The sequence below is a fragment of the Cryptomeria japonica genome, chromosome 9, assembly GCF_030272615.1.
Source record: "Cryptomeria japonica chromosome 9, Sugi_1.0, whole genome shotgun sequence".
Lineage (NCBI taxonomy): Eukaryota > Viridiplantae > Streptophyta > Pinopsida > Cupressales > Cupressaceae > Cryptomeria > Cryptomeria japonica.
Window position 1 is genome coordinate 568,996,045 of NC_081413.1, and position 72,089 is coordinate 569,068,133.

The 72,089-nt window shown below is 35.6% G+C and overlaps 2 protein-coding genes across 2 annotated transcripts; one reads left to right on the forward strand and one right to left on the reverse strand.

Annotated features, from left to right (window-relative positions):
- The first annotated feature begins 1,661 nt into the window (after positions 1–1,661).
- Positions 1,662–4,960, forward strand: LOC131858513 (secreted RxLR effector protein 161-like). The gene is made up of 2 exons (XM_059211765.1): positions 1,662–2,142; positions 4,842–4,960. The coding sequence occupies exons 1-2, from the start codon at positions 1,662–1,664 to the stop codon at positions 4,958–4,960; spliced, it is 600 nt and encodes a 199-aa protein (XP_059067748.1).
- A 6,406-nt stretch (positions 4,961–11,366) lies between these two features.
- On the reverse strand, positions 11,367–46,615 carry LOC131051285 (RNA-binding protein Y14A). Its single transcript, XM_057985731.2, has 6 exons — positions 46,467–46,615; positions 46,273–46,336; positions 34,235–34,579; positions 33,800–33,936; positions 11,770–11,915; positions 11,367–11,681 (listed from the first exon to the last, which is right to left on the reverse strand). The coding sequence occupies exons 3-6, from the start codon at positions 34,548–34,550 to the stop codon at positions 11,630–11,632; spliced, it is 651 nt and encodes a 216-aa protein (XP_057841714.2). The 5' UTR covers positions 34,551–34,579; positions 46,273–46,336; positions 46,467–46,615; the 3' UTR covers positions 11,367–11,629.
- Between the last annotated feature and the right edge of the window lie 25,474 nt (positions 46,616–72,089).

Below are 72,089 nucleotides of genomic sequence, written 5' to 3' on the forward strand. Positions count from 1 at the left end.
TCAAGTGCAAGGAATCAGAAGAGATCCTTAAAAGGTTTAAGGAATTCAAAGCTCTTACAGAAAACTCTTCCGGGAAGAAAATTAAAATACTTAGAACAGACAATGGGAAAGAGTATACTTCTAAAATATTTAAAGAATTTTGTGTAAATGCAGGGACTAAGAGGGAGTTCACTATACGCTATAATCCCCAACAAAATGGAGTTGCTGAGAGGAAAAACAAAACTATTGTAGAAACAAATAGGGCAATGCATTATGATCAAAACTTAGAAACCTCATTTTGGGCCGCAGCATCTAATACAATTGTATACATTCAAAATAGATGTTTTCACTCACACTTGGATAACAAAATTCCTGAAGAAGCCTTTACTGGTGTAAAACCTGATATCAGTCACTTAAGGATATTTGGTTGCCCAGTTTACATCCATGTGCCTAAAGAGAAGAGGTTGAAACTAGAACCCTCTGGAAGAAAAGGAATTTTTGTAGGCTATAGTGAAACTTCAAAAGCTTACAGAATATACATACCTGGACAGAGACAAATTGAACTAAGTAAAGATGTCATTTTTGAAGAAGACATTGCCTTTAAGAAGGCTAAGAGATCAAGTGAGATAGAAATACCAGATTCACATAAAGGTATGGAAGAGGATTATGCTCCTGAGTTTCAAAAGGAGTATCTAGATGAAACCACAAATGAAAATCAATTCCTCCAAAGATTCAAGAAGAGGAACCAGACAATAATCACAAGAGACCACTTTGGGCTAGAAAGATTATACATGAAGCAGAAATGCATGCAACACCTAAAGGGACATTCAGACAGAGCAAAAGACCTCGCAACTTAACATATGATGCATTAATGAGTGAAATCATTAATTCTGAACCTACTGGTGTTATAGAAGCTCTCAAGCATCAAGTTTGGAAGGATGCTAGGACAAACGAGTATCAATCCATTCTGAAAAATGATGTTTGGGACATAGTTCCTAGACCAAAAGAGAAATCTGTTGTCTCGTCCAAGTGGTTCTTCAAAATTAAACATGTTGCAGATGGCAGTATAGAGAAACATAAAGCACGTTTTGTTGCCAAAGGATTTTCACATAAGGAAGGTATTGATTATAAAGAGACATTTGTACCTGTTTCTCGGTATACCTCTGTTAGAGCAATCATAGCTATTGCAGTAGCTAAAGGCTAGAAGATCCATCAAATGGATGTGAAAACTGCATTCTTGAATGGGACTATAGAAGAAGAAGTCTATCTAGAACACCTGAAGGTTTGTGATTCATGATGCAGCTTCACATGTGTGCAAACTGAAGAAATCCTTATATGGACTTAAACAGGTTCCCTGAGTTTGGTATGAGAGGATCGACAACTATCTATTGGGTCTAGGATTCTCCAAGAACAATGCAGATCCAAATCTTTACTTTAAAGTAATTAATGGTGATATGTTGATACTAATCCTATATGTTGATGATTTGCTAATTACAGGAGAAGATCACCTTATTGTTCAATGTAAGAAGGACCTGGCATCAAAATTTGATATGAAAGACTTGGGCAGTTTACATTACTTCCTTGGATTGGAAGTCTGGTAGAAATCAGATAGTATTTTTCTAAATCAAGGGAAATACACTATTGATATTCTGAAGAGATTTGGGATGTGGAACTGTAGACCAATGTCGACACCCATGGAAACCAACTTACATAAACTAAAAGAAGCAGCAGCAGAATCCATACTTGCAGATCCTACTCTTTACAGACACATAATTGGATCATTGATGTACCTGGTTAACACTCGACCGGATATTTGCTCTGCAGTGAATGCTTTGAGCCGGTTTATGTGTGAACCTCAAGAGATGCATCTTGTTGTTGCAAAGCATATATTGAGGCACCTTCAAGGTACTATTGGATATGGTCTCAAATATAAAAATGTTGACCTAAATCTACATGGATACTCTGATTCTGATTGGGCTATAAGTGTGACTAATCGAAAAAGCACATTAGGGTGTTGCTTCAATTTGGGATCAACTATGATTTCTTGGATATGCAGAAAACAGTCTTCAGTAGCTCAAAGCTCAACAGAAGCCAAATATATTGCAGCATCTTTGGGAGCAAGAGAAGCAGTATGGCTCCAAAAACTGCTTGTGGGATTATTTGGTGAGCCTCTGAAACCTACTATCATCCACTGTGATAATCAAAGTTGCATCAAACTGTCTGTAAATCCAGTATTCCATGATAGATCGAAACATATAGAAATTCCTTACCACTATGTGAGAGACATGGTAGAAAGGAATGTGATCCAGTTGGAGTATATTAATACAAGCGATCAAACAACAGACATTCTCACCAAGCGTCTCCCCAGAGTGAAAGTTGAACACTTCAGGAAGAAACTTGGTATGGTTGAAATGTAAGTTATTGAGATTGAATCTCAAAATTGTTTATTTGTATTTGTAGACACATAAATCTGTCTACTTAATTAAATGAATATTTAGTATTTATTTGATTATTTAACCATCAATAATCAATTAATTAAATTAATTTTTAATTAATTTCATCCTCAAACTCTTCTCCTATTAATTAAATAAATTATTTGATTTATTTAAATTAATTCATTAAACCACACTCTAAATCAATTAAATGAATAAAGCACATTTATTTAATTTAACCCCCTTTCCTCCCTTAAATAAATAAATAAATATTTATTTAAATCCCTAAACTACCCTCAACCCCCCCCAACCCCCCTAGCTTGCATTCTCCTACAAATGCAAGTTGCATCTATTTAGTTGAAATAAATGAATTTTATTTTAATTAAATTCTTATTTTCTCTCACCCACCAAACCAACTTGCTCTTCTAACCCATTCTAGACTATCCTAAACCCATTCTAGATTCTTCTAAACCATTCCTAATTAGCCTAATCACCCTTCCTAATTATTGTCATATTCCTAAGCAACTTGGAGTCACTTCTCAAAACCTCAAAGTCTTTGAAAAACATTAAAGGCTTTATGTCTTCAACAAGTTAACCCCTAAAGTCTTCCAAACCATTAATGGCTCTTACATAACCTTGAATGGTTAATTCAACTTGTCCACATGGTTAGAGGCTTTCCCTCTAACTCAACTCTCATTTAACTCATGGGTCTCTTCAAGCATTTATTGCTTTGACCATGGTTATCCCCACTAACTCTTGCACAAGAGTTTGTCCATTGGATAAAGGCATTATTCATTGGATAAAGGCTTTATTCATCAACTCAACACTAACCTTACCTTCTAAGGTAACCTTCAAGTCATTTCAAGCATTTAATGTTTCTTCCCTCGCATCTCAAGCCATCTCATGTTGACATTTGTCATCCTTGGATTGGGTTGAAACCCCTCACATGGATCATAAACCCATCAATCCTGACCCTTGTTGAGATTACTCAATCTCAACCATCCATTGCCTTGTTTTCCCTATAAGTAGAGCCCATTCCTTCTTAATCTAGATCCAGAAATCTTGTATGCATTAAACTTATACCAAATTTGAGAGAACATTTAGAAGCACTTTTCTTTGTTATTTTTGATAAAATTAACATAGATTAATTAGGTATTTTATCATATTTAGCTTGTTTGCATTTGCAAAATCTTTTATCTTCATTTTCATAATCTTGAATCTCCATAAGACATCCATATTAGTGCAAAAAGTTGAGGGCTACACTCATGTGGAACTTGGAGAGGAGAGGAACAAGGGAGGAGCAACTATGAGCATTTTGGAGAGCATTTGGGAGGGTTTAGTGTCTTTCCTCCGTTTTTGTGTGCTTTGTATAATCTATTTGATATATTTCTTGATATGCATGCTTAGGATTGTAGTTTCATTCTCCTTTCGTTTCTAATTGATACTAACAACACTAATGTTTGAATCTTGTGTTTCTTGAGTCTTTTTTGCAATGCATAGGTATTAATATAAATAAAGGTGTTTAATGTGTAAACTCTTTTGTCAGATGTGTGACTCTATGACTTGTGGGCCTACCCTGTGTACATTATTGAAAGGTGACAATCTTTCAAATAATGAACTCTTGTATCTAACATTGCAAGGTGATGACTTTACAAAGATTAATTCACTATCATGATGAATATCATGTGACTTGATATTTATGGACATGTCATGATAGTTAGTATCTCTTCGACTTATTGATAGATATCATGAGACTTGATATCAGTTGAATATCATTATGCTCCTTATGAGATAATCATGGTGAATATTATGCGATGTAATATCCATGGAAATGCTATGACTTGTTATGGTAGACATCATGAGATGTGATGTCAGTGCACATACCATAACTTGGATATGTATGTGAAGAATGTCATGTGACTTGATGTTCTTGAAACATCCTTTGATATCACGGGTTAGGTGATATCTCCATTGATATATACTTGAATATCTTCCCTAGCTAAGAGGGAGTGTTGATGCATAGTAGCTTCGGTCAGATATAAGGATGATCGTTTATATTGATTATATATATAAGTATGTATGTATGTATGCCAGTTCACTATGTGAACTGACATACATACACACATACACATTTCTTGTGCCTATAAAAATAATTATTTCAAATGCTTTGTAAAACCATCATCCTTGTATTTGATCGAAATACTATACAGATACAAGTATATTAATCTATGTAATCAGCTTCTATTTCATCTTCTCTTGCCATGTTTCAAGCAATGATCATTGATGGCAACATTGTTTTATATATAACAGATCAAGAAATGATCGTATTTATTATATCAAACATACCTGGATCGAGTAATGATCAAATGTAATGCACAACAAATTGATCGCTTTCATAATATTATTTTGTTTTTTGTTTTTTTATGTTAGCTAAATCGATTGAGGGATTAAAAACCATGGCATCACACATGATCAAGATTATCAAAGATGACAATTATGCAACCTGTGGACTTGAAAATGCTATAGAGAAATTTGACTACTTGACATGAAACGTCCCTTCCCTCCTCCCCCTCTCCTCCTCGCCACCTACCCACCCAAATTCTCCCCAGGTTCATCTAAAATTGGCCCACAAGTTGTGGGCAAGACCTTGCCCGAACCACATAAGGGATCAAACCCAAATATTGATTACAAGTTGAACTATATTGGGACCTGAGGTTTGCTAGGAGCGAACCAATAACATAGCTTCTATGTCATCCACTTCTAAGTCCTCAGCAATGATGTTATCCAAATACTTATCACTCTCAAGCTTAATTTCCTTTCTTGGTAGTATAACTAGAGACAAATCATTGAGGCCATCTACTTCATCCACCAAGGCTTCAACTTCTCTCTCATGTAAAATTTGGTCTCATTTTGTCAAAGGACCCTCCTTGTACCCATGCTCTAAACGAAAGAGAAGGCAAAGTGAGCTAATGAATGTACACCAAGTTCTCCACTTTCTTTGACCTTAATCAAATCCTCTTTAGCAAATGAATAAAATTATAGTAGCAAAAATCTTTTGGGAAAAAAAAAAATGACAAACTAAAAGTACCAAGATTTTTTGAAAAAAATGGGATTTAAAAATGGGAAAAATTGAATTTCAAAAAAATATTAAAAAATGTTGAAGAAGAGATAAAAAGTACCTGGTTTTTAAATTGAAATACATTTTCATAAGATAGAGAGCAAATAAAATAAAGAGTTTATTCCATGAATTGTCCAAATAAAAAGTGTGTCTAAAATAGCAAAATATATTGTAGCATGTAAGGTTTGCTACTAAGTGATTATTTGGTAAGTCTAGATGAAGTTAATAAAATTATTGCTAAGTTAACAATAAAAAAGTTCACTGAATGATGTTTGAGTAAACCTCTAATATTGTTGTATGATGTGAATGGATAGTAAAATTTTACTGACAGCACTAAATTCAAAATTATTATTATTATCAAAAGAATGTTTATTCATAGGGACCGCACCATCTTAGCAAACTTTGAAAACCTCAAAACAACTACAATAAACATGTTTGCATCCCAATAGGATAAAAGAAAAAATATTATATCCCTACAAAATTTTCAAGTAGGAAACTTCAAAGAAGTATCATCCAAATCATTTCTCATAATAGGTAGAGTCAAATGGGCATGAATTATGCATTTTCAAATATTCTAGGTAAAAAATCAAGCCACATTCAAAAGCTTTGCTATTAAACCAAAGCTTCAAATTTAGTAAAAGTACTTACTCATATAAAGTAGAAGTTGAAGATAGACACAAAACACATTTAAGATAGATATGCATAATATCATAATAAGCATACACAAACACAATGACCAAGATTGATGTCACAAAAATTTGACATCTTAGTGCAAGACTAGGTTACATATTAACATCAAGTTGATGTTTTTATTCAGCCAAGGGTTTTTGCATTACAACTCGAGAGAATGATAAAATGTTATGAATGACCTACAAATAGCATTACCTTCTTTACTTCTAGTAATGAGATTATTTTTAAAAAGGAAACACTATAGCATTGTCGTATTTATCAAGCAAAACAATGATGGGATAGAGAGACAAAATTAGCATTAATTTCAAGCTATTTAGAAAAGAATATGGAATTTTTCTTTCCAAAGAACTTATTTGCAAGGCTATCAATGTAGAAAAAGATGGAACATCAAATGTTTTAGGACCAAATAACCAACTAATCTTCACAATAACTATTTAGTTGTCCAGAAAATCAAGATTAAGTAGACACAATTAAATCATGATAAAGTAGACATAAAATGTGTAGACACGGCAAGCTAAAGTATAGCCTCAAAATACAGACCATTCACCTATCATAACAATAAAGTACTCACTTTGGATGGAAGCCTCAACAAAAGAAAATAAATATCATTTTTTATCTTAGTAAATTAAATTGAAAGATCCATGTGATGTGCACATTGAAAATTGTATTTAACATTTGACATATATAAGAAATAGACACAAAATTAAACCATGTGTGACAACATACTGACGGTATTCACAGATCCTAGCATCTAAATATAGATGAAATTAAACCATGATAAAGTAAACACAAATTATAAACGAGTTAAGATACAACCTCAAAATGTAGATCATTCAATGAAATTAAACCATGATAAAAGAAAAAAGCAAATTATAAACAACGAGTGAAGATATAACCTCATAATATAGACCATTCGCTTGTCATAATATTAAAATAATATCCCTTTGGATGGAAGCCCAACCCAAATAAGATAGATTTAATGTTTTTTATCATGTTAATTTAAATTGAAGATCCTTGGGATGTGCACATTGAAAATTTGTATTTAACAATTTATACATCTATTTATATGTGTTGGTTAAATTTTATATAAATGCTATTTATATGACATGAAGTTATATAATGTATTTACAGCAATGTTATAGCGAAAAATTGCCTACATTTGACTCAAACGCATTGCTTCGTAACTCCTTACAAATTCACAAATAGTTGTATCCTCTGTGCATGTCTCGATGAGCTCCTATTTGTATTTGCGCCTTTAAAATATTGTACAACTGTGCTATTCATAAAATATTATGCCATATCAAAGGTTTCAAGGGTTTCACAAGTTGGTGGGAGGTTGATTAAAATTTCATATGCAATTTAAATGCAAAAAAAAATTCTAAAAATTGAAGTCAATGATAAAAGAAAAGATTTTTTGGGTGAAAAAATAGCTCGTGCGAAAGATTTGCATAAAATCAAATATAATTGAGATTTTTTGGAGATTTTTGCTTCTTTGATTTATTCATAAGTAGTCATTTTTTCTCACAAGATGAAGAGTTAGCTACTTGTGAGGGCAATCTTATTGCAAATGATTGCAATTCAGGGGTTTAACCTCCATGGTTCCAACATGGCTCTATAAGGTCTTACTTTGCATGCATATCATATAAAGTTTCCATAGATTAAAAATCACCATGCTCGCATGAAAATTTTTCCATATTTGAAGCATTCTCACCTTAGTCATAAATTTTTCTTATTGCAGTCCAAAATCCTTCCATTACATCTCTATCTTCATATGGAACCTTCTTATTGGTCACTTGTATATCATACCATTTAGGATTTAAAGCATGGGCAACATAATGAAGAGGTGAGTCAAGTTTATTAATCGTCCATGTATCTTTTCTTCTATCAAAGGATATGGAGAAAGATCTCTTGCATCTACTATTTTCTTAACTCTATCATACAAGTAATATATTTCTTCATAAATTTCTCCCAAACATGGTTTATCTAAATCTACAAATTTGATCACCTCACATATGGGCTTAATAAAGTATGCAACAAATTCAACATTAGCCCAAAAATGGTCATCAAGGACCATACCTCTCATCTCAATTTCTATATCTGATGTTAATTGTCTCCAAACTACCCATCCATCAGCAATAACTGTGGAACATAAAGCTCCTTTAACTTCACAAAGATGCTCAAGAAGAATAAAATAAGAAGCAAATCATGTATAAGTAGGTATGAAGTCCCACCTTGGCAAGTTTTAGATAAATGGCTTGTATGTGGTGATAGTCACATATGAACATTTGCCTTTTTCAATGAGACCTAAAATCCACTAGAACTTGCTAATATCTTCAAGTGCATTATTTAATGAGCACACATGATGTCCAAAATATATGTCTGGTACTTTTTTTACACTCACATGCCTATTGTATTACAAATAGGGGCAACACCTATAACTTGAACTACATGTGATACCCCTACCTTCTCAATGTCATCACATAGTAGATGTGAAGGAGCTTTGCATTAGTAGACGATTTCTATCATCTATCCACCAATACATCAAAATACTACATTCTTCTATAGATCACACTCTTTTCATTGGTGTAGTTTGTTGCTCTTATCGAATTTTTTCTTTATCAATTAATGCAAATCTTTTGGGTGGTTTATACCCAACTAGTCCATTATTGATAATTTGGACCATCTCTTTGTAGAAAGGTAAGTGAGAAACATTAAATGGTATTCCATTTCCATAGAAGAAGTGTGCAATCACTACATCAACCAGTTCTCCACCTTGCACATAAAACATTCTTCCAATGAGGTTTCAGTTGCCAATGTGTGGTCTTTTACGAAAATATTCTACTACTAAATCTCTTGAACTATCAGATGAACATCTCTAGAAGACATCTACCTCTAACTCCCTATTTTGATTTTGAGTTGGAATAGTTGCCCTTCTCACTGAAGAATGAGCACTCAAATTAGACACTTTCCCATCAACCCTTTCTTGATCCTTAAGGTCATATTGTTATATCTCATTTAGAAAAAGATCAACACCTCAACCCTTTCTTGATCCTTAAGGTCATATTGTTATATCTCATTTAGACAAAAATCAACACCTTTTCTAGTTATGTGAAGGAAATGAGCCCTCACTATCATGTAAAAACCTTCCCATAACATTTCACAAAGCTTACTATGACAGTGGTTGTTCCACCTAACCCTTTCAGCCCTAGAACATGATCAAGTAAAAGCCTTGTTTTCCCCCACATGCCATTCTAAACAAAAAAAAATAGAAAAGAAAATGAAAAAATTAATTTAAAAAGCATATTCAATAAAGAATTCAAAATCAAAATAGACTAGTAGTCTATCAAACTGATGATATATTGGGGTTCATATTTTTACCTCAGAACAGCTTGTGACCTATGTTACACAATGTTTTGGAGACGAGACAAGGACGAGGGAACAAGGAGGGATGTGTTTCAAGGACAGTAATCTGAGGGCCATTTTTGGGGGGACGTGTGTGTGTGTGTGTGTGTGTGTGTTGAGAGAGAGATTGAGAGAGAGAGAGAATTGAACTATAAACTTCAGTAAAGCACTCTAACGGCAATATAAACTAAAAAAAAAGAATTAATCATAAGATGAGATCAGATCCATAATAGAGGTTTGGAAGTGGAAACTCTAATGTGTTTGAGGGGTAGCAATGACAAGATGATGTGAGAAAAACACAATGATAGAGGGGGCGCAAGGGAACATTCGATCCCCCATGGGCCAAATGTGGGCGTTAGACAACTATGCCCCCAAAAAATAAAATTGAATGATTTAAAAGATAAACCGGAATGAAACAAAATGCGTTTTATAGGGCAAGATTTTGTTGTTATGCTATTGTTGTGGGGGACACTGGTCGTCCCCATGCAACCAAGGGACGTTTCTTACAAATTCTCATACTCGACTGGTAGGGGGACGCCATTCTGAAAACGTGTAGGGGACAAGGGCGTCGAGTTCTAGAGTAGGGGACGTGTCCCCATGTATTCTGGTGTTGTAAGTTCCCTAATGAGTTAGGGGCGATGGTTGTGTGATTAAATAAGGTGGCAACTATCATTTCAGAAAATGCTATGAGTAGATATAGCGTTCATCGTAGTTCTTTTAATATTATTTTGAACATGGACTTGTTTTGTCCTTCAAAATTTATTGATACATGTCTGCACTATGCAAGCTATCCTATGTGAAACACACAAACAGTTCTTGAAATAGAAATTGCTAAAGATTCATGTGATATCATACCCGTGATTTTCATTTTGGATCATTTAGTTAAATTCACCACTCCCTTCAACTCCTACCAATTAGGGAACACACATGGTAATGGTATCCTAACATGATTTTTCTTGATCAATTATAGAGAACATGATTTTGCATACTCGGTGTAATGAAATGATAATGGAAGACAGATATAGTGATACCTAAAGAATAAAGGAAATCATACAATTTTTCTTTGTATCTTTCTCGTGTTTGCTCCTGCATGGTGTGGCATCGGCTCAAAACCCTCAAAATGACCTTGCATAACTCATTTTCATTTTTGCTATTTGTTTTCCTTTTTGCAATTCATTTTCTTACTTTTTCATAGGGTATTTTTTCTAAGTGAAACTTCATGAAATGGCAGTGAACATTTCTTGCAAGCAAGGACATCTCGCACACATTTTTGGTACAAGAAATGTGTCCTGGTCTCCGAGATGCATCCCAAGGGATTGAAGATGCGTCTCTCTACAACACTGTCGATGCACTCTAAAGCTACAAATGTAACATCAAAACAAGCTCTCCAAAAACATTGACATTCATGAACGACATTAAATTTGTGCATTCTGTCAACCCTGCACCTCACACCCTCTCAAGCTACACAGTTTAACATCAAAACAAACTCTCATTAAATGATAATTATTAATAAGGCTTTTTTATTTCCCTACAAGTTTGTAATCGAAGATCATTTAAGCAGACAACCAGGAAATTCTACCAATTAATCCATTTCACATGCAAAAAAAATATGTTGTTTTCAACTTTATTACTGTTGAAGGCTGCTACCTACAAATAGCTATCTCTGTGTCAGTGCATATTTGTAACAAGCTTTGATTTCAAAAAAAGGATATTCAAATAAAAAACAATTTTAGAGATCTTGTACATAACAAAGCAAATAAAACTACTTTCAAATATGTAATACACGAACAAATGCCATTCCAATACCCTTCACATCAAAAAAGGTATTGCCAGTTCAACAATCTGGACAATCGTTGTAAATTAACCAACATGTCAGCAATGTCTAATATGTAATGATATGCACCTTATATAAAAATTGCAATCCAAATCTGACATTCATGCTTGGAAACGATAATAAGTCAACACAACTTCCAGGTGCTTTATCAATCATTACATAATATAATATAACTCAGTATCTTCTTCTGACAGGACTTCTTGAACGGTGTACCCCACGGGGTGACCTGAAAAATTTAATGAATACAAAATCCTTAGCTCTATTGCATTTTTCTTGCTAGTTAGTGGCTATAAAGAAAAGTAGACATTGCATACCTCCTCCGAATATTCCTGCGTCGAAATGGGCCATTGCTGAATGCCCAATCAACAGATATGGTTTGAGTCAATAATTCTGCACCATTTAGATTTGCTATTGCAGCTTGAGCTTCGTTGTAGGTTTCATACTCAATCAATGCATATCCCTGATTTAGAAACACACAAAAAAATCATAAGAAATACAGAAGCTGTTGTATAAAAGATAACTCAGTGTGCATTAGTATATCATTTTATTGATGATTCAGTTCCATTTAGTAAGCACAAATTCCAAAAATGTAGAATCATAATAATTACAACATTGTCAGAGCTGGATTCGGTATTGAGTACCATGAATATATTTATTACACCAAACATATACTGTTTGCAGTGAACTCAGTCTGGGAATATCAACAAATTCTTGGACAATCTTTTAAAACGTATCGCTTGCCATCAGATTCGCATATAGAAAAGAATTATCTAATAATCAGTCACACTGAATTTTTTATTTTTTTTGAAGATCTTAACTTGCCTTGCTCATACCCACTTATCCTATTATAATTGATTTCTTCAAACCATTATATCAGTGTAAGAAAAATCTCTGTTACCCCGAGTTTCCGGGACAGGGACAACAGGGGACGGGGGTATGCATTTCTAGGACGACGATTTTTTTGCTAATTTTGGGGACGGCTAGGGGATGGCTATAAAAAAAAGGGAAAATTAAAATATATTGGAAAATTTAAAATATTCATATGAAAACATGAAAACATATACATTATAGAACCTTAACACATAAGAACTTGCAGAGTTCTTATGCCAAATTTGTGTTAAATTAAGAGTCAAAGTCAAATTGCTTATAGAATTTGTTGTCAAAATTCACTGTCAATATGCAGAATTTATGGGGATGTCCCCTAGGACTCCCCTGTGCCCGGGACATCCCTGGGATGGGGACGCCTGAAAAAAAAAACAGGGATGCATCCCCAGGTAACATAGAGATAAATCCATAGCTGCGGTTCTACTGAATTTACAAAGGCATACCATTGACATCCATTTTCCTTATATATAGCAAATATTAAATTTCCCATGTAATTGTCGATTTTACAGAAAAACAAATAACCAAGATGTAGAGTACTAGGATTAGCCACAGAAACACTATTCTAATCAATGATCCAGAAACCAAAATGGAAGAATAATGCTATCCCATAATCAAGATACTCAAGATGCATTAAATACGAGTGAGTACATTTATAACAAATGTGAAAGAAAGACGCAAATACATTAAATCGAAAGTGAAACTTCAGAATCTCTAAAAGAGAAAAAAGTAGCTCCTACGGAAGAGATGACAACTCACACACAATGACTCATTCCAAGACAAGTCAAATCAAGCTAAACCTAGGTGTAAAAATACATAATAAACCAATGAAATGAAATACAACCTACACCAACACCTGCCTCGCCTACGGGCACCCCGCACCAAGCATAGCTTAGGTGGGTGAAAAATATATCTTGGGATGTGTAGCCATGTACAAAAGATTCCCCTCATAAAGAAACAGACCCCAAACAAAACAATGAAAAGACCTCCTCTAGAAGAGAGAATAGATAAAGAACAAGGTAGCCCTTACCCCAAGGAATAGCTTCCTACACCCCCAACAAAGCTCATAAATGAAAAAATTATTTTCTATGAAGAGTTTGGTGAAGATATCTATAATCTACTGTTGGATCGTAACATAGATCAATGTCTTATGCCTGAATCAGTTGTATGATGTAATGCATGCAGACCTCAACGTGTTTGGTACATTGATGGTGGACCAATTTCTACGAGATTTATATAGAACTTTGATTGTTCACAATAAATGACAAAGGGTCATTAGAAAGGAATGCAAAATTCTTGACGATGATGTGCTAAAGCTAGATGGACTCAATGGTGTTGATGTTATAGCTAGATCATATTCCTTCTAGGGCTGACCTAGCACTTTTGGATGGCTAATTGGCCTGTTGGCCTTAGCCACAATATCTTGCAAAGTTCAATGTATAACTTGTTATTAGGTCTGGCCCTAAATGGGCATCATCATTTGTGAAATATAATTATAACATGTAACTTGTATCAGGTCCGGCCCTATACAAGTAACTTGTAAATTGTAATTGGCTAACCCTATGTGTGGGCGCCAAAATGAGATTCAATTATTAATTTAAATGCAAGGCTGACCTAAGGAGAAGAGACATAAAGTCTCATATATATGCAAGATCATTCTTGCATCATGTTGTGATGTATTCACACATCGCCCCATTGCAAATGGGGACCCCTACTTTTTGCTTTCTAGGGTTTGTTTTTCTAGGCTTTAGAGTTTTGTCTGTTAGCCTTTGTTTTTCGAGTGTCGCCAGGGGGATCACTTGGATAGCAGGCTCTGCTTGAGCTAGGTCAAGTCGGTGAGTGATGAAGTCTGGAATGTCATCCTAATCTTCAAATGCCCTGAAATTTGGCTAAGTCTGGAATGCCCTGATCCTGAAATTTGGCTAAGTCTGGAATGTCCTGATCCTAAAATTTGACTAAGTCTAGAAAACTGAAGAATCCTCCAAAAACTAAATTTTGCAATATAACTCCTAGAGATCCGAAACCACTCTCAAACATCCTGACAGTATATATGGAATATAACTTAAAGTATAAGTGACATTTCCTTTCTTATACTTAAATGTTATATTCCATAAAATGATCCTGACGGAGAGACCAAAATGTCAAATTTCGCTCCTGACCCTTCCAAAGGGTCCAAAGTGAATTTCGCTGACCCTTCCAAAGGGTCCAAAGCGAATTTCTCCATAAGACATTCTACTTTGACCAAAACCTAGAACTAACGCATTCCCAGGCTTGAATGAAGGTAAAAACGCTTGTTTGAATGAATAAATGTGAAAATGAAGTCAGGATCTTGACCAAGATTAGGAATTTCACTCCTGACCCTTCCAAAGGGTCCAGAGCAAAAATCCTTGTACACCTCAATTTATCACTTGTCAAGACCAATTTCATAGTTCCTTAGGCATGTTTGGGGGTGTCTTGACATGTTCTAACCTTAGGAGGTGAGTAAAGGTGGATGAGGTGAAGATTTTAGCCAAGAATGTGAATTTCGCTCCTGACCCTTCCAAAGGGTCCAGAGCGAAATTCTTGAAAACACTCATTTTTCCTTTAGCAAGAGTCAGGACCAAGGTGGAGATGCATGAGGAAGGATCTATGTTTGCCTCCCAAAGAGGATGAGAGTTTGGAAAAGTCAAGGATCAAGCCTAAAAAATGATTTTCGCTCCTAACCCTTCCAAAGGGTCCAGAGCGAAAATCTTTGTAGCTCTCATTTCCTTCCTAATTTTGGCTGAGTGTTGGTCTCTAGGGCATGTTGGAAGATGAATTGGTACGTTCTTGCCTTGAGATGGAGTTGGATGATTTTGAAGATCAAGATTTTGCCTAAGAGATGAATTTCGCTCCTGACCCTTCCAAAGGGTCCAGAGCGAAATTCACTATAAACCTCATGTGCTACCTTGAATGGGCTTAAAACCTGGTTCCCCAAGTGGAAAACGATCTATATTTGCCTCCAGGAGAAAATTGAAGTTTGAAAAATGAACAATCAAGCCTAAAAAATGATTTTCGTTCCTGACCCTTCCAAAGGGTCCAGAGCGAAAATCTTCTTAGCCCTCATTTCCTCCCTAGTTTGACCAAATTTTGATTTGCAAGGCGTCTTGAAAGGAAGGATGGACATCTTTTGCCATTTGAAATGTTTGAAAGCGTTGGAGAAATGAAGAATCTATCCCAAGTCAAGATTTTCGCTCCTGACCCTTCCAAAGGGTCCAGAGCGAAAATCTCTCTAAGAGGCATTTCTTTCCTTGTTTGGCCAAATCTTGATGACCAAGGCATGTTGAAGGAGAGAATTGACATGTTGGAATCCTTGGGGATGCTTGGAAGTTATGACAATGAAGGATTTTAGCCAAGAAAGGAAATTTTGCTCCTGAACCTCCCAAAGGGTCCAGAGCGAAATTCCTTACAAGCCTACCTTTTTGACCTTGCTTGGGCTTAAGACTTTGTTCCTTGCATGAGAATGATGTTTAGTTACCTTCTAGAGAAGATTGGAGGTGAAAAGATGAAGGATCAAGTCAAGAATGAGATTTTCGCTCCTGACCCTTCCAAAGGGTCCAGAGCGAAAATCCTAAATCCACCTATTCCTTTCACATTTGTGACAAGTCGGGCCTAGACAAGGATGATAGAAGCCCTTAAGATTGCCCTTGAATGGACTTTTGTCTCAAAAAATGATGATTTTGGCCTAGAGGAAGAATTTCGCTCCTGACCCTTCCAGAGGGTCCAGGGCGAAATTCATTATAGGTCCTGTCCCTGGCCATGATTTCTAGCGAAATTCTCTTTTCTAGTCACTTTGAGGTCAAGCGAAATGTTGCAAGCATGGGAGAGGGATCCAAGGATAAGAGTCCAAGTAAACAAAGTGAAAAGAATGGAATTGAATGAGGATAAACAAGCAAATCATGAAATTCGCTCCTGACCCTTCCAAAGGGTCCAGGGCGAAATTGTGCAAAACCTATCTTTTCCCTCAAATTTATGCCAAGTCTAGTGTGGGTCAAGATTAGAGGTGTCCTTAGGCATGTCCTTGAATTGTCAAGAGTCATCAAATATGAAGAAATGAGCTCAACACAAGAAATTCACTCCTATCCCTTCCAAAGGGTCCAGAGCGAATTTTCTCAAAAACCACCTTTTTTCCCAATTTTGTGCCAAGCCTAGTGCTGACTAAGGTGAGTTTTGATGGAAGAGGTCCTTAGAAATAACTTTGACTTATCAATGATTATCAAATGTGAAGGAATTGAGCCAAATGGTGAATTTCGCTCTTGACCCTTCCAAAGGGTCTAGAGCGAAATTCCTAAAATCACTTATCTTCCTTGCAAATCAAGTCAAGCTTTTGGTTTTTATGGCTTAGGGAAGGATGGAGCAAAGTTTCCTCGACCTTGGAGGTGAGTTGAATGGTAGAATTTGTCCTAAAAAGTGATTTTCGCTCTTTTTCTTCCAAAATTTGAGCAAAATAAAACCTGGACAAGGGTGAGAGAAGTCATTGGGATTGCCTTAGAGTGGATTTTGGTCACCAAGAATGCAAATTTCACTCCTGACCCTTCCAAAGGGTCCAGGGCGAAATTCTTATGGAGCCTATCCCTGGGGAGAATCTTGAGCAAGCTTCATTTTAATATCTTTTGTTGATAATTTAAGGTATAAAATGCTATATTAGAATAAGTATATTATGTGTCCTTAATCATTTTATGGTTTGTCTTGCAGGTGAAAGAAGACCAGGCCAGGGCAAGGACGACCTCCTCCAGTCCAACATCATCAAGGATGACCTCTTCCAATCCAACATTTGAAGGAAAGGTACACCATCCATCCTGCACATCAAAGACAAAGGAGGTTAAAGCAAGGGTCCATTGGAGAAGCAGATAGTCTCAGAAGAGTTAATTAAAGTTAGCTTCTCAACATCATCAAATTGAACATCAACCAAGTTGCAAGTGTCAGACAAGGTGGCGTCCCAGTCATCACTCCTCCAGTCGGATTGGTCCACCTCAGCGTGTCCAGATTCAATGTACCTGACTCATCAAAGATGACACAAACTTCAATGTACCTACCCCGGCTATCCATTGGTCGAATATTCCAGAGAAGACATGTGTCCAAATAATGCAATTATTTCATTGGCCAGAATTGAGTTTGTTGTAACAAACCCTAATTAGGGTTTTCATTGTAAAATCTCGGCCATTGATCTCAAGTTGATCTGAGCCATTGAATTGTATTGAGGGCACTATATAAGCCCTAGCTCCTCATTTGTAAAGGATAATAGTTAGTCAGTAGTTAGAAGGTGAATAGTTAGAAATAGTGAATAGTCAGTTGATAGAATAGCAATTAGAGTAGAATAGAAAGAGAAGGCAAAGATTGTTGCCAAAATGTTGTTGTAAAAGGCTTGTAAAACTTCATTGAAGAAATGGTGAAATCTATGGGTCGATTCAACAATTTGCATGGTCTTTATACTTCTCAGATTTGATTTCATGTTATTAGATGAATGGAAGAAATGTGTTTGATTGATGGTGAAATTTGTTTATCCATACTACTAGCAGTTTGTTGATTGCAGACTTGCCTTGTGTAGTCAACTGGAATCATTCAGCTTAAGCTTAACTTCAATTGTCGCTTCTTCACCGATATGCATCAGCCTAATGGTGTCTATGCATTTAGCGATGATCTGAACATCATAAAGCTTTCCTCCGAAGATCGCACTAATCTTGTGGAGATGGTCCTGGGATGTCAAAACAAGACTTAGTTAGAATTTCATCAAAGATCAATCATTGCTCCTACATTCTTAGTGTCAGAATTAGATCCTTCCCTCGCCCTCATCCTTTTTTCCTTTTTTTCAAAAAATCTAGGCTAGTGAAATCCTGTGTTCCAGCAATGTTCAAAGCAAATCAGATGTTTAGTCATCAAGTGTAAGTCCCCTTGTGATTCCAGCAAAATCACATCATACCACAAAGAGCTTATCCACGAGTAGAGAACCTACATACAAGAACCTTGGAGTTGCCTCGACTGATCCTTCGGCGAGATCTTCAGCAGTCGGGAAACTTTGCTCAAGAGAGGATAAGGTACCTTTAGGTATTTTATTCTGTGTTTGGTTGTGTACAAAATACACATCAACACATCAATAATATATTCATTCAGCAATCAATCTCATTCACACATCAGCAAACTACCTCTGCTATTGATTAGCGAATCAGTTATCTTGTGCAGTGAATTCATCCTAGATATTATCTAGGGCTGGTAAACTTCCTTTGGGGAAAGCGAATTCATCCACAAGGACAGGGAACACCTCCTAGGGCTGTCAACTTCATCTACAAGGTCAGCAAACTTGTTCTAAGGGCTGCAAGATCAAGCGAATGGTCTACAATCAGATTATTGAATCATCTACAGCAAGCATACCTCAGATAAGTCTGCCCTAGTGTGTGCCCTAACTTGGATTATCATCTGCTGATGATATTATGCTTCAAGTGTTGAAGCAAAAGTTGTAAGACTTCTACTGATTTTGATTTAATATAATCTGAGATCTTTGTTGTTGAGTTTTTCACCTCCAAGAGGGAGGTTTTCCCAGGGTTTTGTTATGTTATGTGTGTTTATTGTTTCATTTCTGCATGTTGTTATCAGTCTGATCTATAAAGTTAACATGGTATCAGAGCCAAGTTTGAAGCAATTGTGATCAAACTGTCTGATAGCAGCGAAGCACTCTTCACCTTCATCAAGCAATTTTCATCATTAAAGATGGTGACCAGTTTAGAGGTTGAAGATAGACTTGACGGAGCTTTGAACTTCACCTCGTGGAAGGTTAGAGTTCTTATTGCACTTAAAGAGAATGATCTACTTCAGTTTGTAGAAGGAAAAGATCAACCTGAGCCTGAAGATCAAGAAGAGACTCCAATTCAAGAAGAATGCTATCAAAGCAAAGAAGATCCCGATTGACTCCGTGAAGGATCACCTTGTGCCTATCATTTCCAAGATGTCTTCAGCTAGAGATATGTTCAAGAAATTGGAAGGGATGTATGAGATCAACAACACAAGTAAGAGCACTTGCATTTAGGCAGCAACTTCATCAAGTCAAGATGGCAAAGCGAGAATCAGTCACATCCTTCTTCATGAAGATTGCAGAATTGAGAGATCAGCTTATTAGCGCCTTTGGAGATGAAGTTGTGGACAAGGATCTTGTCATGCTAGCGTTGAATGGCCTTCCTCACTCTTGAGAGCCATTTATCCAAGGCATAAGTGGGAGATCTAAATTTCCCCAATTTGATTGCCTTCGTGCTGATTGTATTCAAGAAGAGTCAAGGTTGATATCAAGAGGAATTGAGCATAATCATTATGATGTGGAAAATCAAGTCCTTGCTACACACACTTCTATGGAAAGAGGCAAAAGAAGAAAGAGGGATAGAGATAGAGATCGAGATCCTGTTCCGAAAAAGGACTTATCTCACATTCAATGTTTTAGGTGTGACAAGCATGGCCACATTGCTCGAGAGTGCAAATTTAGGTCTACTACTCTAGTTTCTTCTGAGGAAGTTGACATAGGGACACCTCAGGAGGAGCCAAGGTCAAATGTCAACTCAGAAGGGTTCTTGTTCTAAAAGGAGGAAATGTCATTTCAGCTTCAACGGGAGCTTGACATTTCAGCTTCAGAGGCAACTACATCATCTTGAAGATTTTGTTAATGCATTATTCTCTGCGAGAAAAGTTTGAGGTGCAAACCCTTGTTAATGCATTCTTCTCTGCGAGAGAAGTTTGAGGTGCAAGCCCTTGTTAATGCATTCTTCTCTACAAGATAAGTTTGAGGTGAAAGCCCTTGTTCCACCCTCTGCGAGTAGGTATGGTGGATGTCATGTGAGGAACTCCATGACTTGGCACTTGTGTTTCTTCACCCTCTAGGAGTAGCCATGGTGAACGTCATGATGAGATGACGACGTCACGTTGAGGATTCATTTGTTTTTTCCATCCATGGGAGTAGCCATGATGGACCCATTGTGGATGTCACCATGTGACTCATATGTTGAGAAGGACTCCTCCCTAGCTAAGAGGGAGTGTTGATGTTATAGCTAGGTCGGATTCCTTCTAGGGCCGACCTAGCACTTTTGGGTGGCTAATTAACATGTCGGCCTTAGCCACAATATCTTGCAAAGTTCAATGTATAACTTGTTATTAGGTCTGGCCCTAAATGGGCGTCATCATTTGTGAAATATAATTATAACATGTAACTTGTATTAGGTTCGGCCCTATACAAGTAACTTGTAAATTGTAATTGCGCTAACCCTATGTCTGGGCACCAAAATGAGATTCAATTATTAATTTAAATGCAAGGCCGACCTAAGGAGACGAGACATAAAGTCTCATATATATGCAAGATCATTCTTGCATCAATAATATATTCATTCAGCAATCAATCTCATTCACACATCAGCGAACTACCTCTGCTATTGATCAGCGAATTACTTCAGCGAATCAGTTATCTTGTGCAGCGAATTCATCCTAGATATTATCTAGGGCTGGCGAACTTCCATCTAGGGCTGGCAAACTTCCTTTAGGGCTGGCGAATCCATCCACAGGGACAGCGAACTCCTCCTAGGGCTGTCAACTTCATCTACAAGGTCAGCGAACTTGTTCTAAGGGCTGCAAGATCAAGCGAATGGTCTACAATCAGATTATCGAATCATCTACAGCAAGCATACCTCAGATAAGTCTGCCCTAGTGTGTGCCCTAACTTGGATTATCATCTGCTGATTATATTATGCTTCAAGTGTTGAAGCAAAAGTTGTAAGACTTCTACTAATTTTGAGTTAATATAATCTGAGATCTTTGTTGCTGGGTTTTTCACCTCCAAGAGGGAGGTTTTCCCAGCGTACTGTTGTGTTATGTGTGTTTATTGTTTCATTTCTGCACGTTATTATCAGTCTGATCTATAAAGTTAACAAATGGCAACATCCACAAGCCCCTAATATTCAGCCTTAGTGGAAGATTGAGCAATTGCTTGTTGCTTCTTACTCAGCCATCAAACAAGAGCAAAACCAATATGGAAGTTGTAACTGGAAATAGACTTGAGATCCTCAAAAATTTCCCTACGCAATCAAAATCTATCTACCCAACCAGGTTTGTATTAATCTTTACTACATAGTGAATATTATACTTGCAAGTGTCCTTTGAAGTATTTACTTAGCTACTTTCCAATGCAGCTCATATGGCTCTTGTATAAAGCAAGAGGCAATGGCAACGGAGAGAGCAATGTCAAGTAAACTAAGAATCAAGTAGTTGAGGCTACCAACAAGGTCGTGCAAGTTACATCAGCCAAAGTTGAAGAATTGTCTCAAGCTTGAATCCAAGAAGGAAGAGAGTCGAAGCAAGCTTGCAATCAACTACAAGAAAATGTGTGAGCAAATCAAATCCGTACTTATATTATGTGAGACTAATCCCAAAAACAAACTAATAGATCTTAACCCACGAAAGAAGAGCAAAACACCCAAGTCAGCCACAGAGAATTTGTCATGAAGAGGGCAGATTTCTCTGCTACAAATAGAGAATGAAGAACTTGTAATGAGAAAATTATTAACATACAAAACCAAGAGAACGAGTGCATCATCCTGCCACAAGATCTAGACACTTGGATCATATGGCAACTAAAGAATCCTATTGTGATAAGAAAGGAATCAATCTTAGCATACCACACAATAGTATTTAAAATTGAGGCCATAGATAGATTTCTTAAGTCTGCACCTGTGAAGAAATGCACCCTCCACGTTCATTAAATGAACAAGTGTGAGGTAGATGGAGTTCATCTTTGCACTACAAGTGCAAAGATCTCAATGTAGTCAATACTAGGAACCTATTGTCAACCAGGAATGCGTGCCTTGCCAAGATTGACCCTGTCCCACATAGGAAATGTTTCAAGGACCCAAGGACAGGTGGGAAACATCCCCATCCTATCCCCAAATTTACAAAAAAAAAACAAGAGAAAAACAAAAAGTAAAAATTTTAGGTCATTGGTTTTTTTTGGAAATTCACTTACAAAATTTTAAAAATCAAGCAACAGGGCCAAGGATGTGCTTGATGGGAGCTCCCACAAGCAACCCCACACCCCTTTAAGTTTAAATCAACCCTAAACATAAGAGAGCCCCAATAACTACTAAAAACAAAAAACATACTCATTTTGACAATTTTCCAATTTGTGAAGATGACATAGAAAGCAAAAGTGCGGGGAGAACAACAGTCAGAAGAAAGCATTAGAACATCAAATCTACATAATTTTGAGACTCTATATAAGCCCCATTCCTGTCATTTGTAAGAGAGATTTTTGAGAATTGTCACCTATATGCTGCAAATTTGAATTCAATCATTGAAGTTGTAGTGTCCTAAATTGTACTCTTTTACAGTTTTGTCCTTATTTGGGCCCTCACCTTGGCATTCATGTCTCAAGGCTTGATTGAAGCCCTAATTCTGCTCACACTATGAAAACTTGTCATTATTGTCACCCTACAATTCATTTTCCTCTTATTTTCTGGTGCCTGATTAGTTGGGACCAAGGCATGGCACCCTGGTCCTCATGGGACAAGAGCACCCAAGCACCCTGATCCTCCCAATCAAGACCTATTTGTTGTTTTATTATGATCGGATTAAGAGCAATTTGATACAACAACACAATGAACAATGAACACACCAAGATACCCTGGGAAAACCCTCCTACTCGAGGAAGAAAAACACAGCAACAATAGATCACTTATATATTAAATAAAGAAGCAACAATTTGTTTTACAATTAGGTCATACACTAGGCCGATCTGAGACTGTAATTATGACATCATTCTAGATACAATCACATAGACAATAGGCGTTATCAACTTCCTTGATCTGCTGTAGATGCCAATCTTCTTCTACTATATCCGATCTCCTCTAATATATTGATCTGCTTGCTCAATGATAATAATCTGCTCTGATTGCCGAACTGCTCTGCCATTGTATTATTTTAATTACACTTGAATTCGATAAATTCCTTTTTGAATTAGGTTGCTCCTTCTAGTTGTATGAGAGAGGCACCCTTTCACAAAGGGTCGACCATAATGAAATAACATGTCTTTTCACAAGGGTGGCTGACTTTCACAAGTTAGCCCCCTTAATATATATATTTAATTTTGTAGACGGCTAAGGAAACAAGGAGACTCCCACCACTACATCATCAACACTATTTTGGGGCCCCCTAACGGTCATAACATTTTGGCGGGGACCTAGATCCTGTGTCGGCTCATGTCGGAAAATTAAGTTGTTTTTCGACAAGCAAGTATAAAAGAAGGTCTACCCCTCTCATTTGAACATCTGGCAATCATATTGATCAATTCATTTAAGCAATTAAGCATTCAAATTCAAGTGAGCAAGCAATCAGTCTTCTTTCAAACATTGGAGCAGAGATAAGGTCGAGATTCAATCATTGGAGTTGACATTCATGTTCTATGTTATTGAAGACTTCATGAAACCCTAATTCCTAGTGGAGACAAACAAAACTCCATTAAAAGATATATCATTACCGTTTCAGTCATTATTCAGCATCTCCCTCAAAAGGAGAACATTTCCATTACTACAATTCAATTCAATTTCATTTCTATTTCATGGTTAATTCCAAAGCCGGGGTTTGACCTAAGGCAAATGCTTATTCCCAACCTATTTCCCTTCTCTACTATGTGCAGGAACAGGTATAGAGCTACGATCTTCAGAATTGGCTTTATTTATATTGGCAAACCGATCCCCCATTGGAGAGCGAAAAATGTGGAGGACTAGGATAGCCACCATACTAGTCCCAAAAAATCAAGAGCTCCTTCTAGGAACAAATCCAAATACATTTACATTTCTCAAATCCAAGTTTTTGGCTCGATCCAACAACTGTAACTCACTGTTCATGTGTTTTTACATCAATTCCAACACATTTACCCTAATTTCAGCAATTCAATTTAAAAGAGGATTAAACCAATTCCACCCAAAGCAAATCCAATAAGAAGTATCAACCCTATCCTTGCTGATTTGTGGCTAGATCTATTGGGTTTGCATTCCTCTTTTAATGTAATGGTCTTTAAGCCTAAAATTAGTGGTTTTTACATCTAATGGTGAAAACCCTAATTTTTCACCCACTACAGAAGTTTGGTGACTTTGTTTAGATTTTGAAACATTTGTGGTTCTCATAGCCTCCAAATTTAGATTAGAATTTGCTTTTAAGTATTTTAGATTGAATGAAAGAGTTGTTGAATGCATTTGAATGAAATTCATTTAATCCATACCAGTAGCTTTCTTGCTGATTGTAAGTTTGCCTTGTGTGGTCAACTAGAATTTGAATTGAACTTGACTTCAATTTGTGCTTGCTCATTGATATGCATCCAATTGATGGTGTCTATGTTGTCTAGTATGAATTTGAACATCTATAAATTTACCTTAGATGATTGCACTAAGCTTGTGTTGAATTGTTCTTTGATGGTGAAACCTAGCCTAGTTGAATTTCATTAAATTGTTCATTACCTCTTGCATTCTAGGTTTTACGATAGGATTAGAATAGAACTTCTAAACCCTCATCCTTTTGCATTTTATTTGAAAATCTTTGTTACAATAGATTAAGAGCTCAAATTGCAAAATCATTTGAAGTCATTGGCAAAACCCATCTCCATCCATCCATGACAAGCTTGACATTGTTAAGAACAATTGTGTAAGTCCCTAAGTGAAAACAGCAATTTACATCGAACCATTGAGTTACCCACATGTCAAGAACTGGCCATAAAAACCTTGGAATTGTCTTAGTTGATCAGATATTTAGCATCTAAAGTGATTGTGTTCAAGAGGGTAAAATACTTTGGTATTTTATTCTGTGTTCGATTGTGCATAAAAACACATCAACAGAGTGCTCATTGTAATTTTTATCTTTTACATATATGCAACTAGACTCTGCTGAAATGAAAAACAAAATGAAATTTTGAGTTCATTTGTATTTTTGTTAATTCAATTAATAAAGAAGGCATTTTTGGTACTCAAACTTTGTGTTGAATTCATTGTGTTATATGGTGAGAGTGTTCTTATGTCATTCTTGTTATGGTAATAGAATTGGTTGGGTAAAAACAGTTTATAGGGATATTGTGAAAGAGTAGTATAAATTTGGTTGTGTAGAATTTGTGCTACATTTCGAAATTGATAAAGTAGAATTTGTTGAAGGATAACATCATAAAGACTTTGAGCTTTACCTTGTTATCTGGTAGTAAGTATATCTTGTGATTTTGTATAAAATACCACTATAAAGACTTTGAGCTTTATTTTGATATTTAAAGAAAGTTGATTGGGTTACAGAAGTCATTATAAAAAGGTAGATAGGATAATAGTGAGCTGAAGACTTTGAGCTTCACCATCACTTTCCCGTCCTAGGAAGCAACGGAAAACTTTGTGTTTTTTTAGAAACTTTGCTTGTTACTTGTAAATCTCTTATACATGCTCCTAAGTGGTTTCTTAGGAATTTATAGTTGTTTAAATCATAGTAGCATTAATCGTTTGGAGAATTAATCGGCAGATCAAAAGTATTAAGATTTTTTTTTTTAAATCGGGAAAAAGTCAAGAAAAGTTGGGAAAAAATCAGATTAAAAAAATGTTAAAAATAAAAAAAAAACAATCAAAAACTACATTTTTTTAATATTTAAGGGCATTTCCATGGCATAGAGATATTGCAATCAAACAAAAAAGAGACTCCAACACATGAATTGCATTACAGGTACAATATCTGATACGAATATGACTACTTTTCAAGACCCCCTAATATGGATACGACTTATATATATATATATATATATATATATATATATATATATATCATTGTTATTTTTAAAGTATTAATTGTAGTTAATATATTTAATATAATTTTAAAATATTCTAACAATGATTAACAATTAAGAGTTATATTTTATATATATGTATATTTTTTAATTATATTTAATGTATATTCTTAACTATTAATTGTTGTTAGTATATTAAATATAATTCAAAAATATATTAACAATGATTAATAGTTAAGAATAATATTTTAAATATATGTATATTTTTTAATTATATTTAATATTTATTTTTTTTGGATTTAAATATTGAAATATATAAGGGTGATTTTATATAAGTATTTTGAAAATATTGAAATTTATATTCATTTTAATATTAAAATTGTGCTAAGTATATTGCATATTAATTTAATTATAATATATTCTATTTTAATTTTATATTCGGATTTAAATATCAAAACATTTAATTATTATTTATTATTATAATTAATTATATTATATTTTATTTATTTTAATTTTAAATTTAAATGTAAGTGTGATTTTTTCAAACTATTTTTTAAAATTTTGAAATTTATATTCATTTTAATATTAAAGTCAAACTAAGTATATTTTACATATTATTAAAAATACATCTAGCTATGAACGAAAAACTAAATATTAAACGAAAAATTAAAAGCAAAAGCTAAGAAAATATTAAATGAAAAACTAAAAGCAGAAACTATGATTCTAGCTGGAAATAAATCGAACTTTATTTTGTTGATACCCTTCCCTGGAGCGTTGCGGAGACGATTTTGAGCAACCAACATTTTCGGACTCTGCACGTTTTCACTCGAACAGACACTTGGACGCCGAATAAAATTGTTGAAAGATGACGTCGTGAACCTTCAACCCCATGCCGGCAAACTTTTCTACACATTTTCAAGCCTTTTTATCACGTTTTAGGGTTTTGCGGCAGGATTCTTTGTCTGCGATTTTTTCACGACTAATCGAAAAAAAAACGTTGAAAAACCTAACAAAACCGTTGACCGATTTTATACAATTTGGGGGAATCGCGAACCTTAACGATCGCTGATTAATCGCGATTTTTTCCCGATGTTTGCTTCTTTGGTTTAAATCATTAGTGCTCTAAATTGTAATATCCTTCTAAAAAGAGAGAAAAGGATAAGCATCTATTCTAAAGAAAGAGAATGAGATGGTGTAATAGCCAAAATGAGAATAGGCTTAGCAGTTAGAATTTTGTTTTAAGTTAAGAGTAATAAGCAAAAGGGGAGCCTTCCCTTATAATTAGGAGAGATTTTAATCTCACACATTGTGGCTGAAACCACAATTTTGTGAAATTCCCCAATTTACAAAATTTTCAACCAACAAGAAGCTACAATTTCATGATAGATGGATAATCGAGAACACAGCGTATATGGTATCAACAGGGTTACCAAATACACCACCCCCTTTTCCAGTATGCATACAAGCGTACTCAATATGGATACAGGCATAATACAGCCCCCATATGGTTCAGCCACCGTGCCTGCCCATACCCAAAATCAGGGCAAAATTTTAGCAGCACCAAATACATCTGGATTTGGTAATGTTACTAATGTGTTCATCTGTGTTGTATCCAGGTGAAATAAATAAACACCTAAAACATTAAAAACCCTTATTTTTTGAATAAATTTGAATATGAATTTTCCCCTGCGATTTTTTAGTTTTACTGTCTCCTAATTTTTTTTCACTGCCCTAAATTCCTCTACCCGCTTCTGTGAAAACACAGAATCAACCTTTTTGTGTTCTCTGTAAATGAATGTGATTGCCAATCCCAAAATGAATAGAAAATGCATACAATAGGTGTGTAATGTTGAACATATTGCTGAATTGTTTTTGACTGCCATCTAGAAATATGAATACAAAATGCATAGTACAATATTAAACATTCATGCAAATATTGAAAAACTACCTGTTATTTAAACCTGACTTTTTTATAAGATATTATATTTTTTTATCTGTTTCGTTTTAATTATTAATAATTTTTATTTATTATATTTGAGTTTACTACTGTTTATTATTAATTTCATTTTTTCATATAATTATTATTTTTTCTTAATATTTTGACTTCAATATTTTTTTAATTTATATTCGGTTTATTCTGCTTTAATTTTCTAATTAAGATTTAAACATGAGAATTAATTTATTATTTGGACAATTGTTTTTCAAAAATTAAAATTATATATGTGATTGTCATATCTTGAAAAATAGTTGTGCCCATATGGCATAACCATATCTATATCCCTGATCATGCAACTCTGGGTATCAATTGACAAATGTTCATGAAAAATAAATGCAAGTTTAAAATTTGACTTGCTAGTAAAAGAAGTATGCACATACAATATGTCACTCTTGCATGCACACGCACACTCATTGCTCATAAATGTCAAAGCATATACTCCATGTGCACGGTTATCACTCTTGAATGCAAGGAATTGTAGTACCTGTGCATACATGCAACAAATGTATACAAAGGGTATATGGTATAGCATACTGTAGTCACACAAATCTGTCCAGCTTAATTAAATAAATATTCGCTATTTATTTGATTAAAAATCTACAAGCCATCAGTTAATTAAATTAATATTTAATTAATTCATCCCCAAACATTTTTTTATTAATTAAATAAATTATTCAATTTATTTTAATTCATTCATTAAACCAAATACAAATCAATTAAATAAATAAAATCTATTTATTTAATTAAAATCCCCCTATTCCTCTTTTAAATAAATTAAATAAAACATTTATTTAAATCATTATCCCCCCCACTTGCATTTTCCTACAAATACAACTTGCACACATTTATTGAAATAAATGAATTTTTATTTTAATAAAATCCTATTTTCCCTCACCCACCAAACCCACTTGCAAATCTAATCCCCTTCTAGATTCTTCTAACCCCTTCCTAATTAGCCTAATCCATCCCCTAATTATTGTCACATTCCTAAGCAAAATGGAGTCACTTCTCAAAGACTCCAAAGTCTTTGAAAAGCATTTAATGCTTTGTGTGTTCAACAAATTAACCCCCAAAGTCTTCCAAGACCACTAATGGCTCTTACATGACCATTTATGGCTCTTACATAACCATTTATGGTTATTTCAAATTTGTCTCCCCAAACATTTATTGTTTTGACCATATTCCTCCATTTCACATTTGCACAAGAGTTTATCCATTGGATAAAAGCTTTATTCTTTGAATAAAGAGTTTATTCATTCAACCAACCTTGACTTTAACTCCCAAAGTCATGTCAAGCATTTAATGCTTATCCCCTCCCCTCTCAACCTATCTCACATTGACACTTGTCATCCTGGGATTGGGTTGAAACCCCTCACATGGATTTGAAATCATTCAATCCTGACCCTTGTTGAGATTGCTCAATCTCAAACATCCATTGCTCCATTTTTCCTATAAATAGAGCCCATTTCTTCATAATCCAGATCCTGAAAACTTGTATGCATTTAAGCTATAGGCATTTTAAGAGAGCATTTTAGCATAATTAACTAATATCTTGTCATTTTGGTTAAAATAAATCATTTTAGCATCAATAGCTTGATATTAGCTTTTCATTTTACATTTGGAGCACAATACTACAATCTCAATCCTCCATAAGCATCCATAGTGCAAAAAGCTGCTGAGAGCTACACTATTTTGGAACTTGGAGAGGAGAGGAACAAGGGAGAAGGAGCTAAGAGCATGTTAAGAGGCATTTGGAGATGCCTCATTATCTTTGTTTCATTAGTTAGAGATATTAGCATGATTTTAGTGTCTCTCTTGATATGTCTGATTAGATTAGTTTTTGATTAAATAACACTAACGATTTTCTTGTGTGTCTTGTGTTGTTTGTCATTTGCTAACCTTGTCCATTTTGCAGGGCATCACATACAAATGCAGGATTTGACAGCCCAATTGATAGAAATTCTTGAGTAACAGGCTAAGGCTGGAGGGTTGACTCTCATCACCCTATTTATAAGTATTTTGAGCTAGCGAAGCTTGGCTCAAATACAAATATTGTTGGTGCACATATTTCAATTCCAAGACATGTTACATGTACATACAAATGGAAGAATTCTTTCCCGATATTAAAGAAAATAGTGGACTGTAGCAAAATTGATTGGGTGTATGTTTCTGGAATGAGAATATGGTTCTTTTCACAAACCTCTGCAATTATGAAGCTAAGGAACAAATTGATCTATGCTGCTATAAGCCCTGTCAGTGATTAATGGGATTAGAAACAACACTTCAGGGGCCACAGAGGCAATCTGATAAGTAGTGATCTATTGGATTTGTTGTCCTAGGACTGGTCTATATGGGCAATCTAGAACTTGATCCAATGGACTGACATACAAGGGAATGCAGCAAACAAATAGTTCAGCAAGACCAAACTCAAGAGCCTGGCAAAAGTCCAAGTGATGAGAGGGGTGTTGATGCCCAAAAGCCAATCATGAGCGACACCAGGCAAGGTTTAATGCTTAAATCTGAAAGGGTGATTAGCCCAAAAAGTGGAATCATCTGGTCAAAGAGGAAAACCCACAAATCTAAACAAACATAAAGATATCAGACGCACCACAACTCGTATTGCTTAAGGAAGAAGTCCACATTGAAGGAATTCTAAACAAGACCAACTGTTGAAAAAAAGATGAATCACTTGTAATATCAGATAAGCTTTCTTCAATCCTAAGATAAGAGACCTAAAAAGACAGATTGAGAAATCCGAGCATAGAAATATTGTCACTAAGAAATCCAAAATGAATGCATATGGGGAAGCAGACATGGTGAGAAAAAATGGAATAATTCAGACACATGACCACGGAAACAGAGGCTAACTCAGTAGGGATCTTGTTTTTTTTAACCTGTTTCAGATCTACAGAAAAACTAATAGGATTAATCTAAATAGCAGTTAGTCTTATGCTGATACACCATACAGCCTTCTATTCTCCTAATAGAAAAAGAATAGTTGTCACAATGCTTCCAGCGGCATTAGAATTTTGACCTAATTAGTGCGTTTACACTTGAAATGATTCGTACTGAAATTACAACAAAAACTTGTAAAAAGATTAAAATTACAATACTTTTATAGATTGTTACTGCTTTGATTGGTTTAAAAAAAATTAAAACTATTCAAGAAAGTTAAGTTAGATAACCATGCTGATAGAATCAAGGCAATAAAGGAAGGAAATCCTTGATAAAATGGAAGGCTTTAGATCCTAGATCAAAGTCAATTCTGATGGGGAATCAACAAGAATCACCATATAATCTATAGGTGCAACTATGCAAGCATCTTGGTGGATTATTTTAATTACCCAAGAATCATGTACGTCATTAATATTTTTCATTAAAAAAAATTGGCTTGGAATGGTCTTGCCATTCTTAATACTTGTACAACATATTTGTTTTGGTTTGGAGCATGACAGAAAATGTGAATCCTGTTCAAGGGTGAACCTACAGAATCATTTTTCTAATTTAGGGGCTTCTAGAACTTGCAAAACATTCATACTGAAGCCAAATCTTTGGCCACAGAAGTTCTGGTCATAAGTACTGGCTCTTCTTAAGTTGCTTTTCTAAATTCCTTGGCACAGTGGCCAGCAAGATTGCTGAAATGTAAACCAGATTGATGATTATTTATCAGTTAATGTGACTTATGGTTGAAAATACGGACATAAAATTCCCATCAGAACTACTGGTCTCTACTTTCCAGTCTCGGGATGCAGATGAGGATACTCCAGATGACAGAAAGTGATCTCCTCTGTCTCTTTTTGACATTTTGGAAGATCTGTTCCTGCATTGTACTTTTCAGTTTAGACTTTAGACTATAAATGTTTGTAGCTTGGTTCTGTTTATTGTGGATAATAGGAAAGGGCATGTCCAGTAAAATTGTTTTCAATATAGGCTGGTTTGTTACACTGTTCCACGGTATTTACAATGCATGTTTATTTTAGTGGCCCAACCAAAGTTTTTTAGTAGAATATGGACCTATCAAGAGTCCATCTCAGTGTGGTTTAAGATTGGCTGATCCAAAAACGAATTGTATAATGTAATGTCTTTCAGGTTAGGTTAGTCAAACATAATTGTGTGATGTAATGTCTTTCATAGTTCGAACAAAAAAAACGAATAGAACCCCTTGCTTAACAAGCAAAAAAATGTTTTGTCGATAGGTTAAAAGATACTCACGTAATAACACATAAGAAATAGCTATAAAATTTATTTTAGTTCCATGATTGTAATGATTCTCGAGTAATAGCAAAAGTTGACAGAGTAAGGATATGTGGAGGAACACTTATTAGAGTTGTCAAAGCAACTCTCCTAATTATGTTTAGAAACACTTCATAATATAAAATTTTCAACTCTCATACTAGCAAACTAAGCACTTGCTTTTAATTAAATAAGGAGCAGACTTTTTTGTACATAGATATAAAGCAGTAAACATAGGAGTTATCCAACTTTTTTGCCAAGAGGTTGGAATGCGAGTAAATACCAACAAGACTAAAGTCATGGTCTTCTCTTTGAGAAGAAAGAAGCAGCAAATTAACTTCATGTTTGATGGTTGTCTGTTGGAGATAGTGGAAGAATACAAGTACTTGGGAATTGATTTCTACAATAAGTTCAGCTGGGAGACTTGTAGGTCAAAAAGGTTTCGAGGATGGAAGGCTTCCTATCTCTTGCAAAACAGACATAGGAAAGTGGAGTTATGGGATTGGAAAACCAAGAACACCCTCTTTGGTTCGTTGGTTACACCAGTTGTCCTTTATGGTTGTGAAATTTGAGGGAGTAGCATGTCAAACCACAAGTGCAGGCAATTAGAAAAAATCCAAAAGCATCTAATTATTAGTAGTCTCAAAGTCAAGTCAATAGTTCTGTATGAGATCCTTTTAGCAGAAGCACGAATGTTTCCAATGGAAGCCTCACCAATACTTCATTTGCTAAGTTATTTAAAAAAAGTTTAAAACATGGATAAGCAACGCAAACAAAGGAAGAAGACTTGAATGAATGAAACAGAACAACAAATGGATAAGCAAGTGGGACATTGATTTGTAAGATTGTCCCAACAGTTTTAATAAGATAAAAAAGTTTGTGTTTGAAACATTTAGGACTGCCATGTGGACAAAGCAGGTTGGTCGAAAAAAAGCACATTATATCAAAGAGTTCCAACCCCTTGGAGAAGCATGATGAAAAAGACTACCTAAGGGAAGCAATTAAGGGAAAGGCTAGACTTATAGTTGCACAAATCAGAACTGGGTTCCACCATCTTAGATATGAGACAGGTAGATGGGCAGTCCTTAAGGAGGAGTGGGATGAAAGAAGTTGTCTTTTCTGCAATAAAGGGTGGTGAAAACTGAATAGCACTTCATCTTTGAGTGTGCTGCATATGAGGATATCCGTACACAATGAGGACAATTTGAAAGGGAGCAGTCTAAATGAGTTATTTGAGGAGGCAAGACTTGACAAAATGGCAGGCTTCTTTATCAAGATTCACAACAGAAGAGTCGACAATGAAAAGAACTTTAAAATTGTTAACAAAGATGCTCTTGGTCCCCATAGACTGATGGTCTTGTGGACACCATTAAAACTCATTCATTCATTCATTCAATAAGCAAATAAAATGAAAAGTAATTATTAAAACTCTGGACTATTAACAAACCTTTACAAATCCAGTTCTGCGATCTAAATTCAGGTGCAGGTTCTTTATTTCTCCATACTCGCCAAATAGCTCCTGAAGATCAACCTCTTGTGCCTCTTCGTGTACTCCAGTTACCAAGATGATCCAGCCCTCAATAGCTAGCATCATTAAAGATAAAAGACCAAAGAAAATATTGATTTAACAATACACATGAATAAATTACTTTCACAGAAACAACATTGCAACAAACACAAAGACGTGGATTAACATCATCAATTGCCACAAGGCTTCTAATACAAAATTATAAATACATTTAAATATACATTATAGAATGAAAAACATGTTTTCAAATGTGCAGAAAAAATTGCTATCTCATCACAACTGTCCCAACCATTTACAACTGTAAAATAGTCAGGGTCGGTATAAGGACATCACATTCCAAAAACAAAAGGATACATCTCTGAGGGCCAGGGCCACCACCAGAATCAAGAGAATCAAAGTCTCTGGCTGCAAACCGGGAATTGCGTTCAACATCAATTTCTTCTTTGAAACCCCTCCCTTTTGTCTTCTTGGGTGGACCTTGCTCATGCCCATCACTCAGCTGCAGTTGTGAGGTAGTGCCAGTTATCGTAGATTTTAACTTAGGTGCTGGAACTGAAGGAGCCATGTCTGCATTTGCATTGGTAGTTGCCTCCTCCATCGTTGCATCATCATCCATAAGATCATCGTCTTCTGGCTCAAAATCCACTGCATCCACCTCTGCACCAGCCATGTTTGCTCTGATAGAACCTTTGTTGCTTTCTGCCAATGGAACAAATGAAATCAGTGAGCAGAAGATGCAGGGTGATTTGCTTTGATAATCAAATTATTTGTTATCCAATTAGGAGTAATAAACAAAATAAAGAATTATTTTACCCATTAGGAGAAATGAATAAAAATGACAATTTTTTAATCCATTGGGAGAAATGAATAGAAATAACACTGATATCCACAAAAAAAAAGCAGATTGATGAGACTCAAAAGTAAAGCCTCTTAAGATATACAGCAATTGGCAGACAGAACTGAAAAAACTGAAGCTACCTATAATCGTTCTAAGAAGAAAAAAATGGAGTAGAACCCAAAAACATGTGAACCCCGTTCGAACCTGCATTCAGCTAGAGTCTAGGCCCAGCCTAGCTATTCAGCCCAAGTATGTTTGACATAACTGGGCCCCAGCCAGGACAAAACTGAGAAAACTTGAGGTGAACCCACAGGGTTCTCAAAAAATGTGTATTTTAAAATTAAAAATTGAAAAAAAAAACATAACCCTCCCTACTTATCCGAAGTGTCAAGTTGCCTCAGAAACATAACCCTCCCTATCTTATCCTAAGTGTCAAGTTGCCTCAGCTTGGCAATTTATTTTTCTAAGTGTTGAGTTTCAATTTGCCTTAAAATTTGAGTGAAAAATGATGAAAATGTTGCTAATTGACACAAAGTTTGTGTCAAAATGTTAAAAGTCCCTATAGGGGTCGTTTTTCCACTCCTAGGAGATGAAATGAACCTAAAAATGCACAAAGTCCCGATGGAATTTGATTTTCCACCCTTGGAAACTAGGGAAAATCGCAAAGTCCCGATGGAAATAGAATTTCCAATGCATGAATTAACAAAATTGGGCTTGAAAAGCATGAAAATCAACAAAGTCCCAATGGAAAACGTTTTCCCACTGAGCAATTAAGTGAAAATCAGTAAAGTCCCAGTGGAGGACCATTTTCCACTCCATTTTGAGCATTAAGTTACCTATTTAATGTTGAGGACAAGTAAAGTACTGTTGGAGGTCGAATTTCCACTCCAAGACTTGTTTAACAAGCAAATGAAGTCTTATTGTGGAAAGTCCCGATGATTGAAGAATTTCTACTCAAGACAAAACAAAGGGAATCCAATGTCTCGATCGAGGTTGTTTTTCCACCAGGCTTACAAGGTGAAATATACACGGAAAGTGAAAATCCTGATGACCCACAATTTTCCACTTCGGAGGAAAAGTGACCAAAGTAAGGTGTATTAAGTAAAATTCATGACTCCTAATGAGGATCGATTTTCCACTTGAAGAGTAAGAGATCAAATAATGCAAAAACATCATAAATTTAGTCAACTGATGGAGGTCAATTTTCCACTTGGAGTTGAACTACAAAGAGTTGACCAAAATTAAGTGTCTTGATGAGTGTTGATTTTCCACCAAGAGGCATGAGATAAAGTTAAGTGAGGATTTTTAAGGGCAAATCAGTCCTGATGAAGAGCAATTTTCCACCATTTCATTTGGTGGATGAAATAAAGGAAATTATGGCTGAGTTGTATTTTCCCAATGTATATCGTTTTTCCTCACCTGGCTGATTTAGCATTTTATTTGTCCCACATTCGCTGCGTGGTGGAAACAAGAGGTGAAGTGCTGGATAAAACACGTCCAGCATTAAAATAATCATTAAGCTGCTGATTCGACTCCAAGTCAGCTGGAAGGACAAAGAGATTGAGATCGCCTAAGGTGTTAAGGGAGATTGCACCACCATTGAGATGATTGTGCCATCATCAGGGACAATTTGAACATGAAGGAAGACGCCATTGCTAGCTGAAGTCGTCATTGCCTCAAGGCTGAATTGCATCATTTCCAGCCATCACTTCAAGCTAAAAACGTTTCATTTCCAGCCAATGCAAATGCAGATTGCATCAACAATATAAATCGCGCAAGTGGAAGAGCAACATTCAGCTGATAAAAATGATTTCCAGACTCTGTTTCAGACTTTTACACTCAGAAATCAGACTCAAGACAGTAAATTTGGTTGCAATATCACTTCAATTTTCTGAGTTGAAGGACATTTTTAGATTTACAAATTAAAATAAGACCTTTCTTAAGTTTGAAAATCAAGTTTCTTTAAGGTGAAATTTCCAGATTTTGATCAAATCCTTTGTATGTTTCATAATCAGCATTACCTAGTTTCAATTTTCTGATTTTAAAAAGCTAATAAGTCTGAAAATCAATTGAAATCAGAACCTAGGTTAACTCTGGAAAATTATTTGTTCAAATTTATTGACTTCCAGCTTCATACAAGTACCATGTCAATGGTGGGGATAGCTGCAAGAAAGACTCAGTTGAAGAAAGTACTTGAGGGATACTATCCGCAATTTCAGATATCTTCCAAGTGGAAGAAGGTTGGAGACACCAACATGGAGTATCTGGATAGGAAAAAGATGAAATGAAGGTTGTACGGAACGAAGAACCAGCTGCCCTCTCCCTTGACGGTCAACATAATGAAGAGTGGAATTTACCACGCAGCTGGATTCCCATCAACAATACAATGCAATGAGCTCACCTGACCCACAATCAAGAACAATCTGAACATGGGAGGGGTTGGTGCTTGCACATCTCACCGAAGATGCGGTAAGAGAGGCATTTGGATTCCCAATTACCAAGGGATGCAAACAATAACTAAGGAGGACACCCAAGCTATGTTCGAGAAAGGACCAGATGCATGTATGACTCTCATTAACAATGAGTGGGTTCTTGAGACAACGCATCACCATTCCAAGCTACCGAAGAAACTCCTAAGTTCAGATTTCAAGGAGGAGTTTAGTGATATGATCTTCCTACTCAGCAAGATCACGGGAGCACCTCAAGGAGCTTTATTCGAGACATAGATGTTTTACTTCATTGAGGAGATATCAGCTTGAACAATAATGATAAAATTGGGCCAAGTTCATAAGTGATAACTTGGATATACGGTTGAGGAATTTGGAGAGGACGAAGTCTTTATACATGACTTCTTACTTAGCCTACATGCTAGCAAGACACATCAAGTACAAAGGACTAATATGTAAAGGTGAAGTCGGGAACAAGCAAGGACAACATAAGGTGTATGAATACTATCCACAAATCCACCTACATGAGAAAGAATAGTACAAGGGTGAATGATACATTCACCATGTACCTCACACGGTTGCTACAGGATGGAGTACATAAGAGGTTGTCCAAGGAGGCAATGTTATTAGTGGAAAAATATGGATCATGGTTTATCAAATTCCCTACCTTCACATACATAAGAATCCAGGGATTCACCTCTGAACCTTACAAGCTTCCTAGGCATCCAACTGACAAGATGGTATTGCTTGAGGTAGTGAGGCAGCTATCTGAATTTGATTGCATTCAGAAAGAGAAGCATAGGCAAGGTATAACTTTTCCTATCACACTTGGAAAAATGATGGAGATATGCCCCACTGCTAAAGCAGCACATACAGTTAACGAAGAATTGGAATTTTCCACCTTGGAACATACAAGGTTAGGAACCGTTTTGATCCATTTCAAAGGATTTTAACAGCCAAAGGAGAAAAGTTTACACACTAGGTTAACATCGAGGAAAACTGGGCAAATCTTACAAATGAGTTTGGAATTAGGAGAAAGATGTGGTCTCAAATGTCAGTGGACTTCATAAGGAAGTGTAACTTCTTCTCGATTCCTGATCAAGTAAAAGATGATGGGAATCATTTTCATCCTTAATATGCAAAAGAGAAAGACAAGCTCGTTCCATCACCTGATCGGTCACAGCCCAAGATGGTGGACTTGAACATTCTAATGAGGGAAGCAAATGATTGCTCCAGAGAATGGGTAGACAAACAAATCAACAAGCTAAGAAGGTAGAGTACCACCTTGACCTATGAGAAAATGAAAAGCGAAGAGTCTTCTCTTAATGATGATGAGAGAACTATAAGTGATGTGAGAACAAACGATGATGAAGAGGGTCAAGCTCCTAAGAGAATAAAGGGTATAGTAGGAGGGACACAAGCAAAGGGCAAGGAGATTGCCAGTCAAGAATCTAGATTCAGACACAAGAAGCACAAATCCGTCACTCCTCAGTCCATCATGAGTTCCTCATCCGTTAAGGAGAATGACATGCCAGAGAAGGACAATGAGTCTGAACAAGGTTCCGATACGAAGATCCTACTAGATAATATCAGGATGAGCACACATCAGCTCAATCAGCACCGCATGAGGATGAAGAACAGCAACTAGGATCTCCAACCATTCAACTTGAGGTTCATTTAGGAGATGATGTGGAAGACCTCAATATGAGGGGAGCAGATGAAGAGATAATAACCGCCTTGAGAGGAATTGATGAAGATCATTAGCTCGAGGATGGAATGCAATTTTCTACAATTCCTGATTGGTTGATTAACAGTATGGAAAAGAAGAAAGTTGTAGAAGGTGCAGCCCATTGAAGATATAGATGACTTCTTAGCCCAAATTGGTAAGGCTAAAGAAAAGAAGAAGGCAAAGAAGTTCTCTAAAATTAATAGAGATGATTCACAATCTCACATTTTGCAAGTGGCTGTCCCAACAGTTAACAAGCCTAGAGATGAGATCACTCCCATGGACTATCAAGTTACCACAGTTGATCTTGGACCATCCACAAAGCAACAAGAGTTTCAGGAGCTGAATGATTACGCCAAGGCTATTGAGGCACGATTAAACAAAGTTGAAGAGAAGAAAGAAATGTTAGAAATAGAGAACAGGAAACTCAAGGAATACATTGAGAGGTTGTCAAATTCCCTAAGGCGTGAGGGATCCTACATTTGTTCCACCCATCACTATTGCTCAAGGGTGACTTAACGATCACGAGGCAATGAGGAATACATATCAAGAGATTCGAAAATAGATAGAAGATATTTCAAAACAAGTAGAGGACTTCCTAGTCCAGTTTGTCCAAGCCTACAATAGAACAACGCTGCTCATAAGCAAGATGCAATGCTTGGAGGGAGTGTGGGAAGAGTTTCAACCAGTCCAAGACAAGACTATTCCTTGCCTCAAAGTGTTGAAGCGGATTCCTACATCAACATTAATCCAGGAGGGAGTAATTCAAGAGGGAAATATGTATGATTACAATGGGTGGTATTTGTTCTTTGGCAATGAAGAAATCAGTGTTTGATCATGAGAAGGATGAGTCCATGCAAATGGAAGGATCAATTTTACAGATACAATCAAAGATCCTCATTTCAATTGAGGAATTATTGGGACAAGATGTCCACACTTCTAGAAGCTTGAATTTGGAGGGATTGAAAGAGAAAATGAAGTTTGTTTACTTTCAGGGGCTAGAGTCTATTAGGAAGAATCAGCTGGACGATTTGGTCTCCCTTATGATCTTCATCAGCAACTTGCAAAAGCATACACCAGATTGGGAGAGCCACTTCAATGTTTGCTCGAATGCCTTGGATGTGATCGAATTGCAGCAAGATGGCTTGCCAAGTGTCACAATGGAAGAGCTCAATTTAGTCATGTCTAGATTCGTTGAATATGCAGCCAAAGAGAGGGATAGATGAAGGAATCTTCTAGAAGACAGCTTGCTTGATGACTAGGCGGTATTTCATTGGACCTCATTCCTCGAGCTTTCTGATATGGATAAGATGATCCCAGTGAAGAACATGGAAGATGATATGCAGCACCAGGAGGTGGATTCCCGGTTATGAAAATGAAAAGTGAGATGTGATCAAGGATAGTTTCAAATGAAAGTTAGAAAGTCAGCTTCATCACCCCAAGTTGATGCAATTCGGGAATACCTCCCACCATCATTACATCCGTCATAGAGCGATTGGAAATGTTGAGTATCAAGAGATATTGCTCAACCACAAACACTTGTGATGATCTACAAGATAAGCAAGCTGAAGTGACGCCTAGTCATCATCAACCGAATCACATCATTCCAAGTCAAAGCGTCCAAATTCAATGTACTTGACTCGTCCAACAAGGAGGATAACTACCACATGTGGAGGCACAAAGTTCTCTTTTACCTAACCTCATCACTCATTGGTCAACATTCAAGGGAGGACATGTGTCCAATTTATTGTAATCAAATCATTAGTCAAGTACTAAATGTAATGCAATGTTAGTTGTAACTAACCCTAATTAGGGTTTTATCTTGGCCATTGATTTGGATTTGATTGTAGCCATTCATTTGTAAAGGGAAATCTATAAAAGGCTCGCTCTCCTCATTTGTAAAGGTTAATAGATATAAGAAGGCAATTAGAAATAGAATAGAGTAGGAGAAAAGGAGATCGTTGCCAAAACTTTGTTGCAAGATCTCTACTTCTCATTTGTTTTAATGTTGATTAGATGGATGGAAGATCTTGTTGTTGATGAATAGTGAACATATGTTCATACCACTTGGCATTTGTTGATGGTAAATTGCAATGTGTGTTCAAAATGAACTTAATTAGAAGCTTAACTTCAATCATTGTAGGCACATTGTTCATAATATTGGTGTGCATGGGTAATATGAAAATCATTCGCTTACCTTAGAAGATTGCACCTTCTTTGTGTAGTTGTTCTCGCATGGCAAAGCAAAGCTTGGTTTGGGTTACACCTATTCAACAATTATTTCCTACATTCTTAGGATTAGTATAGGATCTCTAAACCCCTATCTCTTTTATCCTTTTTTTTTCAAGTCAGTTAGATCTCAAGTTCCAGCAAGTTCAAGCAAAACACAAGTCCCCTTGTGATTCCAGCAAAATCACATCAATTTCACCGAGTCTATCCACATATAAAGTCAAGACCTGACTATCGGAACCTTGGAGTCGTCTCGTTTGATCACATAGTTTAGTATCCGAGTTGTTCAAGAGAGGATAAGATACTTAGTATTTTATTCTATGTTGCATGAGGTCATAAAAAACACATCAATAGTAAGTTCATCAAACTTTCCTTCTTTTCACTAAATGCATTTATAGCCATTTCCCACAAATCTAATGACCATATCTCTATCTTTATTCAAATGCAAATATTCTGATTTCATCCTATCCAAACTATTCTTCGCTATTTGCAAATCTGCAAGAGTGACTGTATATTTAATCCTAGCAATATTCATTTCATTTGTCCTCTGATCCCTCTTACAACTTAGTGTTAGCTCTTCAATAAGCTTATTCATGCTATCCATCTCAATTAGGACTTGCACCTCTTTCTCTTTTGTTACCAACAATTGCCCTTTCCATTCATGTAGCTCTTTAGGCCTATACGCAACAATGGCAAAATGACATTTCTTGTCTTCCTCTTGGCTGCAAACTCTAGAATCTCCACATAAGGTCTCGGAATTTCCATTTGGCCACCGCCATCACCTTTGATCTTGTCTTAAAATATGGTACTTAGCTCCCAATTGTCATCAATGAACTATGAACGTTGATCTTCCACAATGTGGTTAGAATGCATAACAGGCCCTATATGGTTCCTCATAAACTTCCTTTCAATGCAAATGCAGTAGATGGAGAACTCACTACTAGTAGCAATGCCTCTATCCACTTTGACCCTCAAATGATCACTTGGATCCCATATGCAAAAACAATCTTGAACTTGAATCAAAGAGTCCACATGACCTCTACTGCAAGTCATATCCCTTTATCACCCTTTTTAGCATACTTTCCATGATAACAAGAATTTTGTAGTGACATAGGAGGAAGATCAAATCTGAAATATGATCATCTTTTTCATACCTTAGGCTGCCAACAAGGGACTCACTCTCCTTAGCCCAAATGAGAATTGTGAGGATACCCTCAACACTTCTATCCTTGTGACTAAGAATTTCAGCATTAGAGTCAAAAACATTTCCTTCAACTGCATGCCTATCAATGTGGTGATTCTGAAATTCTATTTTATAGGGTTGAGGCTCAAACTTTAGAAGATTCTTTTCAACTATAGACATTTTACATTCAATTTGTAATGGTTGTTTCTCCTTGAGTTCATTGTTACAAACAAACTGTTTGTTAGAAGTTATTAGCATACCTTTTCTATCCAGGACCCTTCAACTTCAAATTGTATGGCACGTTCTTTCTATTCTTGCTCTCTTATTTTTGGTGGTTCTAGTTTTGGCTTTGCTTCTTCTTTTGGCTTATGCTCTGCAAATTCTTCTTCGACCCTATCATGTAATTTGTCTCTCATGTGTCTATCACTAGTTCCATGATCTTTTCTGTCTCTTCATCTGATTTTTCTGACATCACCTCTAAGAAGTGAATTTGTCTTTTGTCTTGACATATGTGACTGCTCCTCCAAGGTTCTTTATACAAGAAGAGAAGTTTCGTTCTTCTGAATTTTGTTTCTACTTCCCTCTTCCTTTCTTGTGGTTGGGGAATTCTTCTCTTGTTGGCTCGAAAAAGGTGTCTAATGGTGGATTTTGCTCTGCAGTATTAACAATTCTAGTAGTGAAGTCCTCTTGATGACCCCCGTTATATTCTTTTGAATTTTTGGCTTTGGCTCTCTCTCTCAACTCTTTTATGATCCTCTGTATTCTCATCAATGGATCTTAATTAAGTGTTATTCTGTACCTGAACTGGTTTGTTTTGGGTTTGAGGACCATTTCAGGGTTGAATGTTGCAGACAGTAGTAAATAATAGATCATCCTAAACTTCTGGCTCGAGAGCTCTGTATTCAATATATAAAGGGCTGAAAAAAATTATTGACTCAATTGCCTCTTCTTTTGGTGGATCTTCTCTTCTGTGAAGGAACTTGGGTTGGAAGCGATTGGGCAAGAACCAATATTTAGTGAACCTCTGATGCAATTCTTCAAGTAGGTGATTCTGGCATTCTACAAGCTTTCTACCCTTGGATAACTTTTATCATCATTGCCATCGTGTCTTTGAGTGCTTCAAACATTTTCCTCTGCCCCGCATTCAGATTGACCGCTATTTCAAACATTGCCTACACATTTTTTTCTTTGCCAAATTGTGCCTCGTCCTTTCTAACATCTCGTGTCTCCTTTGATACACTAATATCTACTATTCAACAAATTGTGTCAACCCTTGTTCCCTAGGTTGGTAGGATCAAAGCTTTGATAACACTGTCATATCCCTAATATACATGTCTAGATCTTAATTCAAAATTAGATCTACTGCAACAATATTATCCTCAATATAATACGAAGAAATGAATTAAAAGGCCTTAAAAATGTGACAATTAACACAACCGTCCACAATAACCAATTAATGTTATTATTCAATATGATCTCTACTTACAGTCAATTCAATATTACCAGATATTTCAAGGAACAACAGCAGCAAATTTTATTATTTGAAATGTAGCAAATCTACAGTTATGGTGCTAAAGGAGCTACCTCAAGATTACAAACCCTAGGCACTAAGGTAGCTGCCTATCACTCAAACAAATAGGCATTATACAAGTTGCCAAAATAAACAAGAATGGCACTATGAGAGTCGTCTATTACCAACAGCAATGGCACTTAAAAACATCATCCACAAAAATGATCTCTGCCCTGAGAACTTGCCATATAATCAGCAATTGCAGCGCGAACACAATCCCTATGCGTAATTGCACTAGTCTAAATCAAGGATTTACATCCACTAATCTAGTTATTGAAACTAGGGGGTTTCTATACTCCAATCTCCAATGATAGCCAAACAAGATGTCCAATCTTTTTGACAGAATCAATTAAATAAACAAGCATACCATCTTTCCTCCTCAGCTTAAATCAAATAGGCACTTGAGCACTCAACTTTCCCTCCATAAGACAATTTCAAATTCTTCCATTTTTCCCTTCAAAAGAACCCTGCTCACAACCTTAGTGACGCCACTTAAGAAACAAAACTTTATTACATAACACAAAAGATCCCATAACCTTGCTGCCCTCTTTAACAACACTTACATGGTTCTTGAATATAACACGCTTAAATAATATAATTCATTTCCCTAATGATAATTCCATAAGCCCATGGGAAATGGAAAATGTGCTTTCAGATCGTAATGGAATTTTATGGGAAAAGGGGGCATTACACCCGATGGAGGTCTCTAACCTCCCTGAATAACTGTATTTTGTCTTTTCATTATGTCTTCGTTATGGTGCCAGTTATTGGTTTTTAGCCTGTTGTTCACGCAGGATCCTAGTTTCCTCATCTCTGTATGGTTTTATTTGTTTTTGGCTTTAGGCTGAGACCCCCTTAATAAAATCACAATAATTATATTAAAAAAAATTGCCATACCGCTGAACACAAACCAGCAACATAGCTATGAACAGGTCCTGCCTCACTTCCACAACAGACAAAATGGACCACTCAACTTCATCGTGTGCAATGTCCAACATTGGCAAAAAAGATTAGAAACAATACCGTCAATGTTGTGAAAAATAAATACTCAACTGTTGTATGTCAGTTCTCAATCTGATAAAAGAGAAACATTCTGTGAAAACAAAGGGTGAGAGAATGATTGAATGATGTTCTTTTAAAAATTATCTCCTTGTATTTATACATCCCAGGATTACATAAATCCCAAACTTATGATAAAAGAATCCAACCATATTATATCATGGTAATCTTATGCCCAATTTCATCATTGCCAGTTAATTCACCTCCAAGAATCATACTCATAGAATACATTGATAATATATGTCTTTTGCTCTGAATGTCTCCAGGCCTTTTCAAACAACGTCTTTCCCTATGGCTGCAATATACTGTCATCCACTGGCCTATTTTATACATCATTCCCGTTCTGATGTGGTTTTTCATCTAATATTGTGGAGCACCATTCTTTAAATGTACTCTCATCAATGTCGGTGACAATTCTTTGAATAAGTCATCCCTGTATAGATGTTTTATAATATTTTATTGATAGATATAACATTGTATGTGCTAGCTCGATGACATTTCCCTGTCATTTGGATTTGCATGATAGTTACAACACTAAAGCTCCAATTGTTCTGGTATTTTTTTCCTTTAATCCAATGAGTGAAGAAGTAAAGCAAGGGCTTCGTATTGTGATTGCAGTGTGTGTCTTAGTTGATCTCTGTTTTCTAACACAGGCTGTGATGAAGGCCGAAACAGACACGTAGAATTCTGTTTTTTAGCACAAAATTACAGGGTCAAAGTTAAGGGAAATGAACAACGAAAGCATCAATCAAGGATGACACGTCCATAAAATTCCGGGTGCTGGGTTCTATGGATTACCTTTAAAACAAAATGTGCTTCAAAGTGAATTCGGGTCTCACGAAGTAAGATGGTATCCTAGAGGAGGACGGTGAGGACGCCATTACCAGTGGACGCTTTAATGTTTCCTGATGCCAACAACCTAGCCTGATAGAGGTTGTTTCCCACCAAAGGAATGCTCAGTCTAAAAAAGAAAATTTCCGTTTAAGTAATGCCTAGAAAAAAATTAAAACATAGTGAAGGCCTCGTTAACACTGGTGAACTCTTGATAAAACCTACTTGGCTTCCTTGATCTGAGGTTTTCCCAGCAACTACGGCTATGCAGAATATTATTCACGGTAAGCTAAAAAAACGTTTTTCCCAATTTTAATGCATCTTTGGAGAGATTTTTATTGCCATGCAAATGGCTAGTTAAAGCCTAGGAGATTTTTATATTCAGTCCTGGAAGAAGACAATAAGCCATGGTCCTTACTCGCCTGAGCAGTGTAAGAAGATCGCATTTCCCACTGCAAATATCATTTTTTTTCAAAACTTAAATGCGGAAAGTGAAGCAAAAACCCTACCTCTGTCCCCAACTGCAGTGCCAAATAAGATTCCCAGCAGCAAAACTACTTCGCCTGCTCCTTCCTGTCAGATAAAAGAAATTAACACTAATGATTTCGATAACTTGAAACCCATCTTGCCCATTAATTTGAAAAGGTTTTAGTAAGAGAAAGCTTCTGAATTTCACTGTTTTTGTGATTCTGAGTGCTACAACCTTTCTTATAGCGTTGCAGAAGTATGTCGACTCTAAATTTCCCTTGAGAAATTTCACTAAAGAATGAAGAGTGTTCTTCAAGAGATGTGAGATTGGAGATTGATATCGTCCTTTTATCGTTTCTCTGTTTTTTGCTAGTTCAAGTTTAAACTTGCAGTAAAAATTTGTTATAGATAATTTGAACTTTAATTGCATTTTAAATTATAAAAATGTATTAAATGTAATGTTTTAGATAATTTGATCTTTAATTACATTTAAAATCTAAAAATTATTAAATGTAATGTTTATATGATAAAAAATTTAATTATATTTAAAACAAGATTATTGAGAGTAGGATTGATCTAATCGAAGAAGTAAGATATGAAATTGTTAATCATTTTATAAATTGTATTTAATTGATATTAGAATATATTTATTTGCACTTATTTTATTTTTTGCTTATGTTTTTAAAATGAATTTTGTTGTCACCTCGATACTTGAAGTTCTTGGATCAAAATGTGCTCCACAAAATCTTTATTTTGTAGAAAGTTTTCTTGCTAGTAAGACATGAAATGATTCTTGCTCATATTTTATTCTTAAGATAATAAGATTTCAATGTAAGGTTTGTTTGCTAGTAAATTGAATGGAATTTGAAACATCATTTAATGGCGATCAATGCATACATCATTACTGTATTTATTATTATGAGTGCTATCAATTTCTTTATTTTGGATTAATTATAGATGTAAAAGAGGAGATGATACTTAGATTGACACATTGCCAAAGTCCCAAATTTTACACATACTTTCTCTCATAGGGTTAAGCACTATATCTTTTCTAAGGAAGATGCTCAATAGTAGGGTTTTTTTTATTGTTAGTTTGACATGGATGACATCACCTAACATCATTGAGCTTGAAACCATAGTCTATGATTGGCTTGCAAAAATTCTCAACCTCTTTGACTCTTTTCTCTCATGTTATGGTATACGTATTAGATGACTATAGTTTGCTTCTATTAGTATCTTCGTAATTTTATGAAAATCGTAAATGGAGATGTTTAATATGTTTTAGAGACTAATAACATCTATATTACAATTTATAAATAATGTTGTAACACATTTTTTTTTTAAAGTGGGTGGAAGAAGTCGCACCCTTGAAATTCAAATTCAAATGAGGCATCAAAATAATATAAAACATAAAATAATATATTAAACTATTATAACATAAGTAGAAGGTCTATTTTAAACACGTTGATAATTTAGATAGCTATATTTGATATTTTTTATAGTTATATGACCCTTAAAATACTTTATTTAAAAAATATTTGAAGTATAGGTAAAGATGGTAGTGGGGTTATTCAAAGATGAGGAAGTGATATAGTTTTTATATCATTGTTAGTTGTAAGGAGCAAGTCTCTAAATAAATTTGGTGTAGATTCAACTGACAAGCTTGTGATTTAAATGAATCAAATCAAACACATTGTTTAATTGAAAAAGCCTACAAGGTAAGGATTTCTTCTAGTGCCCTACCAAGGAACCCTAGCGGATAAGAGGAAATACACAAAGGAATGCATGGAATTTATTTTTTGAAGTAATTAAGTTTCATGTATGAATCACAACGAAGAACTAAAGCTCAACCCTCTAAATAAGATCATCTTGTCAATACACGACATTGCACATATGAGAGACTTAACACCTAAAACCTCAACTAAGGCTAGGGAAAGGTCTCTAAGCCCTAGGACAAGGTTGATAAGGTGATTAGGGTCACACAAGACTATCCCCAAAGTTAAAAGACCTGATTCAACAAACAAGAGCACCTACTAGGTCCTAGGTGTCACCGATGAGCTCCAACAAGCACCTACTCACACACAAATACCATCAACACCATCCAAACTCACCCTAAACCAAGCCAAAACCTCTCTAAGGGTTCCCAAATGTCATGATATTTAAAACACAACTATAATAGAGTCAAATGGAGCTCTTAGAACCCCTAAAATCCTAACGAACTCAATTGAAGAACACATGCTCGCAAACTGACATAGGTGACTACAAAGGACACTTGCATGCCTATATGACACTAGTACACCCTACTAATATCCTTGACTTGCACTATTGTCCCTGACTCACACTATTGTCCCAAACATACACTAGTGTCTTTCACCCTGGCTAACCCAAACTATTATCCTTCGAGATGTGCATTCATCCTAACTAGTGAGCTTCCTAGTTGGATGAATTGGACCTCCAAACCCCTTGTAAAGATAAAATACCAATACGACACTTTAATCGAGATAATTTGATGAAAAGGTGTGGAAACAAGGCTTGCAAAGTGTCTCTGGTTCACTGAGTGATGTCTACAAGACTTGTCGAGAATTGGGTGGACCCTAAATGTATACAATCCATCCTAAAATTCCCTAAACCATTACCAAGACTCTTAGGGATGTCCAAAACACTTAAAAGCCACGTTGGAACACCTCAGGACACCTTTTGGAGTGTCCATTTGGAATCTAATCCACATTACCACACTAAACTAGACAAGAACGCCTTGCAACATTGGGATATGACAAAATCAATCTCTGTATCTACTCAAGACACATCTACGTTCATTTTAGAGCACCAATTGAAATTTTCATATGATAATGCTATGATACAACAATGAAATCATGGTGAAAGAGAATGAAATGCACTTTATGTCCAATACTAACACCAACACACGTAAATCTACTTTAACCATATACATCATTCATTTACTATATTTCCCTTCATATGGAGGGTTCATTATACGTGGTTACAATGTACAGGACATGAGTCATGTTGTGTTATACATGAGCATGATTAAAAATGATTTAGAATGCATGTGAGAAATAGAGAAGAAGAAGAGGTTTGATACCAAATTCGATGCCACATCTCTGGTCCTCGACAGTAGTTTGCAACACCACCCGACCATGTGGTACATGTAAGCCCACCCCACCATACTATGGAGATGAACACACAACTCAAACACAACAAGAATAAAAACACTTGGGGTAAGGAAGCTTACACACATGTCAATCATTGAGTAAACACATGACACAAGCTCATAGAAAATAACATCATTTACACAAATCACACATTATGGGTACTAGTCAATCTATGATTGGGTTAAGTGATACGAAAAATGATATGGAAGTGTCATCACATGGCACGAATAGCTCACATGGATCAAATAATCCTCTCATGTAGACAAGGATCTCACTATCACCATGTCATGGCTCATGGATGGTCTCAACTTCCCGTCTCATCCAAGCCTAAACAAGCATTTAGGCATGAGGAGGTACACACATAGTAGGTTATGCTCATTTTGTTATTACATGTTTGTCTTGATTCCTTCTTTTCTCATTACTCCCAGTGAACCAATTGAATGGTTACCTATTCTCGATTTCACATTTGGAGACACTTCCCAGTTGTCCCTATCAACTACACCCAAGGCTCATCATGCCCTTCTCGAACACAAAAAAACAACACAATCACTTGATGTAACACAATGCATCAAACACATTTACATTTGTCTCCATTATACACAATATGAACATCATTCCATAAACACCAAAGAAGACATAGGACAAGAATCAAATCAACTTTAAATCAATTATAGCATGTTGAATCTACCATTCCACATTTATTTCTACCATTCAAGCACACATTGCAACACTCATGTTTCATTTTCACTATCCACACACGTACTCAATATTCAAATGATCACAATCGTATGAAAATGGACTCAAATTAAGTCGAACAAGAAATTCTATATTTTAAATTCATCCTTTCACATTGACATACGCATCAAAACACTCAAGTTTCATTTCTATCATTTTTCTAATTTTCTTGCACAAAATCAACAACATGGATGTCCATCATTAATAGAGTTCAAAAGTTGAAGAAAATTCAAAATCAAAATTTAAAAAATCCAACGATACCCTCTTGGGTATTTGGTGTTCAACACCACATGTTCAACTTAAAATCAAATTACCCATCCCAACGCTATCTTGGCATTGTAACATTTCAAAATGCAAGTTTCACAAGTTTTTTCTCCCAACTAAATTTCTACTCAATGATTTTCAATCAAAATATGGTGAAATGAATGAGTATGAGAAGTCTAACCTTTTTTTTCTCAAAAATGAAAATGAAAAGAACTCCCAACATACCAAATGAAAATACAAATTCCCTTAAACAGCTTGAAGGCCTCCCAAATTTTACTCCAATGCATCAAATCCCACCAAATGACAAGCATAAGGAGGGTTTATCTCTATAAAATCTGGCCAAGTAACAAAATATATCACTTCTTCTCCTTTAGAATGCCATTACTATTCACTTTAGAAAATACTTAAAATGCATTCCTTAATCCCCAAATGACCCAATTACACCAATTATGCAATGCACATTAAAATGAGTATAAATATGCTCTAACAAGCCCTTTTTAAACATTAAATAATCATTTACACTATAAAACCCCAAATCATATTAAATTGCAGTTAAATGAACGAATGCTTCCTTTTCACCCGATTAAACCCTTTAACCCAAGACAATTACCCAAACACTATGTTATTGTACAAACAAATACAATATTTCATTAAAACCCAAATAACCTAATTAGCCATTAAATTACAAAATTGACTATTTAAACCATAAGCTCGTATCAGTAATTAAATTCACACAAAGACACTCTTTACGAGGTATCCACGTAGGGTCAAAGTCACTAGACATTACTAATGGTAGTAGCCGGAGTGTAATACGAGTTTCAACACAAATAAATCACACTTAAATAAGTATGATAGACAATGTTTAAGGGAGTTGGCCAATGTGTCATCTCCTATTAACCATCGTCGGGCATGCTCGAACCTATGGAGCCAGGTGGAGTTGATGTCTTGTACCTATAACCACTTACACACACAACCAAAGCATATAGTGGCTAACTAACACAATTCTAACATCTCATTCAATACCATTGTAACCAAATATTACCTCTTCATTATATACTCATCTAATCACCATCTAGAGTATGCAACCTATAGTTCGAGCAAGCCAACACACACACATTATACAACACTCATTCTAACATAATATCATTTAGCGATTAATCTCAAATATACTCACTACCTTTACTTACTTCATCCAACATCTAAAGCATAGGTTCGCTACTATAATACCTTCTCATCTGTGGTAGGGTTAGAGTGGTGTTACACTTACATCTTCTTAGTATAATTTATATTTTAGTTTCAAATGGTAAGTGTTAAAAATGTTAACAATAGAATTAAACATAAAAGGCATAATTTTCAAGAGAGTATTCTTCTATAATATCCCAAATATGAATAAATTATACAATTTTTTATATGAACATATTCTTAATTTAATTTTTTTTTTTTTTAATTAAATAGAATTTTAGATCACAAGAATATGTGAAAATAATGGTAAAGTGATAGCAACAAGTTGTTATGCAAAGTTCATGACCTCCTATTGAAAGATATTAGTGTAGGTTTACACAAGACATTTTCATGCCATTCCATAGATTTATATGATAAAATCTTATTTCAAAATATAAAATTTCATTTCAATTCCTTTTTTAAATATGTACATAATTATATTAAATATTTTTTTTTAAAATAGAATGGTTCATGATTTCTTATTGTAACAATATCATCATGTATGGATCATTTCTAAGGACTATCACAAATAGTTTGGAAATGTGACATGCTTGCATGCAAGTGGTGCTTACGTCGTTATTGCTTGCATTTTCCCTAAGTATCAATAATATCTCGTGGGAATAGATGATGGAAACTCCTTTGTCATGAATCCCCATAAATCGCTTTTTGGTAACTTTGATTCCTCTCAACTTTGGGTAAAGGTGAGATTTTTCAAATATAATAAATCTTAAATTATTTTTTGTATTTTAAATATTGTAAATTATTTATTAATTGTTGTCTAATAGTTGTATTTTATCTAATAAAATATTATTACATAAATAAAAAAAATTAAAAGAACTCTTAAATAAATTATTGAAAGGTTTAATTTAATAGGTATTTTTAAATAATTATTTAATATTCTTCAAAAAGTACTTTATATATTATAAAAACAATGAAATAATGTGTTAAATCTTCCTAATTGCATATGAATGTGGAGTTTCATAACATACATTATATTGTCTATGTATCGTATGAATATTTTATATGGATTTAATTAATAGTTATTTTGTAAACTTATTCATTTGTATGAATAATGTTTGAATTTAGGAATCAAATTATTTGGTTGAAGCATTGTCAATGAATCCAAATATTTGAAAAATATGGTTAGTTTTATTTTAATCTATTTTTATATTAAATACACTTAAACATACAAATTTGCATTACTAAACAAGATGATATGAATGATCATTGTTGGTTAACAAATTTGTCTCCTCAAAAAATATAATCACGTCTCCAAAAAAATGGTGTTGCTATGGCTACCTTCGACATCTAAGGTTCCTATTGAGGCGAATCACTACAAGGATGAATGAATCTTGGGGTGATTTTTTCCTGGTGGCTTTAGACAACACAGGGCGTCTGCATTGTTTGGTGGAAGGGGTGAGTGTCCTCCTAGTTTATGCCATGGTTTGTGGAATTTTCAAACTTTTAGGGGCAGGAAGACTCTATAGGCATCTCATTTTCAGCAAGTGGGAGCAAAACGGGGATTTGGGAAAAGAGTAGGGTATGGACAGAGGATGGGTAAGATGAACAAGGTTTTAAGAAAATAGTGGGTTGAGCTATGAATAGAAAGGCTAATGATTTGTTTGGATGATGAGATTGAAAAATAAATGAAAGAATATGAGATTTTTTTACTGAGATGCATTTGATAGGGAGATTTAAGGGCTTTTGGCCAAGCCTCAGTGAACTCCATAAATGGATTGTAGAGATTTGGAGCCCCATTCTAGAGGGAGATGTACAAATTTATCCTAGTTTTTTATAATGAACGAGACGAGAAGAAAATAGTATGCGAGTATCAATAGAGTTGGGAAGATAAGCATGTGCTACTATTAAAGCCCTAGTACACAACTTTCAACCCTACCATTGAATCTTCAACAAAATACCAAAATGGTTAAGACTTCCAAACCTTCCGCTATAATTTTGGTTTGAATCCTTTTATGAAGCAATTGGCAATACTCTGGGTCGATTTTTGGGGGTAGACAAGGGTTCTTCAAATTTTCTACACATTACCTATGCTCATATTCTCATTAAGATTGACATGATGCTAGCTTCTTCTACATATGTGTATCTGGAATTTACAAATGGTAGTTGGTTGCATCCTATGGATTTTAAAGGAATTTCCTTCAGATATAGAATATGTTTCCATACTAGGCATGTGGCTACAAATTGTGCCAAGAGGAAATAGCATAATCAAGCAACTTGGTGGAGGGAGGTTTCCCCCAATCTTTACATGGTGGAATAAGAAATGGTGGGTACACTAAAGGATGTAAATGGAAATGATGTTGGGGAGAAGTAGCTAAGTATAGACCATGTAACTACAAAGTTCTTAGGAGGGTTTGAGACAATGCTTTAAAATAATGGCATTCCAAGGTGTAGCTCTCTGGTAGAAAAAGATGATAAATAGGTTTGTTTGTAGAGAACAGTTGAGAGGGAAAGGTCTTTTGAGGGTGCATCCACGGAGGTCTCGTTGGATGTTGAAGGGATGAAGGAAGGATGGATAGAGGTAAAGATGAAGAGGGACAAGGGAAGGAAGGAAGAAGGTACCTTTAACATGCTTCTTCGCTCTCACAACAAGGGCCAAGTTAAATTCAATAAATGATTTCTTGACCTATTAATGGGTCTTTACACTTTGATGCTTTATTGTTTTAGGGAGGTGACTCCTTGGTTGTAGCCCCACCTGGTTCGGGCCAAGATAAACCTCGATACCTTAATAAAAATGATATTTATTATAGATAAAAAAATAAATTAAAAAAATTGTCTCCTTGGAGATTTTATTATTTTGAATCTATTCACCCATATTTGAAGATAAAAATATGACAAACACTTGGATAAATTATCAACTAACTTCCCTCTAGATTTTGATTATGGTACAACTCCCACTTGTGATAAAATTTTGATTTATTGAATATTAAAAAAGAGGGTATACTTTTAACTAGAAAGTAATAAAGACAAACTAACACTTGTTCATAGGCACGATACAAATACGATGAAAGGATTCTAGAACAAAAAGGTAAATTTAGAATACCAACTTTAATGCACAAGCTATCAAGACTAGGAGACTTTTGAAAAGAAAATACCACCAACACATCAACACAAAGATTGAAATACTAAAGAAAATTAGATAACTTCATATTTAAAATTTGTTGAATCCCAGAAGAAGATGGATGTCACTTATATGAACATCACATTCAGAGAAAAGCAATATTCAAAAGTATATTTAAGCTCACAAACTTAAAGCAAATACTAACGCCAACATTTAATTCCAAATGCACACAGACACAAAATTCCTCTAGATAACTAGCAATTTTTTTATTGATCCAACTTTGCTTGCGTCTTACTCTTGCACTACAATGAAATGAGAAACAAAAAATAAGACCCTTAAATAGTCCTTTGACTACATATTTATAATGCGTCGGAATGTAACTGCCCAATAATCTTTGAAATTAATACTTTAAAAGAATCATTAAAATATAGTTTTAATACATTTGAAACTTTTAAAAAACATTAAAACTTTAAAATGAAAAAGGTAACTAAGGTTAAGGTGGTTTTTTTGTGGGCCCTTGCTCACTCCATTCATCTAGACTTTCATTTGCGCTACCACCTATGCCTTGTAATCCTTTGGAGCTTGTATCACAACAAGAATTTCAATTTTTTGAGGAATGAGCATATTTTGATTCCTGAACCTTCATAAAGATTTGTTTGCATGAATATTGTCCATTTTTGCAATGAAATTAGCTAGATGGGACTAATCATACCACGACAAAGCAAAATCTATCCTTGCCAGCTTCCTCAAAGTATCCTTATTAAAATATTTTTCATTAGAGAATGCATCAAATACCTTATGTATTTCATCCTTCAATTCATCAACAATGGCATCTCCTATATTATCATTCTTCTTGAGTTGGCACCCAATGTTTGTGAATTACTTTGTGATGTCTACTTCCATTCGATTGCATTCTCTTAGGAACTTATTTTTTATCTCATATTTTGTTAAATATTTTTAATTGGAGAATGCATCAAATACCTTATGTGGTTCATCCTTCAATTCATCAACAATGACATCTCATATATTATCATTCTTCTTGAGTTGGCACCCAATATTTGTGAATTACTTTGTGATGTCTACCTGTATTCAATTGCATTCTCTTAGGAACTTATTTTTCATCTCATGTTTTTTTTAAGATAAGAGTATTTCCATTTGATACTTTCCTTCCACATTATACATCTAATATCATTTGCATTTGGGACAATATTCCAAGTTGTTGTATTGTACATGCTTATCTCTATGATTTTCTTGAGTTGTTGATTTGTTTCTAGCCACGTAGCCTCTTCTTGCTTTGTGTTGGCTATATTTGTATTAACTGTATTTCTTACCAAAATCAAATTATCATATACTTTTCTCAAAAAAGGAAGACCCCTTTGCTATCAAGTCTTTTATCCATTCTTTCGTAGCCTCCCAAAGTAACTATCTTTTTGTACTTTACCTACCATCTCTTTCCCAACATCATAATTGAGCTCAAAAGAGGATTTAGTTTCATTAATAGGGTGTGAAAATGGGTCGACTGGTGACTTTAGACAACTTATGAGGAGTTCTATTGCTTTCCTTGGCTCACATTTATATGTCTTATATCTTTCTATCATTGCCGCCATTTTTGAAGCAGACACTTGAAAATACTGGACGTCTCCATCCCTACTTGGGGGTCCCAAGTCCACCCTAGTCATGTTATAGTCAATTGTAGTAGTCTAGCTATGTTTTTTTTGCACTAATGGGCGTGCAATCCCCATAAACAAGTTTTTGAAATTATCATCCTCTAGAAGCCTTGAGGTGGTCTTTAGTATTTTAGGCTCAAGGGACAATTGTAGTACTTGTCTCACGATGTTATCAATAGGCAAACTTATAGGTACAATCTTCCTATTTTTAGTCGATGTCTTCTCCAACCAAGATGGAGAGGAAGTAGTACCAGTGGCTTGGGATGGAGAATCAAGAGATAAAAACTCAAGGGCTCTCTTCAATGGAGGATTTCTTGTCACATTTTGTAAATTAAAAGGAAATGAAGGAGGGTTCTTACTCTTTTGTGCAACATTATTTGGCACATTCTAGGAAGAATCTTGCAATGGGATAAAGGAATTAATTTCCATCACCTCTAGTTCACATTCTTGTCTAGTTTCTTTCTCCTTCCCTTTATTTTTCTCAATCTCTTTGTCTTTCTCTTTCCAAATATACTCCTCTATATCTACAGTCTTAGGTGGGTCATCCCCACAAGTCTTTTTTGGATTTTTTCTCTTTTTAGGTGGCTCTTCTCCATGTCCACCTCATGTCCATGACCTCTAGTTCACATTCTTGTCTACTTTCTTTCTCCTTCCCTTTATTTTTCTCAATCTCTTTGTCTTTCTCTTTCCAAATATACTCCTCTATACCCATAGTCTTAGGTGGGTCATCCCCACAATTCTTCTTTGGATTTTTTCTCTTTTTAGGTGGCTCTTCTCCATGTCCACCTCCTCTGAGTTCAATAATTGTTGAATAGGGGCTATTATTAATGAGGAAAATTTGTCACTGAACTAAGATTGGCTTGTCCTCCAACCCTTTGTCCTCCTTTTTTATATGCTTTGGAGGCTTCTGCCTTCTTCTTAATCAACAAAATCTATGCTCTTCTCAAAACCACAACAATCCTTAATATAAGATGTTTATGCTTTTTTAGGCTCCAATCTATTGGAACAATTGGCTACATTTGAATGCAAGAGATATAGACAGGGTCAATCAGATCAAATTCATAATCTTTAAGTCCTTCAACATTCCATCCCAATTTGAATGTAATGGTCTACCTTAAAGGATCATTCTCATTCAACTTCTCTTTCTCACATCATAGTCATCTAAGAATTCTACCCAACAATCCTCCATGTGTGGAAGATGATGAAATGTAGGGCCAAGGTGCAAATTGTTCTTCACAAAGTCTTTGTTGTCAAAGGAAAATCTCATGACATAAGTGGAAGTAGTGTATTTGACAAGGTCCATCTTAATGTTGAGGAAATCTAACTAATATTTACATGAATAATATCCAAGTCCAATAGGGAATTGGATTCCATCTTTCTTCCTCTCAACACATCTCTCATTAACCTCTTCAACTTGTCTATGGATCTCTGCCAAAATGAACTTATCCTCCACATATTTAGGTAATCATCATCCTTAACTTCTTCAATATCCCATCCCAATTCGAATGTAATATTTTTCCTTAGGCTCATTCTCATCTAACTTCTCTTTATTGCATCATAGTCATCTAAGCAATGCACCCAATAATCCTCCATGCATGGACAATGATGAAATGTGGGGTCGAGGTGCAAATTGCTTTTCATAAATTCTTTGTTGTCAAAGGGAAACCTCATGTTACAAGTGGAAGTAGTGTCTTTGACAAGGACCCTCTCAATATCGAGGGAATCTAACTAATATTTGCATAAGTAATATCCAAGTTCAATTGGGAATTGGATTGCATCTTTCATCCTCTCAGCACATCTCTTATTAACCTCTGCAACCTATCTATAGATCTCTATCAAAATTAACTTATCCTTTACATTTTTCGGTAACTTATGAGGAAACCCATCAAAAAACCCTACTCTTATGTAGGTGAACCTTTGAAACTAAATGAAATGGTTGTCATATCGATATATCAATTAAATGGTCTCAAGAGAGATCCTTTGGCCCAAATACCTATTGCAAGGTGTACACCCTTGGTCTTCTTTTATTGTGCAGCACAACGCTCAAGTTTATGACATGGCTTAATTACCTCCAGTGGATTCTATAAGTCTAGTGGTTGTGTCAGGCATTAACAGGTCAATCTTTTGGTGCAACGACAATCATACTTCTAACAAGTGGTATCAGATCCTAGGTCATGGGTTCAAATCCCCTCACTTGCACTAGTGGGATTGTTGTGAGGTGTGTGTCCTTGGTCTCCTTGTGTTTTACAATGCAGCGCTTAGTTTGTGACGTGGCTTGATTGCTTGTTGTGGATTCTATAAGTGTAGTGGTTGTATCAGGCATTAAAAGGTTGATCTTTTGGTGCAATGACGGTTGTACTTTTAACAATACCCTTGTAACTCCTTAACCAGTCTCATGGTGAATACATCATTTACCCTTATGTACTTATTTACGCCAAAGGCAATTTATACCCACATATGGATGCAAAATTGTCCATCACTAAAAACTGGAAGCTTTTAATTTGATGTGTTTGTGACATTCAATTGCATGAAAATAAGAAAAATAATTATTTAATGCTAACTATATATATGCGTCCATCTGCCAACTACCACTCACTCTAAGTTTAGTTGATTAATGGATTTTGTCTATCTCCATCATGTAATCAATTCACTTTGTAATTTTTTTAATCTAATATTATTAGTTACGGGGGATTGAAAGTGTCCCTCCATAAGATCCTTTTTTTTCTTGATGATAAGGATAAGAATGAATATAAAATATAAATATAATGATATGATAATATAATAATAATATAATGATATGATAATATAATAATTGATTACAATATAATAGTTTTTTAAGTGAAACAAAAAATGAATATGATATCTTTCAGCATACTTTACCTATATTCCTCACAAGATAGCTATGCTAGTGATAACTTTTCTTCTACTGCACATCAGGGTAGTAGTTAAAAAATTCAATATGATCATCAAAATCTTCAACATGGCTAAGTCTTGGTCATGGTCTTGTGCAATCCAATGCATGGACGAGATAAGAGGACATATAAAAAAATCTATTGACAACAAATTATTAAATCACATAATAAAGCCCGTCACTGATAAAATGAGCCCAATCCAAATATTGTTTCCCTGCATAAATGATATGCAAAAAGAAAAATATTCATTCTTCAAATTCATGGGTGTCCATGTTGCCCTTTAACCTATGAAATAGTATTATGACATGTGCAATCTCACTAAAACATCAACATACTCTGTCTTCTCAGGAAATCTAAAACATCCACTGTTTGTAGCTCTGTCAAGTGTTATTAGCAATTTCTCATCACTAGTTATGATTTCCCTAGTAGCTGGGTTGTAGTGGTTAATGCATTCTAGTACCAAGTCAATGCATTGTATAGCAACTAGAAAAGTGGTTTATTTAAGAAAACCACTCTCAACAAGCCTATGAGTGATTGGATGTTGATTTACACTATTTACCCTCTCCCAGAACTCTCATAAATTGATATGTCCTGACCTTGTATCTCCTATTTATGATAATGTATTGTCTAGGCCAGACAAATGCTCATATCTTAAATATTTGTATTTCAATTTTTACAAATTCTAGTTCAAACTTGTCCCTTGAATTCTAGAGAGCTTTTGGCAGAGTGTCGCCTAGGTTATTCTGTTTCTTCTTTGAGAATTTGAAAAAGATGCTTGGTACAAGTGACAAAGGTTACTATTTGAGTATTAGGAATGTGCACTTACCATGTGGGATGCTTCTAAGATGGCTCGACAAATAAATTTTTCTCTAATTTGCCCACAAACTTTCTGCTTCAATTTCACCCTTAGCACTCTCCAAACCCATGATATTTGTTTGTAAATACTTTAAGAATGACCAAATTTGAGTCTTTTTCTTGTATTATACCTTTTGCATTTAATACACCTACCTCGCCTCTAACAATAATTAATGAAGGGTAGTCTCCATTTGTTGGTGCCAATTTTCACATCTGCCTCTTAAAAAGAGAGTCAAGCTTAATTGGGTTATCAAAATCTTGTTGGAGTCTAACAGGGGTTCATAAAACTTGATCATTTTTCACTCGGTGATTTTCTTTCTTTCTCTCTTTTCTTATGTCTTTACTTGTTTCTTTATTTTCTTCGCCTCTGAAATCCTTTGCAGAAATGAAGGTTATGAGCTATGCGTCACTCGCCAACGAAGTTGTGGAAACCTCTTTGGCATCTGAAAGAGTTGTTACAACTCACAAAACTTCATCAAACTTTGAAATATTTCTTTTTAATTCTTCTTTGGTTGGGACCTTTTAAAATTATTAGTTTTGTGTTGAAGCCTGACAGGGTTGTGAAAACCTTGTTGACTCCTGACAATAGTTTTGAAACCAAATAAGTGAGTTGCCTTTTGAAAGAAAAACTTGAGTCTTTTTTAAACCTCTTTCTTTTGAAGCCAAACTTTTCCAAAAGTCACTGAGTTGTGTGAACCTTAGCAATTGCCAAAGAGGTTGTAAAAAATCAACTATGATCGATACTTTGAAGAGACAAGTGACCTTTGAAAGCTTTTACACTTAAGAATGCAAAGACTTTGATAGGTCTAGCATAGGTTGTTAGAGCCCCATCAAGACCCAATGGTGGAATTGAAACCTACCATGAAAATTGACTTGTTGGGACAATCATTTGAAGACTTTATAGAATATTCTAAAGACAAGGCTTTGTTGGGTGTAAGGCATGTTGTGAGAATCCTATCGTGATCCCATAGTGGTTTGAAACCAAGGCAAAAATCTAACTTTAAGCAAAAATGACTAAATGTAAAATGATTTTAAAAGGACTTAATGGAACTTTGATGCTATGAGAAGACCTTTGAGACCAAAAAATATAGACTTGGACATTTAATGGAAAAAATGAATATTTTAGAATGGGGTGTCAAAAATCAAGCTAATAGTTGGATGTAACAGGGTACCACTTCTTGTTAAAGTATGATGGTGTGTGCAAGAGGAGCAGGGGTGGCGAGGGTTGTGGGTGATGTTGCAGGGGAGGAGGACGATGGTGACTTGGATGGAGAGCGGGATGGTTTGGGATTCTTTAGGTGTCTTCGGTCGTCCCTTTTCTCGTCTCTCTGCTCTTTCCCTTGGTGGTTAGGATGGAAGTGTCTATCCGGTGCAGGGAGGGTTTGGAGGTCTTTGTCCTCCATGCCAAGTCTATCGACGACCAATGGATGCTGCTTGGTTCCTACGACCGTTTGGTGGGGAGTTGCGGTGGTTGCTCCCCGTGGCTATTTTATTCTGGGGGTGCATCATTTGCTCTATCTGCTCATTTGGTGGTGGTCGATGACAGTGCCCTCTTCAATTTTGCCTATAGTTTGGGGGATTCCTTGTTGTGTTGTGCCCCAAACTAGTCTTGATGCAGGGGAGGCCCCTTTCTATTCTTCATATGAGGTAAAAACTTCTGTTGTTATGGATTTTAGGGGTTATCTGCTTGCTGCTGCTCTTTTCTCACTCAAGGAGGAGGTGTTCTTTCTAGAACCATGGCTCAAGGTCCTGAGAGTGGGAGTAATCTATCTATTTTCTGAGTCCTTATTTATTGATGAATATTTGTTGAAGGGTTGTCCTCTTCTGTCTAGTCATGCCTTTGTTTGCAGAATCTTTTGGTTTGCCCTCTATGCAGACTAGGTATTCTCCTGCTTGCCTTTTTGAGGTGGCCCTTCCTCCCTCAGAGATGGTGATGAATGGTGTTGGAGACCGCTTTAGTCCTATAGAGGTGGAGTTGAGTGTTACTATGGAGTTTGGGTGGTGTTGGTGTGTGGTTGGTGTTGTCCTTATTCTGGATTGCTTGGGCTCTAGAGGAGATTTTTCTCCTGGCTCAGCAGGTTATGGGAGCCTATCAAAACCCATCTTGGAGAACTTCAAGATTTTGATGGCTGAGTATGTGAAATTTATTGTTATTCCTGCTCTGATCCTTATTGAGGTGGTGATTATGGAGAGCTTTCTGTTTCTATCCATGTTCTTGTTCCTTTTGTTTGAGGGAGCCAGTAAAAACCCTCCTCCGTTAATTATTTTTACGACTTACCGGGTGTTAGCTGGCAGTTTTAAAGGGCACACCTTGGTTTATCATGGTTCTTGTTTTTGGGAACCCATTTTTAGGTTGTGGGGTCATGGTTAAAACCCTCTTGTATGGTTGTGGGTACTAGTCAAAACCCTAAGTGACAGGTTGTGGGGTCCTAGTTAAACCCCTCTTGTATGGTTGTGGGTGCCAGTCAAAACCCTTAGTGTCTTTCAGGTCGAGGGAGCCTATTTAAAACCCTCTTTTATGGTTGTGGCTGCCAATCAAAACCCTCAAAGTCTTGTTGTGGACCAGCCTGATTTGTAATGTTCTCTACTGACCAGTGGCTGGCGTTTCACTGGTGGTTGGCTATATGGATTCATTGTATATCTCTTGATCAACTGTTTCTTGATGGAAGCTGGATGTTGGTTCATCCAGGGGTTTTTGGGTCCCCTTAAAACTAGTTGTGCGAGGTTTTCGGTCCCCTCAAAACCTACTTTTCCCTTAATCTAAAACAGGGGACCAAGTCTTACAAGGATGCAGCAGGGACTTAGAATATCTAGTTTAGGCTACATGGGGAAAAAGTGTCTAGGGACATTAATAATTGTAAGAGACACTTGAAGGGACCAAGATACACACCAAAAATAGGTCACGAACCAAAAGTGAGACACAAAACCCCTAAACTACTAAAATATAAGAACAAGGGACACCTATTTTAGATTGGGTACAACTTCGAGTCTTGTCCATTATATGGAAATGGCAAGACTCTCATCTATATATGCCAACCTAAATGCATTGTTCCCACATACTTGATTGATTTTGGAAGGGCCCTTCCATAAAGAGTCAAACTTGATGTGAGAACCTTTGGTTCCTTTCTCTTATCCCAAAGTAACATCATGTCTCCCTCCATGAAATTCTTGAATCTATCTCTTTTGTCATATATTTTCTTCACCCTTTATTGATGAAGTATGATCCTATCCACCATATAATCTATTTTCTCTTCAATCTTACTAAGGTACATGATTCTTTTCTCCAAAGAATCTTGAAATTATTGGTCTTTCACAATGGTCTACAAATTTGAGGTTGATAGATCCAATGGAAAAGATAAGGTAGAACTAAGGTTGTACACCAATTCAAAAGGTAACATACCAATTGTCCTCTTAGGTGTAGTCTTGTATGCCCATAAATCATCATACAACTTCTTATGACGATTCTTCTAACTTTCATCTACAAGTTTTTTCAATATTATCACTAAATTCTTGTTTCTAGACTTAGCTTGGATATTTTCCTAGGGATTATAATTAGATGAATGGACCAAAGAAAATCCATGTTTGTAATAAAAAATAACAACCTCGAAAGATGAATTTAGCAACATTGTTTGTCATCAACTTTTGTGGAACTCCATAACGTACCAAGATATTCTCTCTAATGAAATTACATACTACTTCTGAAGTGGTACATTTCACAAGTATAGCTTCAACCCACTTAGTAAATTTATTTGTGGCTATCAGTTTATGAGTGTGACTAGCAATAAAAGTTGGGTTGGGTTCAATAAAATCTAAACCCCATTATTGGAAGGGTTCCTCAATTACTACTAGTTTGAGGGGAAGAGATGCTAACTAGGGTCTACCTATAAATTGTTTACACTATTCACACTTGGCTACCCAGTGATATACATCATTAAACATACTAGGCCAATAGTAACATTGCTTAAGAATTTGGAAAGCAGACACTATTGAATTCCTATATTCATTTATAATTGATGCCCATCCATTCAATTAGTTTTGAAATAATCTATGCACTTACAACAATCTTTCTTGAATATAGAATAAGTTTAATCTGTCAACTCAAGGTCATTTAACTTGAAATGGGATAGCATGGTATATGCATCATAACATCACTCGAACAACTATGTGACTACTTAAGAATGAAGTTGTAGTAAAATGACTATTTGAACAATGCTATTATAAATCTATCAAAAGTATCTATGAATCTAACAGAGTCCTAAGTAATTCCTACTCTAATATAAACCAAAAGTACAACGAAGAATGTGAATCATAAATTTACTAAAAACAAACTATCTTCCTACTCTATCAACATGTTGATACTCTTCAATGCTTACAGAATCATTATGCAACTCAAACGGAATTCATTCAACATATTATAACAAAAATTCTAACTAAGGTAACTATTCTATTTAATAACAATGTAAATACTAAGGAAACACTAAGGAGATGTACCTCGAGTGGGCCCCCTTGAGTACACTCTAAATGAGACCAAAATAATATAAAAATTGAATCAACACTAAGTATAACCATGGGCACATTCTTAACTGAAAAACACAGAGATATGAAATTGACTATAATAACGATGTATTTTAAAAATAGTATCCATTATAAATATGTGAAGCCTCAATACATATAGATTGCAAAGTCTAAAATATTCAACTATCTTGGATGCACGACCCATGAATCAAGGAAAATATTTAAAGACAATGAATACAACATATCTTATGAAGAACAATCCTAATGAAATTGTCTATCTTTAATTAGTTGAAATATAGCTTGTTCCATAGACTCAACTGTTAGGCCCAATATGGAAAGCTAATGTAGGGGAGGGGTGAATCAGTACTTCAAATCCTTTCTTCAACAATAACTTTACTGTTATGCATAAACAAAAAACTATTGTAACATAATATAATGCTAAAACAAATAAGTAATAATCATACATGATTCACTCCATAACACATATATTTTGGTTACGCAGAAACTCTTGGTTAGAGAGAAAAACTGCGGTGAGGATGGCACCGATAACTTCATTACTACAATAATAAAGGTTGCTCGGTTAGAGCTACATGTTCAACTATTTCTGATAGCTTACCCTGTTAGAAGTATCAAGATCGTTAGATCTACCTTGCTAAAGGATTTTACAACACTTATTCTAAATGATGCACCTAGTTAAAGGCTTTACAATTTATAGACTTTGTTAGAGTCTTTTACCCTATTAAAGGTTTCTCTTACAACTCAAAATATTACAATAAAATCTTTACAAATATCTGCAACTTTACATCTGAAATGTTATAGCAGATTCTATGTGCTCAATATGAGATTACATTGCTTATAGCATACCTCGGTAAACCCTTCTGTTTACTCTATTCCTTGACTGTTCTCTGAAATCCTTCTCGGTGACCTATGTGTCTCTGACAGTCACAATACTCAGTGCTTCCTTATCTATCACATATGTCTTGCTTTATATATCCCTATATTTGATCCTTAATTCATGTTGTATAAATAGATCTCTTATGTCGGTGATCTGTTCATTGCTTCGATCTTACAAACATGATTTATTGAATGAATAACCATACAAAATATTTCATTGGATAGATGACCTCAAGATCATACAAAATCTTTAAGGTGCAATTTCCTAAGTGATAATGATTCCCTACTCCTCGATCTTGTAACATGTTTCCCATGTGTGTCTAGGTTCAATGAATCTAGTAACATGTTTCACTCGATGTGTGTTCACTTGGTATATCATTATTGCTGCTCGGTAGACATAGACTGTGATACTCGGCAGACAGCTCGGTGTATACTAGGCTCTTGTGACTACTTTCTTCTATAACCGACTGCTTTGTGCTTACCGACTGAATATTTCGGTAGTAGTAACCGACTAGAGTATATAGAATGACTTTGGACATAAAACTAATGGCAACTTAGTAAGTAGTAACAATCTCCCCTTTTGTCATTAGTTGAGATGTTTGACAAAACTTCTTTCAAAGTCATAACTCAAAAAAAATCTATATACTTATAAAATTTGACTAATCAGACAATATATACATTTGTCAATAAAATAGTATATTCAGATATACTCCCCTTATCAATATACTGTACAAAACTCTGATTATGCATGCGCTATGATCAATATTCTATATTAACTGCTTGGTTGTCACTGCTCGGTTCACTACTCCGTTCACTACTCCCCCTGTCAAAATTAACTGTGCATTTGGATACTCTGTTTTGCTTAGTATACTCCCCCTGTATACTACACTCCCCCTTTGATACTTTGATACTATACTCCCCCCTTTTTGACAAACATCAAAACTTAGTTACCATTCAGTGGAGGCAACTGGTCAAAAATGGATTTGTACTTTGTCCTTGCATCGGTAAGAGCGGCAGAGAGGGCATCCTTGACACTATCCATGAGTGAATTCTGAGTTGTAATGTCAACTAACAGTGAAATTAGTCCATCTAAGGTGCTTCCCTCTAGTTGAGTGGATAGGGAGGTGGCCTTGTTGATCTGTTCTTGGACAGAGGACAAGTGTGGAATGAATAAGGTTTGAAGAGTCATAATGTCCATCCTGATTTGGTGCTCTTCATTCCTAAGTTCCAATTGTTGAGCCATGAGCTTCTGTAACTTTGTATAGAAATGTTGAATAGAATTTGGCTCAGTGGTCAACTTATTTGAGAGATCAGTGATCTCTTTCTCAATCACTTCTATTTTATTTTTTATATCTTTAATGAATAAAGAGAATGTACAGAGTTTCTGAAATAAATAAAGAATGTGCTTGAGTTGAGGGGACAACTCAGCAATAAATTTGACAAGTTTTACTTTGCCAATAGCAATGGCTTTCTGTACCTCTTCAATCATTTTAGCAGTGAGCTCTTTGTCCCTTAACTTTCTCAAGTATTCAGATGCGTCTACTCCAGATGTCTCGATCTGATTGAGGAGTTCATCCAGTTGAATATGGATGGCTGCATCTTTTGACACTGTAGCTTCAGGTAGCATATCTGTTAATAGTGCTTTCACCTTCTGAAGTACTTTGTTTTTCCTTTGAATAGCCATTTGTTTTTCCTGTTCTACTTTGGCTTTGCATAGTTCACTGAATTCAATGAGTGCTTGCCCTTTTAGTTTGGATATGTCTACATTTGGCAACACTGTTGGTTTTGACAAATCTAATTTGAAACTATGCCTTTTCATTTTCTTTTCTTTAGTTTTCACTGGTTGAACTAATACAATGGCTTGGGAGGCTTGTTGACCCTTGGTAGGTTGCTCGATAGAGGCAACACTTTTGTCAATTTCTTGAACTTCTGATGTAGCCTTCGGTGAATCCTTGCTCGAGGTCTCAGTTGTAACATTTTCAGTGCTAGAAGGAGCTTGAGAAGTTTGTTCCCCGGTGGCCTGAGAAGTAGCTTCTCCTTCTATAGACTTGTGACCCTCTGTTCCTTGTTCAGTATCCTGAGGGGCCTCAGTTGAAACAGGCTGAGTGACCGAAGGATAGGGCTGAACTTGTTCCAAAACTGACTCACTGGATACCAGTTTGGCATATGCATTCCCTTCTATCATTTCCTGTTCTTGTGCCTCGGTGTCCATGATATCCTCATCAATTTGTATAGTGTCAGCAGAGTCTTGCTCGGTGATATCAGGGTCTTGCTTGGCGACATCAACTATTTCAACTTCAACTTGCTCACTAGCATTCTTGATTCGAAAGATTTCCTGCCACTTTTCTTTGGTCTCATTCTCTACGTCCAAATAAAGGTCATTCATCAATTTCAAGGCTCTTTGCTTGACTAGGAAGTTTGTGTGGTAGTTTTTCAGATGTTCATTGATCTCATCTACCGACATGTCTGAGAAGAGCTGTACCAGACTTCTTTCTCTTACCCATTTCTCTAAGTCCATAGCATACTTCCACCTATTATCAATATGCAAATACAACTCTTTTGGAAGAGAATTAGATACTTCCAATGGGACCAATCGAAATTTTAGAAGTGTGCAAATGACAGCTTCTTCAATTTGTCTCTTTTCATCATCATTTCTAGATTCATATTTAACATATCTTAATGATCCAAATCCACCATATTGTTTCAGATTTGCACAAAAATTATCCACACTATGTACATCTTCCTTTTTACTCTTGACAATCTGAAATTTACTTTTGTCTTCAGATTCGGTGTCACTGGACTCTTTAGTCAAAATGAGTCTCTGAGTAGATTTCTTATAAGTTTTTGTTACCTTTGGTGCGGCAACATTCTTTGGTTTCTTACTCGGTGACATTGCAGATGATCTTATGTTTGGGCGCTTTACTGAAGGAGTCGATGATACCTTTGATGTATCATGTTTCTTCCTTTTCAGAACTTTCCCTTTAAGCAACTCAGTGCTCAATGTAATAGCTACCTCTTGGGCTTCATATTCCTCCTCAGTGATGACTAGAGTGCCCTTGACATGTGTGGAGGAAGAACCTTCTCCAAATTTCTCTGTTAATGCCTTGATCATTTTTGTTGCTTTCCTTGTAGCCTTGGGTACTACAATGCTCATCTTAACTTTCTCTTTAACTTCTTCATATGTACCGTATCTCAGCTCGGTAGCATGCCTTGGTAATATAAGAAAAGCATTTGTCTACTGTTGTGTGATGTCAAAATCAATCTCATAACCCATAGGTGGCAAAGATTGAGTTCTCAGTTCCATAACATTGACATAGCAGTAGTCGGTGTCCACTTCAAAGCATATATCATCCTTGTATTTCTCTACTAACTTGGGTGGAATTCTATACCTGTTATGCATCTTTTCTTGAAACTTGCTAAAGTAATCATCCATAATATCATTGAAGTTATCACCTAGCCATTTGATGAAGTCATTGATTTGATGGGTGATTGGTCGGTGTAGCTCCCAAACTACATTACCGACTGATGGAAAGAATTTCTCAAAATAGAAAAATATGCATACCAAAAGTGATCCAAACTTCATTGTGTTAGCCGAGTTGTTCTTCTTCGGCTTCCTTATGGTGTTTAGATTCTCAAATAGGTTTTTAAACAATACTTCGCATAGATCAATTTTCATTCCTTTCTTCACAAATTTATATGCTAAATCGACTGTTGCACAAGGTACACTGTTTTCCCTTGCCGATTGAAAGAAACAATAACCTATGACTCTAATGACAAACTTCAGCTCTGCATCTGTCACATTGTTCAATTTCAGTCCACTGCAATCAGATTCAACTCTGGTTAAAGTGATCAATTCCTTTTGTGATATCATTTCCTGAGCTCGGGCAAGATCAAAAATAGGGTAACTGGTGATCAAATGAATAATTTCCTTGGTGAGTTTGAATGGTTGCTCCTCTAACCACATGGAATCATCATGAACTCTGCTCAGAATAAATTTGACCCATTGGGGTTTGAAGACACGGGGATAGGTTAGGGCTTCAGTCAATCCCTTGATTTTAATGTGTTCATACTTGCTATCCAATTTCCCATTGGTACACAATTCATCATATGTGTCGTTTATCTCAATATGACCTGGTTCCTCAACATGACACTTGGTGAAGAATCTGACATCCTCAACTAGTAAAACCCTATCCGGAATGAGTGAAAATGTAGTTTTATCATCCGGTTCAGATGCTACTTTGGGAGTTAGAGAGTATTTCAGTGAGGGATTTTCAATGTTCTCAACAACAACGGGCTTCTGGATCTTAGGTGCCATTGCAAATTTTAGATAAATACTAACAAAATATTCTTAGGGTTTGAAAAATTTTAAACGACAGACGCTTTCCACTTAACAAATGTAAAATAGATATTCACAACTGATATGATCGGTAAACTAGCTTGACAATGCGTTGTGATTGATGAAAATACCTTGAATTTCACTTCGGAGGAGGTTTGATCGCCTTTGAATCGCTTTGCTCTGCTTTCTTGAAAACTTGGTAAGTGTAAAATGACCACGCAAAAGCTTTAAGTACACAATATACCTTATCGAGCTTTGTGCAGTTAGGTCAGAAAACATTAAATGCACTCAGTACCACTTCCTTTTTATGCTTTTACCGAGTAGCCAGACTTCCTGTATTTACCGACTAGACAAGCTTCCAAAAGACTTGATAAAATTTCAAATTTCCTAATGCATCTTTAGTTATGTAGATTTTGAATTAAGTACATGATAAAATAGGAATTGTTAAGATTTACCGTTTAATTTGGAATAGGTGCACCTAACTCGGTAGATAAGGTGCTTTCTTCATTTGACACAATTTCCTTCTTTTTCCAAATCATATGTAATTTGCCTTTTATTTCCTCATTGTCTCCTCTAGGTTGATCTTTGCAATCTCTAGCCAAGTGTCCAACTTTGTGACAATTGAAACATGCCATACCAGGATTTCTTCGTGATCTTCGGTTGTTCATTCCAAACCTTATAAAGCAGTTGGCACTTATATGTCCATATTTTCCACAACATTCACACCATATCCTTGTATTGTAATCCCATGGTACTGTAGCATATTGTTGGTTAGGATCTATGTGAGTTCGGTAGCTTCCAGTATTTGCTCGGTATGCAGACCACATATAGTTCTTTTGCTTAAACCAACACTTCTCGGTACTATGTCCATATCTATTGTAGTTTTTACAAAACCCTTTGAATTTTGCCTTCTGATAATTGCTAGCATACTTTGTCCTACATTGGTTAGATGTGTGACCATATTTATTGCAATTGTAACAATAACCATTAGACCTTGTGACATTCGGTTGCTTACCTTTTCTGATTTGGCACATGTTGGCAGTATGTCCTTGTTTTCCACAGTAGTTGTAAATAAGTTTCTTTCCTTTTATGTTCTTCTTGTTTCCAGCTTGCTTTGATGATTCTCCTCTCTTGGTAGTGTGGATTCCCTTCTTGGTAGAGTCTTTTCCTTTGTAACTGAGTCCTGCAACTTTGTTGGGTCTTTTTGTATTAAGTTGCTCATCCAACATCTTTGATGCTTCATAACCCTTCTTCAGTGTTTCTTTGGATTTCTTCTCTGTTTCAAGTTCATCGGTCAACCTTGACAGTTCAAGTTTTAATGCTTGATTCTCATCATCTTTCAGATTTGCTTCATGATGTGAATAACCCAATTGATATGACAAATTTTGTTGAATCCCAGTCAACCTTATGATTTCATCATTCTTTTCAGATACTAATGCTTCAAGTTGTTGTTTTTCTCTTTCTAGATCTCTTACTTTATCCTCGGTTGTCCTCAATGCATCAAGATTTTCAGTCTACTGTGTGCTGAAATGTTCATGTTCTCTTTTCATTGCTTTTAGCTGATCAGTCAGTGCTTTGTTCTTTTCTTTCAGTTCTCCAATCATCTCTTCAGTCTCTTCAGATATACTATTCTCAGATGATGTCGCAATTTGTTCCACTAACTCTTGAGAGTCCTGTAAATCATTAGATAATCTTCTTCTAACTTTCAAAGATTTTTGCATTTCTTTCTGCATGTTAGCAATCACTTGATTAGCATGATCCAATTCATTTTGAAGATTCACAATTCTTTGAGATTGTCTGTAGCCTTCCATTGATAAGATCTTTCTCTTTAGGCTGTTAAACCCTTTTCCAAGATTGAAGCTCTGATACCAATTGTTAGGCCCAATATGGAAAGCTGATGTACTGAGAGGGGAGAGGTGAATCAGTACTTCAAATCCTTTCTTCAACAATAACTTTACTGTTATGCATAAACAAAAAACTGTTGTAACAAAATATAATGCTAAAACAAATAAGTAATAATCATACATGATTCACTCCATAACACATATATTTTGGTTATGCAGAAACTCTTGGTTAGAGAGAAAAACTGCAGTGGGGATGGCACCCACAACTTCACTACTGCAATAATAAAGGTTCCTCAATTAGAGCTACATGTTCAGCTATTTCTAATAGCTTACCCTGTTAGGAGTATCAAGATCGTTAGATCTACC

What these genes read in the sequence shown, in the direction of transcription:
- LOC131858513 (XM_059211765.1), top strand. Translation starts at nt 1,662, where the DNA reads ATGTCGACACCCATGGAAACCAACTTACATAAACTAAAAGAAGCAGCA. An exon ending in ACTGCTTGTGGGATTATTTG is followed by an intron (nt 2,143 to 4,841) that starts GTGAGCCTCTGA and finishes TTTTTATGTTAG; the next exon opens with CTAAATCGATTGAGGGATTA.
- LOC131051285 (XM_057985731.2), bottom strand. Translation starts at nt 34,550, where the DNA reads ATGGCTGGTGCAGAGGTGGATGCAGTGGATTTTGAGCCAGAAGACGAT. An exon ending in TGGCCCTGGCCCTCAGAGAT is followed by an intron (nt 33,937 to 34,234) that starts GTATCCTTTTGT and finishes TAATGATGCTAG; the next exon opens with CTATTGAGGGCTGGATCATC. An exon ending in CGCAGGAATATTCGGAGGAG is followed by an intron (nt 11,682 to 11,769) that starts GTATGCAATGTC and finishes TAAATTTTTCAG; the next exon opens with GTCACCCCGTGGGGTACACC.